Source organism: Giraffa tippelskirchi, chromosome 1 (assembly GCF_054371585.1).
Source record: "Giraffa tippelskirchi isolate mGirTip1 chromosome 1, T2T-mGirTip1v1.2.pri, whole genome shotgun sequence".
Lineage (NCBI taxonomy): Eukaryota > Metazoa > Chordata > Mammalia > Artiodactyla > Giraffidae > Giraffa > Giraffa tippelskirchi.
Window position 1 is genome coordinate 10465696 of NC_137275.1, and position 72089 is coordinate 10537784.

Genomic DNA, 72089 nt, shown 5'->3' on the forward strand with positions numbered 1-72089 from the left:
CCCAGGAGGTTCAGGAGGTGAAAGCATGAAAGATAAGAAAGCAAAAGGAACAAACTCCTGAATTGAGAACAGCACTGTTTTCAAACTCTAGAGGGCTGTCTTATAGAAGAGTATGAGATCGTTTTATGTGAGTCCAAGGGAGAGCACTGATACCCTTAGTGGAAGTCCTGGAGGATCAGAGTTCTGCTTAGAATGAGAAACAGTTTTCAAAAGCCACAGCTGCCATAGGATAGGTTACATGTTTGTCACTGGAGATCTTCATCAAGTCATTCAGTTATTCAATAAACTTTTATTAGTCTCGACTAACAGCCAAGCACCAAACTGTGCACACGCCCAACAAAGTAAACACATTCCCTGTCTTCAAGGAAGGTACCTTGAATAAGACAAATCAATAAACAATTTCAGTGACAGGAAGTATCCAACAACCTCCAAGCCTTAGATAGTCAGTTCTAGCTCAGGGCTCATGTAGGAGACCATTGTTTGGTTCCTGGCATGACATGTGCATGCTCATTCTGGAACCAGGAGAACAAGAGTGATGCTGTTGAAAGTTTCCCCTTGGATGAGGCTGGTCTACTCACATCCCATTGGTTAAATCACGTCACATGGCCAATGTCAATGTGCATGGACTGTACCAAAAAGTACAGTCTTGCCACAAGGGGCACTACAATGACACAGCAACAGTCAAGTATGTAAAACCCTGTACAGAAAGGTGGGAACAATCAGTTCAGCTCAGTTCAGTCACTGAGTCGTGTCCGACACTTTGCGACTCCATGGACTACAGTGCGTCAGACTTCCCTGTCCATTGCCAACCCTCAGAGTATACTCAAACTCATGTTCATTGAGTCAGTGATGCCATCCAACCATCTCATCTTCTGTCATCTCCTTCTCCTCCTGCCTTCAATTTTTCCCAGCGTCAGGCTCTTTTCAAATGAGTCAATTCTTCACATCAGGTGGCCAAAGTATTGGAATTTCAGCTTCAGCATCAGTCCTTCCAATGAATATGCAGGACCGATTTCCTTTAAGATGGATTGGTGTGAGCTCCTTGCAGTCCAAGGGATTCTCAAGAGTCTTTTCCAACACCACAATTCAAAAGCATCAATTCTTCAGTGCTCGGCTTTTTTTATAGTCCAACTCTCACATCCAGACATGACTACTGGAAAGACAATAGCTTTGACTAGAGGGACTTTTGTTGGCAAAGTGATGTCTCTACTTTTTAACATGCTGTCTAGGTTGGTCATAACTTTTCTTCCAAGGTGGGAACAATATCAGGGACAAAAACACAGTTTATACGGTATCCTTGAAGTCAGTCTGTAAAAGTTGAGAGAACAAGATTTTGTGGACTGTGTAACTCTTTGAAGGGGCTTCATGGATGAAGAAGACTATTTTCTTGACAGTCTTGGACGAATCGCTCTCCCTTTCCAAAATCATTCTATAGTCACACATGTACTTATATAGAATAATACAGTGTGGATGTTTATAATTTAGTTAACTCTGGTCTAAGGGAGATGGTTTTCTTGCCTGGGGAAAGAAATGAAAAACTAAACTAACTTTCCACTCAGGAAAGAAATCTCCAGAAATTTAAATGAGGTAAATGAAATTTCACAGTTGAGAAATTACAACTATGAAGAACTAGGTTAATCCAGGAATGAAACAGAGTGAACCAGGAAAAAAAATATAAGAAGCTGAATTTAATTAAGGGGCCAAGAAGGAAGATATTAGTAGCTGTTCTCTGTGAAGAATAATAAATGAAAGATTGTCATTTTTGGTTGTAAAGGCCTAAATTATGGTCCTCTGCATGCTTCCTTCCTCAAAAAAGAATGAATTTAATTTATCTGTAAAAATTTCACAAATGGAAGGAGCCAAGGCAGGCTGACTACAGTTTGTTGATTTGCTTGTTTATAAGAAATTCTACTGCCTTGGCTACTAGAGGCAAAGTAATTCCCAAATGGGGAGAAAAGAAATGTTCTTTTTTCCTAAGTGTGGTTGGTGAACCAAGAGAAGTTGTTTGAGGCAGCGATGGGCACTTAGCCTAAAACACTTCATTGCTCACACAGCATAATTTTAAATACATTTAATTCCTGTATTAGAGGAGGTTTTGTGTGTGTGTGTGTGTGTGTGTGTGTGTGTGTGTGTGTTTAAACTCCTGGTGCAAAGTCATCCTATTGAAACTTTTGGAATCTTGGAATCAACATGCCAAATGCACCATACAATGGCAGTGAGATAACCGCTACTTCAGTAATTTTCAGTCAAAAACTACTTTGTTCTCTTCAGAGGAAAAACACAGTTTTAATATTTTAAAAACAGTGTGGTGATTATAATAAAATCACAACCAGCATTTTCCTCTAAAGTTATCACTAGGCCCTTGTGTATGTCGTTCAGTCGTGTCTGACTCTTTCAACCCCATGGCCTGTCAGGTTCCTCTGTCCAAGGGATTCTCCAGGTAAGAATACTGAAGTGTGTCACTTCCCCAGGGGATATCCCCAATCCAGGAATTGAACCCACACCTCCTGCATTGCAAGTAGGTTCTTAACCATTAAGCCACCAGGGCCCTCGTTGGGCCCAATTAAGGGAGACTAAGGTGAGTTACAATCTTTCTGGATCTGTAAAGTAACTGCTTGCAAGGCAATGTCAGTAAATGGAAGTGTGAAGCCTCTTTGGAGTTCTGTGTCCACAATGTGCTAGCTGTGGGAACCTGACTGGTAACAAAAGCAAACACTTACAGAGCACTTACTATGTGCCACATACGGTTCTAAGTGTTTACATGCATTAACTCATATAGTCCTAGCAACAACAAGATGTAAAGTAGGCATTATTATTATTCACATTTGTAGGCAGGAAAATAGAAGCACAGTAACTTGCCCCCAAAATATAAAGATTTTCTATAAATCAATAAACACAAGACAATAGAAAAATGGGCAAAAGACATGAATAAGTATTTTATAAAAGAGGGACAAACTAGGGATATGGGATTAACAGATACAACCTGCTGCTGCTGCTGCTGCTAAATCGCTTCAGTCGTGTCTGACTCTGTGCGACTCCATAGACAGCAGCCCACCAGGCTCCGCCTTCCCTGGGATTCTCCAGGCAAGAACACTGGAGTGGGTTGCCATTTCCTTCTCCAATGCATGAAAGTGAAAAGGGAAAGTGAAGTTGCTCAGTCGTGTCCGACTCTTCGAGACCCCATGGACTGCAGCCAGCCTACCAGGCTCCTCCGTCCATGGGATTTTCCAGGCAAGAGTACTGGAGTGGGGTGCCATTGCCTTCTCCAAGATACAACCTACTACATATAAAATAGGCAAGCAACAGGGTTATGTTGCACAACACAGGAAATTATAGCAACCATCATATCATAGCCTATAATCGAGTGTAACTGCAAAAATACTGAATCACTATGCAGAAACCCCACTCCTAAGTTTATAACAAACATAAATGTTTACATTTCTGCACCAAAAAGACACACACTGGAATGTTCACTGACGCATGATTTGGGAAAGTCCTAAACTGGAAACAACCTGAACATCATCAACAGCAGGACTGAGAATCTTCCAATGAAGGGAAGTCGCTCAGTCGTGTCCAACTCTTTGCGACCCCGTGGACCGTAGCCTACCAGGCTCCTCCGTCCATGGGATTCTCCAGGCAAGAATACTGGAGTGGTTTGCCATTTCCTTCTCCAGAGGATCTTCCTGACCCAGGGATCGAACCCAGGTCTCCCGCATTGGAGGCAGACGCTTTAACCTCTGAGCCACCACGGATCCTAATCTTCCAATACTCATACAATATTCAGCAGTAACAAAGAATTCCATCTCCAAGCAATGGCATGGATGAACTGTATAAACAATGTAGAAAAAAAGGTCTGGGACTCAGAATAGTGATGCGTGCTGGTATTTAAATCACATTCCAGTTTGCAAATTTAATCTCTAATTTTAAAATTCAGGAGAGGGGGTGACTTTGGGGAAGGATGGGAGGGAGGATGTTTGATGAGGAAGAGGCCTGAAAGTCTCGTGGAGGTAAAGACCTAATCCTCCATCCAAACCCATTTCTTCATTCCTGGCTCAAGAACTGGGTGAAGTGAGTTGCTTGACGAGTTGCCCTTCTTCAGACTTCCATGCGTCATCAGACAAGAATGTATTTGTTCAGTTTCTATATAAAGTAAATATTAAAGTATTACTAAAACTGATTTTTTAAAAATCAGAGACCAGGCCCTGGTTTGCACCCTTTTCTAAGAAATCAGAAATGCAAATATACAATAATGTTATGTTTAATAAAGTTAAACATAAACAACTTTAAATGCTATAGACTTAGAAATACTCTAGTACAACGAACTGGTGATTTCAATTCCGTTTTTCATTTCAGTTATTATCTACCCAGTCTTAATCCAGGAATTGCCTTCAGGTAGTTATATTATTGTTTTCTTTTTTTTGTCTGTCTAATTTTCCATGATTTTTTCCAAATTAGCTATAATGAACAAGTATCATTGTATAACAAAACAAATGCCAAAGTAAACTTTAAAATGTAGCTAAACCCCTAATGCTGGGATGTGGAAGTGTAAAAACAGTGTGTGGTCCTCGCTTGTGTGTCACTGGTGGTCTGTGTGCTTTTTTCTCCTCTGACGTGTTCAGTAAATTCAGCAGAGAATTTTGCCATTTGAAACTTCTACTGAAACCAAGCATTATGTTACATGGGTGTGGCCCAGATCCCACCTCTTTGTGAAGCATTCTGTTCCCTGATCTGCTGACCTTTTTCTCTGAATCCATTAAGCACTTCGAGGGTAGGGCCTCCCTGGTGGCTCCGTCGGTAATGAATCTGTCTGTGATGCAGGAGACGTGGGTTTGACCCCTGGGTGGGGAAGATCCCTGGAGCAGGGCATGACAACCCACTCCAGTATTCTTGCCTGGAGAATCCCATGGACAGAGGAGCCTGGCTGGCTACAGTCTATGGGATCGCAAAAAGTCAGACACGACTGAATCACTAACACACTTTCAGATGCATAAGGGCTTCCCAGGTGGCGCAATGGTGAAGAAACCACCTACCAATGCAGGAAACTCAAGAGACACAAGTTCAATCCCTGGGTCAGGAAGATTCTGTGGAGGAGGAAATGACAGTTCACTCCAGTATTCTTGCCTGGGAAATCCCATGGACAGAGGACCCATAGAGTCACAAGGAGTTGGACATGACTGATCACATACGAAGCAGCTGTCACATGCAAAGAACTTAGTGCTATCCAACTCTTGACTGATCGAATGATTTACTAATTAAGTACCTCAAAATTTGATTCCATGGTTTTGACTTTCTTTATTCTCCATTATAACATATAACTAAAAAGGCAATGTGAAAATTACAAGAAAAAAAATTTATAATACATCATGTAGGGGTGCCATTTCAAAGATTCTAAGAAAATAACATTGCATTTCACTGACTTTAAGATTGCTTTTTCCATTTTAATATTTATGAAAATGAGATTATATCACAATTGATGACATCTCACCATTGTGGTTGGCCGAGAAGTTGTCACGAGGCTGAGGTCGCTGCCTGCTCGTGGATGGACTTGCCTGTTGCCGCAGTCAGCGTGCACTATGTACCATGTGTTTCCATGTAATAAGAAGAGAAGGGGGCCATTTTCATGATTTTAGAGAAGAAGAAGCTGAGGCTAAGTAAGTCAGGTGACATCACAGAGCTCATTCTGCAGATCTAGGATCTGAACCCTGGCAACCTGGATCTGGAATCTGCCTTCTTGAGGTTTGTCATATGTCCTGAATGTTTATTTTGGAGGAGTTCACTTCATGTTCTCTTTCCAAGAACGAGTAGGGCCTAAAAGGCATAAACTATGAATCCAACAGACTTACCTTAACCCCAGGAATTGACCTTGGCCATGGTAACAATTAGAGCAGAGGATGGTAAATAATAAGTGCTAATTAAGGGCAGTTCTGGGGTTCAGCTCAATGAAACTATGAGCCATGCTGTGTAGAGCCACCCAAGATGTACAGGTCATGGTGGAAAGTTCTGACAAAACATCGTCTACTGGAGAAGGGAATGGCAAACCACTTCAGTATTCTTGCCTTGAGAACCCCATGAACAGTAAGTTAATTAGGACAAAGGAGAAAAGAGTTCATCAGTTGGGAGATTTTAAATCAACTTCTGTAAGTGGCACCCCTATTCTGTGCCCATGCCATAAAGACCAAGATGGATGTCAGCTAAATAAGTCCTTTATTACTGAGGGAAATTAGATTGCAGAAATTTACCATGTGAGAGCTAAGAGGGCTGCATAGCTGAACCCCAGAACTGGGCAATAACCCAGGGAAGAAGAGACAGCCCCGGGCCAGAACAGACCTCCCTCACACAGAGGAGGATCCCAAAGAGGCCGCAGAGGAGTCAAGCAGGTCGGGCACTTCCTACAGGCATCTTGCTCCCAAGAGGAAGAAAGCAGAGCTAATGGATAATCTGAAGATATACTTTCCAGTTCGTTCACAAGGAAGTCCATTCATTGGGCTTCCCAGGTGGCTCAGTGGTAAAGAATCTGCCTGCCAAGGCAGGAGATGTGGCTTCAGTTCCTGGAAGGAAATGGCAACCTGCTCCAGTATTCTTGCCTGGAAAATCCCATGGACAGAGAAGCCTGGTGGGCTACAGTCCATGGGGTTGCAAAGAGTCAGACACGACTGAGTAACTGAGCACACACATACACACTGACACACAAGTCCATCCACTTCCCTATGCAGGCAGAGTGTCTCTACCAATCAGAACAGCTTCCAGGTAGAGTGAATCCAGAAAGGCAGGCTGACTCCAGATAAGGAACAAGAGCTGGGAAGAGCATTCAATCCTCCAAAGGATGTTTGGACACCTTCCTGATTTTCAGCTCTAAGACAACAGAGAGCTCTGTCTCCAGTCCACTTCTGTATCTCCAGGGCCACCTCTGTGCCTGGCACAGGCTAAGAACTAAAGATTACATGACGCTGGAATAAATGAACGGATGACCACAGACACCAGAGCTGAGATCTGAAGCCCTGAATGAAATCAAGGGCTGTGGTGTGATATAAAGTTTGCCAGCAATACATCTTCATCATAAATGTATGCAGGGCAAGAAAAACAGTTACACTGAGAACTGAGCTTTTAAGCCTAGAGTTAGTTTGCCAAATGCAATTATAACAGTATCATGAATATGGGATTTAAGTACCTTATGGATAATTCCTAGAATGTATCTTTTCAAGGCCTCACGAGAACCCCTGATCTCTTCTTCATTTGGAAGGGATAGACCATAAACTCCACTGGACTCTTCTTTCTTTTATGAAGTGAATACACGAAGCAAGGAAACAGAGATTATATCATGAGACGGGGGAAGAAAACATAGAAGGACTTGATGTACACCTGGTCCTAAATCCCGTATTGCAGTTGTATGCCCTTTAGGAACTTCCTTAACTGCTCTATGTCTGTGTGCAAAATGAGGATAAGAGATATTCAGATCTCCTAGCACAAAGCTTGGAGAAGGCAATGGCACCCCATTCCAGTACTCTTGCCTGGAAAATCCCATGGACAGAGAAGCCTGGTAGGCTGTGGTCCATGGGATCACTAAGAGTCAGACATGACTGAGCAACTTCACTTTCACTTTTCACTTTTCTGCGCTGGAGAAAGAAATGGCAACCCACTCCAGTGTTCTTGCCTGGAGAATCCCCGGGATGGGGGAGTCTGGTGGGCTGCTGTCTATGGGGTCGCACAGAGTCAGACACGACTAAAGTGACTTAGCAGCAGCACAAAGCTTATCAATAAACGCCATGATTTTTATCTACCTCTTCATACCTCCACCTTATTTCCCATGCTATATAATACATTTTCCCAACTTTGTACAAGTTAGCCATTTTTAACATGGAATTCAAGCATGGTTTCATCTAATCAAAGTCGCTCAGCCATGTCCGACTCTTTGTGACCCCATGGACTATACAGTCCATGGAATTCTCCAGGCCAGAATTCTGGAGTGGGAAGCTTTTCCCTGGGGATCTTCCCAACCCAGGGACCAAACTCAGGTCTCCTGCATTGCAGGCAGACCCTTTACCAGGTTTCACTGAGTCTCTGTCTTAATCCATCTTTGATCCACTTGTTTTGACATCTTCTGTGTCCCAGAGGTCAGACCTTGTTTCCACGCTGAGGTCTCTCATGGTCACAGGATAGACACAAAAAGGAATTGAGGTATCCTATTTGCCAGCTAGCCATTTTAACGTTTTATAACAAATACTGTTACCAATATATTGAGATATGTCAACTTGATCATTTAAATACCAAATGCTTTTTCTTTTTTCTTTTAGAGCTAGGTTGTCTGAGCTTCAAAGTGTTCTATAAAATACACATTACTACCATAAAGGAGAAAAATATATATATATATATATATATAGCTAGCTCTTTCTGAGTGTCATTACAAACTCTTTCATAAGAAAAGTATTATAAAAGTCAGAAAGAGAACTCGCAAGCACCTTTCAAGACTTTTCTCATAGTTTTGATTCTATTTTAAATCTGGAATCAAAACAAGGCTCAGAAGTGAGAAGGCAGCCCTGCCGGTTTTCAGGGACAATAAGACCACACTCTGGAGGACTTCAGCAGGGACTCCGAGAGGAGAGAGCTGCTAGAAATAGCAAGTGATGCTTGAAGCTGCAAGTTCAGGGTAGAATGTAAGGGCGTGAGAATCACATCCCAAATGTTCCATCGACCTTCCTAGTACACAGGGAACCTGAGTACATGAGAATCGTCAGGCTGAATTGTAATTTTTCTGTTCTGCACATCTGTGAGCCCCTTTGGGTTAGGGCTTACACTTGATTCTTCTCTGTACATCTCCACCCAGGTACTTACCACCGGGCTGCTATCTAGGACGTACCCAGTAAATGTTCCACGGAACTGACAGGGCTAGAGAGAGAGGTAAAGATCCTTTTTTTTTTTTTTTCCCCTGAAGAGTTTGAACCTCCCAGGATTCTTGAATAAGGCCTCAAAGAGAGAATCAGCAAGACCTTCTTGTCAAAGCATCAGTCAGCTTTGGTCCCTGCAAACCTGAAATCAAAGAGAGTGCCACAATTTCCCATGGCCTTGAAAGTTTTCTGGCACTCAGCAGGGTCTAACAATTTGAACGAGGGGATCACTTCAGGACTGCAATATTGCAATTTTTGCAGCCCTGATGTGTGTGATTTGGGGCAAAGCTTGACACAGGACCAGAAATAAAAGCAGCATGTTTTCTATAGATGTTTATCCAACATAACAAATCGACCTTACAATATGAGTCTGGAATTGGGGTTTTCATACACACTCTGTGTGACCAGTCTCTCAGCCGTGTCCGACTCTTGGTGACCCCATGGAATGTAACCCTCCAGGCTCCTCTGTCCATGGGATTTTCCAGGCAAGAATACTGAAGTGGGTTGCAATTTCCAGGGAATCTTCCTGACCCAGGGATCGAACCCATGTCTCCATCTCCTGCATTGGCAGGCAGATTCTTTACCACTGCTCCTCCTTACCAGAATCGATTAAGCATTCATCCCCAACAACATCACCACCAGCACAGGGTCAACCAATCCATTAGAAGTCTTGAGAGCCCAAAGTACTTTCAGGGTCTTTCAAAAATATTTCAATTTCTTTTAAACTCCCAAGAAATACCAAATTTTTAGGCCTCAGAAAATATTTAAATACATAAAAATAATATCAGTATATTCTTTACTGGAGAAGGAAATGGCAACTCCTTCCAGTGTTCTTGCCTGGAGGATTCCATGGACAAGGGAGCTTGGCAGGCTACAGTCCATGGGGTCGTGGGGAGTCAGATCATGACTGATTGACTAAACATGCATGCACATTCTTCTTTACGGAGGTGTAGACATGCCATGTAATTTTAATGTTTAATTAATTATATAAGCAAAATAGGGGAAGGATAGGTCCCATAAAGGCAAAAGTTAGAACTGAACCTTGTAACCACGTGTGCCGTGAGTATGTCCAGTGTTATGAAAGGGATGAAGGTTCTGTTTTCAGAAAAACATCCAATAATCTATTAATCACAGAGGCGTGAGTCATTTTCAAAGACACACAGATAAAGCTGGGAGTTGGACAGGCTGGTGGGGCGGGCAGGTGACAGGTGCACTGACTGGGAGGAATCACAATCCTACGTATTTTCTGGATATGACCATCATTTTTCTATTCTCACAAGCCTTCTGCTCCAGCTAATTAGCAAGTCAAAAGAAATGGAAACAATTCTAGACCTCAGCACAATCAAATTAGAGGAGTTATTTGAGGATACCGTTTTCACACAGTGCAATCACACTCCCTTTGTTTTGGTCAAATGAGTGAAAACTATCTTTCAAACCAAACGCCCTCTCCTCTCCCAACCAGCTCTGTGCACAGCGGCATTTCATATCTGCTCTCATCCATTATCCACGTGATCTTTTCAATGAAGACAGGGATGCACAGTCTACAATTAAACGACACCCATCCAGCTTTCTATACAACAAGGACCTTTTAAAAATACATTGACTTTTAAGGTGATTCAGCAGTGAAAGCCATTAGTGCATCATCTAAATCAAGACTTGGAAAGTTTATTAAAATTGGATTTTTAACCTGATCCCAATTTCCTCTGCTTATAAAGAATCCCATTGGACTCCCTAATATTCATACTATTAACCTGAAAGATTCAAATGGCCATTAAGGGAGGAAAGGCTGAGGCTGTACAGGGTAGCCTTACAGATAAAATCAGGTTGAGCTCAGGAAGTGACTCTGCGTCCTCGACATCTTCCAAGGAAGCGAGCCCTCTCTTTCTCTCTCTCTCTAATTCTCCTTCTCCTGACCTCTCTCTTCCATCATACATTTGAGGAAAAGTAAAAAACCAGAGATAACAAAAGCAAACATAAACTATTCAAGTACAGAAAGCACTGGGCTAGGAATCTTTTTCATGGCAAATAGATGGGAAAAAATGGAAACTGTGGCAGATTTAATTTTGGGGGGCTCCAAAATCACTGTAGATGGTGACTGCAGCCATGAAATTAAAAGATGCTTGCTCCTTGGAAGAAAAGCTATGACAATCCTAGATAATGTATTAAAAAAACAGAGATATCACTTTGCCGACAAAGATCCTTATAGACAAAGCTATGCTTTTTCAAGTAGTCATGTATGGATGTGAGAGTTGGACCACAAAGAAGGCTGAGCACCAAAGAACCAACGCTTTGGAGCTATGGTGCTGGAGAAGACTCTTGATAGTGCCTTAGACTGCAAGGAGATCAAGCTAGTCAATCCAAAAGGAAGTGTTAGCCGCCCAGTCATGTCCAATTCTTTGTGACCCCATGGACTGTAGCCCACCAAGTTCTTCTGTCCATGGAATTCTGCAGGCAAGGATACTGAAGTGAGTAGACATTCCCTTCTCCAGGGGATCACCCTGACCCAGGGATCAAATCTGGATCTCCCACATTGCAGGCAGATTCCTTACCATCTTGAGCCATCAGGGAAGCCAGGAAATCATTCTGAATATTCATTGTATGGACTGATGCTAAAGCTGAATCTCCAACCCTTTGGTCACTTGATGCGAAGAGCCAACTGATTGGAAAAGACCCTGATGCTGGGAAAGATTGAGGGCAGGAGGAGAAGGGGACGACAGAGGGTGAGATGGTTGGATGGCATCACTGACTCAATGGACATGGGTTTGGGTAAACTCCAGGAGTTGGTGATGGACAGGAAGCCTGGCATGCTGCGGTTCATGGGATCACAAAGAGTTGGACATGACTGAGCAACTGAATTGAACTGAAGCATAAGAATACTGATCACTGATCAATGAATGCTGGCCAAAATCAAAAAAGAGAGAGAAGCTAAAACACCAATCCTTGCCAGTGGCCAGACCTGTCTGGAGTCATTTGGGGCAAATAAAGCTTGTAACAGAGTCTCAGTGCTGTGGCCTGAGGTTCTAGTTCCCTTTTAGGGCTTGTAGTGGGGCACTAAGCAGATCAGTTAACCCGACTTTGGCTCCCAGGGTGCAAATGGAATCACTGCCAGTCTCACTTTGCATCTCGCAAATGAGTTGTGAAATCCAGACCGTGGGCCCAAAAGCACTTTGAACTCTTAAGGAAAAGCAATCATACCCACTTAGGACATCAAAGTGGCTCCCTATTTTAAAGAACTTGTGATCTGCGCTGGGCTTAGCAACTGGTAGGAGCTTAAGGACTCCAGTAATTTGCAAGGGTATATCTGAAACTACCATTTGACCTGCACAATCTCATACATGGTTTTACAGGGCTTCATCGAATGAGGCAGGAAAAGTACTTTTTTTTTTAAAGCTAATGTAAATTTGAATGTTAAGGCTTTTCAAAGAGGAGATTTAAACTGACTTTGTTTTTTTCCAGGTTTACTGAGAAGTAATTGACATACATCTCTTTAAGTTTAAGGTATACAGCCTGCTGGTTTGATTTACATCTTTTGTGCTATGATTATGACAATAAGTTCAGCTAATAGATATCTTCTCACATAAACACAATAAAATGGAAGAAAAGAAAAAAGTTCTCTTTGTGATGAGAACTCTTGGGATTTACTCTATTAGCAACTTTCCTGTATACCATACAACAGTGTCAGCTATAGTCATTATGTTGTACATTATACCTCTGATATTTATGTGTCTTTTAATTAGAAGCTTGTAATTTTTGACTACCTTCCTCCACACCCAGCCCCCAACCACAAGTTTGGTTAAAGTGACTTTTTAAAATACATAGGGGTGTGTGTGTGTGTGTGTGTGTGTGTGTGTTCAGTGGCTCAGTTATGTTTGACTCTCTGCAATCCCATGGACTACAGCCCACCAGGCTCTTCTGTCCATAGAATTTTCCAGGCAAGACTATTGGAGTGGGTTGCCATTTCCTTGGGCTTCCCAGGTGGCACTGGTGGTAAAGAACCCACCTACCAATGCAGGAGATGTAAGAGAGGACTGTTGGATCCTTGGGCCAGGAAGATTCCCTCCGGGAGGAAATGGCAACCCACTCCAGTATTCTTGCCTGGAGAATCCCCATTGACAGAGGAGCCTGGTGGGTTACAGTCCATGGGGTCACAAAGAGTGGAACATGACAGAAGCAACTTGACACAAAGGTACTCCAAATGTATTTTAAAAGTTCTAAAATATTATGTCAATATTAGTCTGGCTCAAAGAAGTGATCAGGATCATTAAAACTCCTATAATCTTATTTTCCAAAATAAGACTTGGCCTTGGCCTCCCAGATGCTACTGGTTTTATTAGACAGCCAGAAAATGCTGATCATCGTTTTGCTTTCTAAAAGGGCAGTGGGTAACATTATATGAGAAAGAGGTCAATTTCCTACAGGATTTATTACTTAGGTGGGTGTGTATTTTTAATCTGAGCAAAGTTAATGAAAGATTTTTTACACTTGAAGGGCAAATTTGATTTCTTCCAAACATTTATTTTCCAATAGTTAAGATATGGAAGAGCGACTGAAATTTCATCTAAAATAAATTACTTTGACATTCATCTGGCACGTTTTCTTTTTCTTTTAATTTCTTAACGTATTGGATGATTTGCCTTTTAGGGCCACTAGTTTGGGCTCGGATAGACAGGCAGCCTAGCTTCTCCAAGGGTATTCCAACCCCGGGACCCTGGAAACCTTACATCTGAAATTAGACTGAAGACTGGTCTAGTTCTGACACAAAACTTCCCAGGTACAGGAACTCGGGCGAAAGGGGAGCAGGGGGACCAGCTTAATTTCAGAGCTGACGTTTGCAATCCCGATGCACTAGCGAAGGCTGAGCTAAAAGCTCTGCGCTCTCCAGCTGAATCCACATCAGCTCCGGGGACGCGAAACCGAAGAGAGAGGGAGTTCAATGGCGACACGGAGCGCTGGGGAGCCGGCTCCTTGCGCGGATCCTCGCTCCGGCTGCCCGGCCGCCGGCGTCCGGGTCCGGCTGCAGTGCGAGTGGATGGCTTCCCTCGCTTCCTGGGCGGCACAGGGAGCAACCGATGCCTAAGGTGGGCACCTGCCCGAACGGAGGTCGGCCGCGCTGACGCACGTGGGAGGACCCGGCGAGGCCCGGGAGTGGAGGAAGACGTGGGCTCGGGGTTAGGACCTCGCCTTCCCTAACAAGAGTGACGGTGGAGACAGGATGCCCCAGGTTCGCAGGGACGGCAGTTACCCAACCCACAACCGGCCCCACCCTCCCGGGAGGGAGCGCTGGTCCCCTCCCCAAGTCCCATCCCCATCCCCCCAACTTCCCAGTGCTGAAACCCGGGAACTGCCGCGCCAGGGGAGGGGCGGGACTGACTCGTGCCATACCTGTCGGCGGGATTTCCCGAGCCCTGCCCGGCCGCCCCGGGAGCGGTGTGGCGAGCCGGACTCCGAGCCGATCCGACCCCGGAGCAGCACCGGAGCGGACCGGGCAGCAGTGGGCGCTCGCGATCCTCCTCGGCCCGACACGCTCTCCCTGCGGGCCAGGCCTCCTCTGTCCCCTCCTCCCGCTCCCGCTCCTCCCCCTGCTCCTCCCCTCGGCGGCGGTGATAACCTCGCCTCCCAGCCTGCAAAGTCCCCGGCGCGAGGGCAGCCGCGTACCGCCGCCACCGCCGGGTCCCCGCGGGTGCCTGCGCCCGTGTCTCGCCCGCCAGCCCGGGTCGTCCTGAAAAAACTCGCTCCGCCGGCCGCCGGGGCTCCACGGCGCTGCCCATGGCCAAGCCCGGGAGCCGACTTCGGGCGCCGTACCGGCTGGACCGCGGCGTGGCTCAGGTGAGTGCGGCGCGCGCTCGCGGCGGCGGGGGTCGCCAATGTGGGGAGCGGCAGGACCCGGGGCCGTTGAGGTGCCCCGACCTGGCATCCTGGACTTCAGGGCGAGAGCAGAGCCCAAGGTGCGTGGAGGCTGGCGCAAGTGGAGTGCACGTAGGTGGGGGAAGGAAGGCGAGACCAGAGCTTTCCCCGTCCTGCTAGCCTCCTGACTTGGTTCCTCAGCTAGGCAAGTCTTCAGGGACTGTTTTTTTTCCAGCAGGTTTCAGACTTAGTGGATTTTTTTTCCCCTTACCCCCTAGAAGAGTCAGGAGGTTTGCTTCTGCCCGACGCGTCTCTCTAGGACCGACCGTGAGGGGCAGTACGAGTGCAAAGCGCCGCGGAGCCTGGGTACCACTCTGGCTGGCAACTGGGGCGGGGATAACAGCAAAAAGTCCGTCTTGAGGGAGCATCCAGGGTGGGGAAACCTCAGTGCGTTTATCTTTGGGAACGAAGCAGAGATGGGACATCTCCCGAAGGGCGGGGAAAGCTCTGGAGGACAGAGATGGAAGCGGCGGACAGACAGTAAGTAGCTTTCCTAATGCCAAAGATGCACGGTTCTGGTTTTTCGTGTTACTTTTTACTTTTTTTTTTTTTTTAAATCCTGCGTCTGTTTCTATTTCGAGCACCTTGGGTGGTGACGGCAGATGAAGGTGAGGGGAGGAGGGGCGCCAACCCGCGGTAGAAGCGCGTAAACCCGGACTCAGAACCCGGGCACAGTCGCGGAGCCTAAAGTCTCCAGGTGTGCACCCCGGACCAGGTGGCCGATCGCGCGCAGCTCGCGCTTCTGACCCCAGCCTGTCCCAGACGCCGGCCAAAAAAAAAAAAAAAATGAGATGGAGAGGCGAGAGGGAGCGAGAGCTGGGATGCGGGGCGCGGGGCGGGGGAGGGGGGTGCGGGGAGTGTGAGGTGTGCTCTGCTCCGCGGCGGTTTGCGAGCTCCGCGAATCTTCCATCTCCTCCCCTCGGCGAGGCGAGCGTCCACGCTTCTTCGCGCTCTCAGGCCCCTCTCTCGGGAGGGGATCGCACCCCTCTTCCTCCGCCTTCCACTTTGCAGGACCAGTCGGATCCTTGCCTAGCCTTGCGCGAGTCTCGCTCCTCCCCCCTCCCCACCCGGCGCGGTCCGCTGGCTATTTTTATCCACTACTTGTACAGAGATGCTTTCGGGGGGGATTCTGGGGAGGCGACTCCAAATCTGGTGTCTTCTCGCTGCGCTTCCAGAAGCGGTCCCCTCCTAGCAGGGAGCAGCCGCGAGGAACGGCCGAGGGATGAAGACGGAGCTCTTGAAACCCCGGTTTCACCTGCCCTGCTTTTCCGCCGGCCGCTAGCTGCGGGCGCGGATCCCAGAGGGTCCCATAGCGCCCAGGCGCCGGTGCTTGGCTGGCTTTTGTGGCCGCAACCCGTTTACCCTCAGGATCCTTTGGGTCCTACTTGGGCGTTCTTGCTCTGCAGCCTCATCTTACCCGATTTTGTTGAAATGCAATTGCCCACTACCGTTCAAGGGTTAATTTCAGGAATTTCATGTTAAAAAAAAAAAAAAGGACAGGGAGATAACCCAACTTCTGCCTCCTTGCGTTTCTAAACCCCATCCTTTGGCGTTCGAAATTATTCTTCCTTTCTGCTTCCTCGGTAGTGATTGGGCGCGACTCGAATAAGCCTGACCAAGTGAAATTCCAGGAGATGAACGCTTCAGCTGCAGATCCCCGCTCTTTATATTTCTAGTGCTTAGATTTTTTTTTTCCCTTTCCTCCCTTAGTATTGCAGAAATAACATATTGAAATGGACCATTGTGTTACATAAGATTTTCTCCAGCGCTCGGCAGAGCAAAATCAACTTCTCATGGAGCGGTTTCAGGGCTTCAGCGGGTCCCCCTAACTCAGCCTAGTTTGCCTGGGATCAACAACTTCGTGACTAAGCACTCTTAAGTCGAAACAGTTCATTACCATGACAGCATCCACTGAGGATCCCTTACAGAGGCATCTTGAGCCTTGCTTTTGGGGCTTCTGATCCAGCCTAAAGCTGCCTGCTGTACAGTGCACTGTAGCTTTAAGATGGGAGATTCTTTGCTTGGGAAACTGGTGAGAAAGTGATACCTTGAACTCTACAGGGGAGATGAGGAAAAGCCCATGGTTCTTAGCTGTGCTGTTGGTGTGCCTTGTGTGAAATTTCAAGTCTTCTACGTTGTTGTTCAGGAACCCTTTACTTGGATTCTCCCGCGTAATTGGGGATGTGCTTTTGTTCTGAAAAGAAGACCGTTCTCTTACTGGAAATGTCCAGAGAGCTCCTTGAAGGGAAATGCGATGTGGAAGCTTTCCTTATCTTGAATTAAAATTTGATGATGGCTAGAAAGAGGCTAGGGAGAGGGACTGGCTGATGTAACGTGCTTGATTGGTACACAGTGCCTTTTCCAGAACAGAGCGTCTACCCAGAGTGGTCCAAACCCACAGTGAGGCCTGAGTCACCTTCCGGCTATAGAACCCAGTTTGGAGAAAGGGATAGTAAAAGGGTACTGATGTCCTGGTGGAACTGAGTCTGTATTCAGGGTCAGGGCTGAAAATTCAGGCTCCAAGTCCTGCTTCTATGCCAGGGTTCTTGTGTACCAGACAGTCTTGGAGGAGTAAAGGCAAGTAGCAACTTTGGTGAGTAGCAGAAGCCTTCTCCCTGCTCTGTGGCAAATGAAGTGACTTTCTGGCTGTTGCTGAAAGCTGTAACTTTCCAGCTGGTATTGGAAAAGATCTGTGTTGTTCCCCATCGCTTTGATGTAAGTATCTTCCTTCAACCCCTCTAACGGCCCAGTACTTCCCAGTCAGGCCAGCCTTTTCCAGTGGGGAATGGCAAGACTGCTAGCGGGATTTGGAACCAGCTTTTTGCCTCAGGACCCTAAGAAAATTCTTTTTTTTTCCTCTCTGAGCCTCAGATTCATCCTCTAAAAAATAGAGCTTGAAAGATTATTATGAGAAAGTGAGAAAATATATGTGGAGAGCATTTGGGCAGTTCTAAAACACTGGTGAAAACCCTACTGGGTTACTTAATTTCCTTTTCCTGCAAATTTCATTTGGTCTATTTTAATGCTAATTTTCATTTTAGCTTGTGAATGTCTGTGTGAATTACATATGCTAAACATTCAATGAGGGAGAGGATTTCATATAATGGGCCAGTATCTCCTGATTATTCCACCTGAAATTCACCAGCATCAGGCCACACTGCTTCTGAGAACCATTAGTTTCTTGTTTGTAAAATCAGAGTTAAAGTTTTTTGGTGTCTTTTTTTTTCTTTTAAGCTTAATGCGTTTTGTATATCAGAAGGAAATGTATGTTTCAGGAAGGGCCTTGGTATTGATTAACCAAAAAAGGAAGAATGTTGCAGATGAGTGTTAGCAGTTGGGAAAAAGGGATACATGATCAGTTTTAGAAGATGACCCAGGTCTCCCTTGTCTACATCTGTCATCTAGCATAAAGCACTGTCTCTCTGTTGCATTTTTGGTGTTCAAAATTTGTCCCCAGGTGCTAGCTAAGTGGCTCAAATAATATTTTCAAAATAAGTGAATGAATGCTTGAACTGAATCTTCACAGCAAGCTCATGCGGTACACAGGCAGATGGCAACATTTCTATTTTAAAGATTTGGAATCTGCTGATTAGAAAAGTTAATTAATTTTCTAAAGGTACAAAGGATTCCAGATTGGAGTTGAGGTCTGCCTGTTCTCATTCCATTCCGCTGTACAGCCTGTGTTGCCCTCTCTCCCCTCACCACTTAAAATCCTTCTAATCCGTAGTGGACTTTTGTATTTTGTAAGATTTTCAGCAATCAAACACCCTTCTTCTTCAGGGAGGTACCAAGCTTCCCTCAGGTTGGCTTAGCGGTAAAGAATCCACCTGCCAATGCAAGTGACATGGGTTCAGTTCCTAGATGGGGAAGATCTCCTGGAGAAGGAAATAACCCACTCCAGTATTCTTCTTTGGAAAATCCCATGGATGGAGGAGTTCATGGGGTCGCAGAGAGTTGGACAAGACTTAGCCACTAAACAGCAGCAACAACAACCTCCCCTCATGGAGGGGCTTTTCCATGGAGGGGGTGGGGACTCATTCTCTGTATCCATATCTCTGAGCTCTGAACTGGGGCTCAGCCTGGTGATCCCACCTGACGCTTGGAATCTCAAAGGACTGACTGAAGGGCAAAAGGATAATTGAGAGTTTATTTACCAGTGTGAGTCATGAACCAAGAAGCATCAGCTGCAGCCTCAGTGTTTTAGGATGTCCCAGGGATGATATTCCAGTGGCATAATCCTGATGCTCCCAGGTTCTCTTCGTTTCGTCTCGTTTCCAAGACTGGCTTTCCAGCTTCTCATGAATTCCTCGAGGTAACTCATAGGCTTCAAGTAAATTCCTTCTCTCTCGAATTCAGTCAGTATTGTAACCAGCTGATATCAGCCTCTCACAATCCATCTTCAGGCCTGCCTCCGGCATGAAGCTTTCTGAGCTTCCTCTACCCACAGGGAATTAAGTTTCATAGCTTTTTCAGGCCCTTAGAGTAATATTTACTGGTCCGTAGTATGTCAACAGTTATGTGATACCACCAGAGTTCTAGAAAAATGAATACATTATTCTTCCGAGAAATAGCCTGGACATAACGGAAATAGGTCCTAGTGGGCATTTTTTTCTTTTTTTTTTTTTTTTTTCTCCATGCTGTGTGTTTTTTGGTAACTTTCCAGCAGGGGTCGCTCACTCAAATGGCTTCAGCAGCCCCGCAAGTAAATAGCCTGAGTGAAACAGGCCTGGGGACAGGCTGGGTAAGGGGGATGTCTTGGCTCTGACCCAGCACACAAGCTGGGACCTTAGGCTCTGACTTGCTGAGTATAATTTTATTTTCCAAGATAGGCTGTAAGTTTACAATTTTATGTAGAATCGACTGACTTTTAAGTTGTGTCAGTTGCTCCGGGTGCCCAACTCTCTATGATCCCGTGGACTGTAGCCCACCAGGCTCCTGATCCATGGGGTTTTTCAGGCAAAGAAGACTGGAGTGGGCTGCCATTTCTTTCTCCAGGGGATCATCCCAAACCAGGGATGGAACCCACATCTCCTGCATTGGCAGGTGGATTCTTTATTGCTGAGCCACCAGGAAAGCCCTTGACTTTTAATTGTATCTGTGTGTGTGTGTGATCAGTCATATCAGATTCTTTGTGACCCCATGGACTGCGGCCTGCCAGGATCCTCTGTCCATGGAATTTTCCAGGCAAGAATACTGGTGTGAGTTGAAGTTTCCTACTCCAGGGGATCTTCCCAACCCAGGGGTCAAACTCCAGTCTCCTGCCAGTAGCTAGTTTTTAAAATAATATGATATGCACCAAACAAAACACTTCTATAGGTAGACCTCCTTCCTCATCTGTACCTGTATCCCACAGGCCTCCAGTTCATGGCCTCTGGGTTCCAGGCATAGAAAAGAAATTGGTGGGACTACAGAGGCTCAGTATAATCAGTTATTCATAAGCTTGAGGCAAAAGTGCATCAGGAGTGTGGTGTAAACAGTGTTCCTGTGAGTTAAATTTTGCATTTACAGAATTTCTGTTTGCCGGGTTACTTTTTCCTTGTCCTGTAAGCAGCGACACCAATCACATTTTTGCCCTTAACATGTATTTATTGAGTTCCAGTCGTGTACCAAGCGGTGTTCTTCTCACTGGGGACACAATAGGGGATACAGCAGATGGAAAGCTTCGCTCTTCTGCTTGTCTTCAGTGGAGGAGACAGGTAAAAGCAAGATGGGGAAGGACAGTCCATCTTAGGTCAGACTCTTAGGTGCTAAGAATAAAGATAAATTAGGGGAAATGTCAGGGTACTGGGGTAACGCCTTTGGCAGGGGGCCAGGAATCTCCAGGTTCAGTCTCGGATCCAATATAACCGAAGTCAGGTCAGACATAAAGGACATAAAGGATTTGAGGATTTGGGAGTTTGGACCTAGTTGCTGCTGTGGGTAAACCCCTAAGAGCAGACTCTTCCCTTAGTTTTAATGAGGTCACCTCTTGAGCCCATTCATTGAGTGTCCAACAGGTGGTAGGCGCTACATTAGGTGCTAGAATCCATTAACAGACAGACTTTCCTGTCCTCCAGGAAATTGTAGGCCAGTGTGAAAGACATGAGCAAACAATCACAAAAGAGTAGATTGCTAAAGTGAGCAACAAGGGTGAGAAGGGAGTCTTAACCATTGAATTTTGACACTCAGAACGCTGACATTCAGCATCTTTTTGACTTTTTAAGATTTTTTACTTTTTAACATAGACTGTTGTTAAAGTCTTTATTGAATTTGTTGCAACGTTGCTTCTGTTTTATGTTTTGGCCTGTTGCCTGTGAGGCATGTGGGATCTTAACTCCCTGACCAGGGATCGAACCCAGGTCCCCAGCATTGGAAGGTAAAGTCTTAACTACTAGTCTGCCAGGGAAGCCCCCCATTTAGCATCTTTTTAATGGACCATCTGAGATGTACCAGAAACAGTTTAGATATGTGCTTTTCAACCTATTTGAACCCTGGACCCCATCATCAATAAAAATTTTTTGAAGCTTTTTTTTTTTTAAAACTGGCCATGACAGTTTGTATTCTTAACCAAATTTCATTTTGTATCAAGAAAATGGAGTCTCTAAAGAATCTGTGCTAAGTACTTAGGCCCTTTGAGACTCCAGTACATCTCCCTCTCTAGTCGACTCTGCCATTGATGGTGACTGTTGTTGCCAGGGTAGTTGCACAGAAGTGGGAATTAAAAAAAAAGTTGTTGTTCTTGAGGAACTTACAGTTTAGTATGGCAGTCAGATAAATGAGCAATTTTTTTGCATATGAACCGAGAAATGCATTCTGTTTGGGCCTTTGCTTGCAGCATCAGGTAGGCCTGCCTTTGAGAACAACTTCTTTCCAATGACTCTATGTATTTCTTTCATGGCAATCCTCTTTCCCACAGCACAGTTTTGCAGCCATAATGTTTATCTAGAGTTGTCCTGTTACTTCATTGGTTCACATGCTCCCCACCTTTCATGCCCCCATCAGATATACACCCGGTATGAGCAGGCATCTGGATCTTCAGGTTTGTTTCCGCCACCAGTTTACAGAACAGTGTGTCTGGTTCCAAGTAGTTGCTCAGAAAAGAAACAAGAGGCAACATTTCTGCCTGGGGGAACTGGGAAAGGCTTCAAGGGGGAAAGAAATATTTAAGGAAAAAGAGAGAGGCTTGTGGAGAAAAGCCAATGAATGGTGATGATACAAGATAATCAAAATATGGCCCCAAGCCATCTCATTTGTCCATTTTAGAGATCCTCAATGTGGTCAGCTCAGGTTAATAGCAGGCATGTTAAACACAAACCCTTCCCTGAATAGATTCTGGCAGCACAAAAGCACTCTGGCATGAAAAGAAGGAAAATGATTTAAAAAGAATGAAAAAATGGAAAAAAAAATTAAAAAAATAAGAGAAAAGAATGAAAATGATAACTCTTAACTTCCATCTAGAACTTTCATACCCACTGTCTCCTTTTTCTCTTGTACCCGGTTCTTCAAGGGAGACAGGGATCTTACTTAGCATCTTTATTTTATATTTAAGGAAACCAAGATTCAGAAAAGTGACTTTTCTTAGATCCTCAGAACGAAGGCAGCAGACCCCGGGTCCAGGGCCACAATTCTCCGCTTGCAGTGAGCAGATGGCTCAAGGTGGAGACTGGATAAATCCCTGGGGGGCTGTGTAGCCCACATTTTCTATAAGCAAAGGAATGTATTTAGATTTGAAACATTCATGTCTCCTTTGATTTTTTGAGAACTTCCACTTCAACACTTTCCGAGATGCATTTTGTGTCTTGTTGAATTTCCCCTAGAATTCCTACAGATTAGGTACACCCTGCAGTAGGGTTGTTTTTGTGTAAACATCTTCACTCTTTAAGGAGAGTATATCAGAGTCCTGTATCAGCAGTTAACATATAGTGGGAGAAAGGTGATTGCAGATGCAGCTGAAATGAAAAGGCTTGCTCTTCTAGCTGTGCTCAGAGAAATACATACTTGAGTGGCCCGGAGTGAAAGCAAGCCGGCACGACACCACCTCCGAAAAACTCAATTGCGCTTGATATAAATTCCATCTTCAGCCAGATTTTTCCCAGTGTCCCTGATAGGAAGGCCGGAGAAGGTGTCAATTACAGGTTTCTGGAATAAGGTGTAGGAGTTATTCTCAAAGAATGTGGCTTTTGAAGTCGTGCCTGTTTGAATTTCTGATCTCCTTACTGATGGTATCACCCTGAGAAATAGACAGTTTTTCTGGGTCTCAGATTTTTCAGTATTTTAATGAGGATTAAAGGAGATTGCCCTTGTCAAATGCCTAGCCTAATGCTCAAGAAAACACATGTTCTTCTTATGCAGGGTTGCCTGATTTCACAAGTAAGAATACAGGATGATCAGTGAAATTTGAATTTTTAATAAAGAACATATACTCTTTTAGTATAGGTATATCCCAGATACTTCATATTTAGACATGATTGATTGTTTTTCTGGAATTTAAATTTAACTGGAAGTCTTCTGGAATTTAAATTTAACTGGAAGTCCTATATTTTATTAAGCATCCCTATTCTTGCAGTGACAGTTGTAGGTGATGCCTTTGGTGAAACTTCCAGAGCTGTAGGCAGTGAGAGAGGGAAGAACACAGTCATTTGGAGGTGAAGTAATTTAGCCACGTATGATCCAAGGAGAGAAGGAAGGGCTGTTTTCTCTGATGAGCTTAGCAACAGATCAAACCGAGGCAAATTTACTTATTTGGGAAAAAAAGCAGAAGAATTGTGGACAAGTCAGATCTCTCCCATCTATGCAGCAGATTACTCCCAGCAGCCTTTGGGAAGAAGGCATTTCAGCCCTTGAGGCCACCAGGGGAGCAGCCAGTCCACCAATGCAGCACATTATTCAACCCAAACATTGCTCTGAGCTCATTACTGCAGGACTGGAGTTGGAACCATGAGATGCACACAAGGGCTCCACTGAGGACACTGAAGGAGTGCTTTGTGCTTTGAAAACTCACACTTGCAATTGCTCCCTCCTCGGATGAATCCAAAGCTAATAAAACAGTGAGAGGGCCTTTCAGACTGGCTCCTCCCAAGCAGATGACCTCAGGTTATGAATTGAGTCCGAGATCTCCCCAGGACTGCTGGACTACATCATTCTGAGGATGGCCATGGAGATGTGTTTCCATTTCAGGTAATAACCTAGTGGGAACTCAATAAGCAATACTTTGGTTGCCAGTGGACTTTTCCTAAGCAGAGTTTAATGCTTTCTTCTATAGTAAGATACTGCTTATGCCAAAATATTGTTTCTGTTGCATCTGAAATTACTAACTCTTCGTTTAAATTAAGCTGCTTACTAGCAGTGTGTTTATATGGAATATGGACCAAAAAGAAAGCAAAGTGGTTTGGCGGGTTGCATGTAGACTGACTCAGTCAGAGAGATCTGGTTAGATCCACTATGCTACCTCTTGGCCATGCAACAGGAGACTAGTTATCTCCCATCTCTAAGCCTCAGTCTCCACATCTTCAAAATGGGCATAATTAAAATTATAGCAGATAATTGTTTAGTTAACATTAAATTAAATAAATAATGTCAAACATTTACACAATGCCTGACTCATCAGCATTAAAAAAAAAAAAGATGCTGTTAATAAGATAACAAAAGAAAGCAGTGTAGACTTCTAGATTGCAAACTCAATGTTATATCACCGAAAGCATGGATTTCATACCTCATGTTCTTGGGAGACTGAATCTTTTGACCTTTGTTTCTTTAGTCTTAATTTATATAGTGTGAGCAAATCTTATTTCATTTTCTGGGCCAAAGGCTTAGAAGCAGCAGTGCAGAAAGGGTACAGCAGGAACCGTCAGGGGAAGACAGACAAAGTACAGAGAGAGAAGGGAAGGAGGAAGAACCCAGGAAAGAAGGAGGGAAGAAAAGGGAGGAGAAGCCAGGACAGAAAAGGATTATGAGCAGACAGAGGATTTGTAGCCCGGGGAAATGCAGTGTGGCCTCTTGTAGCAGGAAGTCCCTGGTTAAATCCTCTCCAGATAGAGTCATTTAAGTAAATGTCACTCCCTCTCCCTGTCCCAAGGCTTCTCAGGATCTGGGCGTAATACCTATGACCTTGAGGAAAGGATGTACAAATTGTAGTGGTGGAACTGGAAAGAATGTAGAACCTGATGGAACTAGAGAAGCTGAGGCCTTTCTCCCTGCTCTGAGTCAGCAGGAAGTCCCAGATGACAACTGAACACAAGGGAACCCAGTGCCATCTGGTGGAGGCACTGGCCACCAAGCCCCTCATGGTCCTCCACATGATGCCAGGGGTGGGTCTGTTACTTTGGGTTTGGTTTTATTGCCATTCATTTCACAGGAGCTCTTTTTATTTTAACTTTATTTTTTCTTGGGGTATAGCCCATTAACAATGCTGGGATAGTTTCAGATGAACAGCAAAGGGACTCAGCCATACACATACATGTATCCATTCTCCCCTAAAATCCCCTCCCATCCAGCCTGCCACATAACATTGAGAAGAGTTCCATGTGCTATACAGTAGGTCCCTGTTGGTTATCCGTTTTAAACATAGCAGTGTGTACATATCCATCCTAAACTCCCTAACTATCCCTTCCCCTCATCCTGCCCCTAGCAACCATAACCTCATTCTCTAAATCTGTGAGTCTCTTTCTTAAACATGGGCTCTTATTAGAGAGAGTTTCGGGTGGCATCTCTCCTGCCCTGCTTTCTCCCTGTGACATGGTTCCTTCCCCCCTGACCTCTCAGCCCCATCTACACTCACATCAGAGGAACTGACCTTTTCTGGGGGACAAGCCAGTCCTCAGTTGTTCAGTGAGGCAGGAGCATCTTTGGGGCCAGAGCGCTATGGAGATCACAGCACAGGAGAATCGCCCCTGCTCCTGACAACACTGCATTATTTGAGGTTTTTGACATTGGAGAAAATGCTTTTGTTTTTCCCAACCTTGGCGGCTGTCCTGTTAAATGCCATTACATTTCCCCGTGGACCTTTTGGGCTTCTTCCCTGGTGGCTCAGTGGTAAAGAATCCACCTGCCAATGCAGGGAACACAGGTTTGATTCCTGGGATGGGAAGATCCCCTGAAGAAGGAAATGGCAACCCACTCCAGTTTTCTTGTCTGGGAAATCCCATGGGCAGAGGAGCCTGGTGTGGCTACAGTCCGTGGGGTCACAAAGAGTCACACACGACTAGCAACTAAACAGCAGCAACAACATGGACCTTCTGCTGCTAGAAACACTAGATAATATATGTAAAATACCCATTGGAAAGTCTGGTACTGAGTAAGTGTGTATAAGGCAGCACTTAGTAGTGATTATGAGCTTTTCTTGCTAGTAAGCCTGATCTTGTGTGAAAAGCAGATTAAGAATGTTACTAAGGCTCTAGCTGTGTGTCCCCACCCAGGCCACCTTGTCCTTCGCTGATCTGTCCAGGTCGGGAGAAGCCCAGGATGACGATGACCCCAACAGCTGCCCTTACCCTCTGCTCTCACGTAGGAAGGGAGCAAAGTTGAGGGACTCTTAATCAGGAAAGAAAATCTTTCTCAAAAGCCTGCAGGAGATTTCCCTGTGAAACAGAGAAGTTTGAAGTTAGTCACTCAGTCGTGTCCGACTCTTTGTGACCACATGGACTATACCCATCAGGCTCCTCTGTCCATGGGATTCTCCAGGCAAGAATACCAGATCAAACCCAGGTCTCCACATTGCAGGCAGACTCTGCTGACTGAGCCACCAGGGAAGCCAGATTTCCCTATGGGTTCCCTTATCCAAAAATTTGGTCACGTGCACACAGGCCAGAACTGCGGAAGGAGAAACTAAGGCACAGCCATTTGAAACTGTGGAAGAGCCAATTAATCAAATAATAAGCCAATTAATCTGGGTCATCCAGAATCGATCCCTTTCGCCTTTGAGCAACTACAGGAGACATAAGGGAGACACAGTTTCGATCCTTGGGTTGGGAAGATCCCCTGGAGGAGGGCATGGCAACCCACTCCAGTATTCTTGCCTGGAGAATCCCCATGGGCAGGGGAACCTGGCAGGCTACAGTCCATGGGGTTGCAAAGAGTCAGACACGACTGAAGTGATTTAGCATGCACATGTCTTTGAGCAACAATTACATTTATGTTTGTATCTTGCAATTGGTGTTGGATGCTGCTCCTCCCTATAACATCTCTGACTGCTGTCTTCAGCTGAAATGTAAATCTTATACTCTTCTGGTTTTGCTTTTCTTCCCTGCCCCCCCCAGCTTTATAACTTTTATAACTTTTTGCAATCTACAGTATTTCTCTAGCTCTGACCCACTGTTCAGAACACCAATATAATCTGAACCGTGGTGCACAATGTCCCATGGAGTCCATGGTTTACAGCATTGGTGTTTGAGTACAGGACACTTAAACGCAGATGAGATCTGGGCCCAACTATATTGCTACATCACAATATCCCTTTGGGCAAGGTTATCATTTCTGCGAACCTCCCATACTCTTCATGATTTTTTCATACACTTATTTAATGTTTAATCTGTTCCAGTAGATTAAATCACAGGAGGATGGAGGCTTTGTCTGGACCCCTCAACCCCTAGATCAGTGCTGAACCAGGATGTGGTAGGCAGCTGTCACCCAAGAAATAACTATTGACCAAAAAAACTAAGGACCCCAACATATTCTGTTTTATTGATTTGTCAGGATTAAAGGTAGTGGTTATAGAGAACATTTAACGTTCATGATGTTGTTTAGTAGCTAAGTCACGTCTGATTCTTTTGCAACCCCACGGGACTGTAGTCCTCCAGGCTCCTCTGTCCATGGGGTTTTCCAGGCAAGCATACTGGAGCCGGCTGCCATTTCCTACTCCAGGGAATCTTCCTGACCCAGGGATCGAAGCCTCGTCTCCCTTGTCTCCTGCATTGGCAAGTGGACTCTTTACCACTGAGCCACCAGGGAAGCCTTAATGCCCGTAATGTGTGCTCCAAACCTAGCTGTTAATAATGCAAGTAATGATGCAATTCCAAGTCCCACAGCCTGGCATTCCCACGCTACTCTTCCAAGCCTTGTCCGTCGCCGTCCTCTGTTCTGATTCCTACCTCATGGTCTGCCCACAGGACTGCCCACTATTTCCCCAGATGAATCAGGAACATAGACATCCCCACCCTTTGCCCGGGCTGTGCTCCCTTTGCCAGTCCCCTCCCCTTTCTTCTTAGCTCCAAAGTCTGTCCTTCCCTCAGATCTGTCTTGGATGCTCTCTGCTTCCCACCTCCCATACACAATAGATGATATTCCTGTGGCAGCATCCTGCTGTCTGTCTTTAGGCTCACAGTAGGGTTACACTCCCCCCATCTGAAGGTCAGATGGCCTTGGGACTTGCTGCGGGCAGTGAAAGTGACAGGAAGCGCTGTGTGACTTCCTGGAGCTGGAAGGGTCAGCTGAGGTTCTATGCACGTTCTCCCGGCTCTGGCCCCAGATGGCTGGCGCTGTCTTTCTAGGTCTCTGCAACCCTCGAGTGGGCAGAGTCCTGCCACCAATCCGAATGGGACAAGAGGCTGAGGGTTGGGGGTGCTGAGATGCAGGGTCTATTCTCGGTGCTCCCGGCCTCTCTGGCGCCATGATGTTGCTGTAATTGACATGGGCTTGGCTGCTTCCCGCAGGAAACGGCTGCCACGGGAGAGCAGGATAAACCTCTGCTCGCAGCTCTGCACCAGCTCCTGCCTGGTTGCCGATCTCAGTGCAGGATTGCGCAACAGAAGGTGGATCTATGCAGGGAGAAGGCCTGAAAAAAAAAAAAAAAGAAGCCTCCCATCACAGCTGCTGGAAGTGAAAGTACCGTTACCATAAACAGAAACTGGAGTCTTTGTGAGAAGCCTGAGGTTTTAGTCCAGATTTGGGAGCTCAGATGGGCAGCTGTGTTGTTGGTGGTCCATCAGGGAATGAAAGTGACCTGAGTAAATGGTCTCTGGGTAACATCAGTGCCACCCAGTGCTCAGTTCTCTCCTGAGCCCTCTAGTTGCAGGCAGCCCTGTGTGCACCAGCCTTCCCCCAGCCTGGCAGCCCTTGTTCCAAGGATGGCTTTACATTAGTTCGTCTTGAAAGTGGGCTTCCCCGGTGGCTCAGCTGGTAAAGAATCTGTCTGCCAATGCAGGAGACACAAGAGACATGGTTTCGATCCCTGGGTCAGGAAGATTTCCTGGAGGAGGAAATGGCAACCCATTCCAGTCTTCTTGCCTGGGAAATCCCATGGACAGAGGAGCCTGGCAAAGAGTTGGACATAACTGGGCACACATGCACAGACACACAGTCTTGAAAATCAAGCCTGCCTTGACCTTGCTCTGCTCCCAGCCAGGCTTCCTGGCCACATGGATTCTAGCAGAAGCTGCAGAAGGGCTCAGGGTTGCATGGAGCCACTTATGAGGATTCCAGTTACACAAGCCACCGGACCCTGCTGATTGAAACAATCTCACATTCAGAATTGCCTTCACCTGCCGCCTTTTTTACTTGAAGAGTTATTTACAGTCCTCCGCAAAGATGGTGCCAAGGCTAATTATCTCATAATCGTTGTCCTTTAAAAACGTTAGACTAAGAGCCACTTTATGGTTTTCATTCTGCTATTTTCTTTGTCATCTCTCTCTCTGTGAATGGCTCTCAATGCTCAAAATTTTCCGCTTTCCCTAAAGAATACTTTTCCTTACATGTCAGTTGTTTTTTTTTTTAATAAATTTATTTATTTTAGTTGGGGGCTAATTACTTTACAATATTGTAATAGTTTTTCCCATACATTGACATGAATCAGCCATGGGTTTACATGTGTTCCCCTTCCTGGACGCCCCACCCACCTCCCTCCCCATCCCATCCCTCTGGGTCATCCCATTGCCCCGGCCCTGAGCCCTTGTCTCATGCATCGAACATGGAATGGTGTTCTGTTTCACATATGATAATATACATGTTTCAATGCTATTCTCCCAGAACGTCCCACCCTCACCTTCTCCCTCAGAGACCATAAAATTGTTCTATGCATCTGTGTCTCTTATTCTGTCTCGCATATAGGGTTATCGTTACCATCTTTCAAATTCCATATATATGCATTAGTATACTGTATTGGTGTTTTTCTTTCTGGCTTACTTCACTCTGTATAATGGGCTCCAGTTTCATCCATCTCAGTAGAACCGATTCAAATGTATTTTTTTAATGGCTGAGTAATATTCCATTGTGTATATGTACCACAGCTTCCTTATCCATTCGTCTGCCGATGGACATCTAGGTTGCTTCCATGTCCTGGCTATTGTAAACAGTGCTGCGATGAACATTGGGGTGCATGCGTCTCTTTCAGTTCTGGTTTCCTCGGTGTTTATGCCCAGCAGTGGGATTGCTGGGTCATATGGCAGTTCTATTCCCAGTTTTTTAAGGAATCTCCACACTGTTCTCCATAGTGGCTGTACTAGTTTGCATTCCCACCAACAGTGTAAGAGGGTTCCCTTTTCTCCACACCCTCTCCAGCATTTATTGCTTGTAGACTTTTGGATAGCAGCCATTCTGACATGTCAGTTTTTGAAATGTTGCAATTCCTTTCTTTACTTAGGACCATTATTTAAGCAGGCTAGGTGTTATAAAAATCTGAATTTTAATTGCTATTATTGTCCTTTTACTTCTCTTTTCAAGCTGATGTCATCATACTACTGTTAATCTGGTATTATTGAACTCCTTTGTCTTGAGGGTTTACCTTTGTATCAGGTGAGCTGAAGTGTTTTTCCTCAATATCTCATTTAAATCTTACAGCCACTCAACACTGTAGAAACCACTCCCTTTTTTGCGTATGTGGTTGCTTAGTCATGTCCAACTCTTTGCAACCCCATGGACTGCAACCCGCCAGGTTCCTCTGTCCATGGGATTTTCCAGGCAAGAATACTAGAGTGAGTTGCCAGTTCCTTCTCCAGAGGATCTTCACGATCCAGGGATCAAACCCACATCTCCTGCATTAGCAGGTGGATTCTTTACCACTGAGCCACACCAGGGGAGCCCCCCACTTTCTTTAGATGGGAAAAATAAGACCCAGAGAGATGAGTGACTTTTTCATGATCAAATAACTAAGCCAGGATTTAAACCCCAGCAGATATCAACTCACTTGCTTTGATCTTCCCACACCATTCTATTTATTTCTCTGTTTATATGCTTTCCTCTGGATGTCATTTAAAAGCATATTGAACTGGTTTTTTGTCCTCACCAGACTTCTGAGTGTTTCCTAGGTGTTTTTCCATGAAGTATGTCCCAAACTTCCTCTTCCTGGCCTCCTTTAATTTGTTTAAATAGTGTTTATCCCAGATCCTCCTCCATCTAATTGGTCCAGAAGTGTCTATTTCCACATCCATCTTCCTCCTTCCACAGTGGGCCTCTGGGGGCTGTGGAGGGACCTGTCTCCTTCTTGCATCCCTGACTGGTGTCCAGAAGGTACCTGTGCTCTGGAGTCCTCGTGTCCATGTCCTGAGCAAACGGTGTAGTATCCTGGATGGTATCTGAGAGAAGAAGAAGGGTAATGTGTGTAAGAAGAAATCTTGAAATTTAATTTAGTGACCCACATTATTAAATGTCTTTCTTCCTGTGACTCTAAATGCTTGAAAGACACTTGTGGACAGCCAAACCAGAAATGTCAGCATAATCATTGATACCTCATTTAATGGGAACCATTGAAGTTTGGCCTAGCCCCTCATTTGCCCCGACATATGGAACACCGAATGCTGAAGAATTGATGCTTTTGAACTGTGGTGTTGGAGAAGACTCTTGAGAGTCCTTTGGACTGCAAGGAGATCAAACCAGTCCATCCTAAAGGAAATCAATCCTTAATATTCATTGGAAGGACTGATGCTAAAGCTGAAGCTCCAATACTTTGGCCACCTGATGCAAAGAGCTGACTCATTGGAAAAGACTCTGATGCTGGGAAAGATTGAAGGCAGGGGGAGAAGGGGACGACAGAGGATGAGATGGTTGGATGGTATCACCGACTTGATGGACTTGAGTTTAAGCAAGCTCCAGGAGATGGTGAAGGACAGGGAAGCCTGGAGTGCTGCAGTCCATGAGCTCACAAAGAGTCGGACACGACTGACTGACTGAACAACAGCGAATGCTGGTTTGAGTTTGATCCTAGTCTGAAGCACAAAGCCAGGCCATCAAGTTCACACCAGCTGGTGGGGAAATGAAAGAGGTTGTCAGTGTGGGCAGTCTGTGTGGCTCAGTGACCAAGATGCCTGTAGTGATTTATTCTTTGACATCTTTGAAAACGTCCCTTTGGAAATGCATCGTCATAGAAACATCACGTAGGCAAGACCTCAAGGCACGTGGTAGCTTCCTTAGTGCCTTGATGGTCTTGAGAGGATATGAGAGTTGCAGGAAGTCTTAAAAACTTGGTTTATCATCAGAGTTCTAACTCACTCAAACACACATGCATACACATACATACAGATTTTATGTAGCAAATTCCTTTCAGAAGGAACTGGAATAGGAAATCCCATGGATAAACCTTCATGTCGTGCGTGCATGCTCCTTTTTCCAGGTAGGAATTCTGAGACCGGTTGCTATTTCCTACTCCAGGGGATTTTCCCAACCCAGGGATAGAACCCACATCTCTTGTATCTCCTGCATCGACAGGTGAATTCTTTTTTTTTTTCCTACCACTGACGCCACCTAGGAAGCCTGAACCCTATGGAAGTCCCGTCAAATTGAGTTGACACCATGAAAGAAGGAGCAATGGAGAAATTCACACGCAGACTCCTGTCTCTTCTCTCCCTCTCCCAACACCTTTGCTTTTTCCTTCTTGTTCACTAAGACTTAAATTCTGCCTATTATTGGGACATGATAACTCATTCCCACTCCATTTTCCCGCCTTTGATTTTGACAAATAGAACAAACTTTCTAAATGTGACTTTGTTACAATTCTTCTTGTCTCTTGACACATTAATATGACCAAAATAATTTGATGAGTGATGTATGCATACCCATCATTCCGTTGTCTGTGAATCTTTATGCTAGTAAGCAGTGTATTCATGGTCATTTCTCAGCCCTAACCTTAGTGCAGCTATCATGTATGTTGCCTCCTCTCTCTCATCTGTGCCCCCAACACACTCTATACCCCTGCATGTACCCGAGTTATTGGAGGGAAGGAGCAAGGGTGCAAGCTGTGTCTCTTAATTCCCGAGTACCTGAGACATGGCAAGTCTGTTTCGGTCTTGGCTGGATTCTGGGTATGTTGGGCTGGCTGGTAATTGGGTTTTGCACATCCTACTATTCTTTAAAGGTTGCATCTTCATTGATTTAGGAAGAGACTGAATGTTATGTCTAGTCAGGACCAAGAAGCGGGACCCCTCTGGCAGCCCTCAGTCCTTTTCTGTTATCTTAAGCAGTTCTGCTCACTCCCTAACTTCCATCCCAAATGTACCCAAGCAAAAGTCCTGAACTCAACTGCCTCCATCCAGCCCAGAAGGTGCTGAGGCTTACCCTTTGGAGTTGGGTGTGGGGAAGGCTTATCCCACCACACACAACCCCTCAGCCTCCACCCAAGCGAGAAGGGCTTGGTCTACTTTGTATATTTTCCTTTCATTGAGAAGCTTTTATATAATGCTATTTTTCTTCATCTCTTTTTTTTCCCCCTGGGGGTAAAAAAACGCCTCTTAATCAAGGTCCTGGGTTTGATTAATATTTGTTGATTGAATGCCAAATATGATCTGAATAGAACCAGAGCAGCAGGTAGTTTGGGAGACCCTACACTTGTCAGTATAGAAGACGTAAGAGACGTGGGTTCAATCCCTGGGTCAGGAAGATCCTCTGGAGCAGGAAATGGCAGCCTACTCCAGTATTCTTGCCTGGGAAATTCCATGGACAAAGGAGCCTGGCAGGTGACAGAGTCACAAAGAGTAGGACATGACTGAAGTCACTTAACACACACACACCCTCAAGGGGACAGTGTTTCCTGCTAGAAGCTATATGATTTTCCTGACTATCAAAAGGACCTCAGAAGTGCAGAAATTCAATATACTTTGCTACCTTTAGCCCATGAAATGAAAGGCTGATGCCAAGTGACAAAACGTTATTAAGATTTATTTTTAACAGTGATTGTTTTGTTTAGAATCTTGGATAATAGTGTTTTGCTTTGACAGACAAGAATGTTTCTTAATTCTCTAAAGCCTTCATATTGTAGATGGATATAAGAGGGCAGATGTTCTGAGAATTTATGGTCCAATTGTTTTCTTTTGTAAAAGAGGCTTAAGAGTATTTCTGGGTCTTGGCCAAGGTCACACAGAAGTCAGGACAGAACTTGGGACTAGACCCTAGCTCAACATGCTGCTCACTCTTGTGTATGGGTCCTTTCAAGCCAAGATGACTTTGTGGAGATGCATTTTATGTGTGTGAAATGATCGGTGTTGGAGAAATTGATTACCTGGATTAAAGATGGAAGTTCTGCAGAGTTCTGCCAGGGCTGATGATCACGTTTGATGAGGGTTTTCTTCATGCCAGGCCCTCTTCTTAGCACTTCATGTATGTGGTAATATCTCCTTTAAGCCTCGCAACAATCCTACAGTATTAATACTGCTGTCATCCGTGCATGTTATGTAAAAAACAGAGCCCACAAGGTCACATGACCTTCGTCACACAATGGGAGTAAGGGATGGAGCTGGGGTTCAAACCCACACTCTTAACCACCAGCTGGCCCCGCTGAACTCGTCATTCTTGAAGATTCCTGAATGCCCCCCTCAGGTGCCAGATTGTTTCAGATACATTATTTAAGGAATAAGAAATTGAAAATATTTTTAAAGTATAAACCAATTTGCAACAGCATTCAGAAAGAATACACGATCAGGCTGACGATGGTTGAACTTACTGTATAGTATTGTAGTTAATCTGAAGATACTGAAATTATCACAAGAGATAACAAGAGATCACAGAGAAGGTTGTGTCGAGTGCAAGTTCTAGGTATAGTTCTTCTGGGCCGATTAAACAGCATTTAAAGATTCCAAGATAACAGATAATAAGGCAGATGCTTTCTGTTTAAATTTATTATGGATAAGTTCAAGCCCGACTCAGAGGCAAATGAGGCACTAACTCATTTTGTAAAACCTGAAGCTTTAAGAATAAGGAAATATTTAACTTGAATAGTATTTAAATTTTTTTTTAAGTAAGGGATGAACAGAAATCACAGTTCTGTGTGTGTGTGTGTGGCAGGGGGAAGGGAGAAAACAGCCGTTACTTTATTCAGAGCTGTTAAGGAACAGCAACAACTCAATTCAGAAAAGAAAAAAAAAAATACAGACAATGTAAAATGGAAACCAGCTATGGTACCATGCTTTAACTCTGCCCATGCCTGCTTCCCCCTCAGCAACTTGCAGTCAGGGGTATCTCAGTCCTTGACCCACCCTGGTGTCTTTCAAGGTCAGAACTGAGCTCACACTCAAATGTCTGTTTTTAAATAATCGCGTTAAACCAAGAACACGCGTATCCAAGAGGAAAGACAAAAACAAGCTCTTGGACCAAGAGTGAGCAGTAGTTTCCAAGATTTTCCATTAATGTGTCCCAACTTGGAGTCTGTGAGTGGCGTTTCTGGGACTCAGGCTTGGGACATTTTGCTTTGTTCTATCGCCAGGGCTCTATCCCCTCCCTGTGCTTCTGAATCTCAAGTTGTGGTCCCTACGGGCTCCTGCAGTCTCGTATCTGTATCTGCCACCCTCTCTCAAAGACCTTACCTCCACAGCCAACCCCAGCACGGGCCGAGTCCCTGCCCCCTGACCAGCCCTGATTCTGCTACAGACTCTGGGCTGATTGTCCCTGGGGACTTGCTGCTAAGCAGACCCCAAGCCTCCTCCTGGATGATTTCTGGCCGTTGATGTTGATTCCTTTTAGTGACGCCAGGCCCTCCCTGTCTTCTTCCTGTGTGGCTTCTCTCCCCTGCGCTCTGATACAGCGGTGCCTGATCCCTGCGCACCCTGGATACTGTAGTAGTTTTCCTTCCACGGGTATCTTCTACACTACAGGGTGCTCTGAGGGCAGTGACGGTCATTTCTGTGTCCCTAGGAATTCCCTCTTCCAGGGGATCACATGTTGTCAGAACTCTTCACTATGACACGTCTATCTTGGGTGGCCCTGCATGGCATGGCTCATAGCTTCATTGAGTTACACAAGCCCCTTCGCCACGACAAGGCTGTGCTCCATGAAGGGGATGGAAACATCATAGGTGCCTTGTAAAAGTGGGAAGTGATCACCTGTGGGCAAGTATAGACCTGAGGCATCAGGCTTTGCAGACTTGCTTTCTAATCCTTTCTTTTTTTTTCTTTAACTTCACCTTTTTGAGCATGCATAAAAATCAGGAGTTTTCATACAAGTATCCATAGTGGAGTCTCGAAAAATCCAAAGAGCAGACGACACTGGTCCCTCTTCCCCAACAACATCGGCCAGAGTTATGGCAGCAGCTTGTTTGTTACACCACCTATGGACACACGGGGCTGCTTGCTGTGATCCCCCCACCCCGGCCACCCAGCTTCCAAGGTTCATGTCACCTCTTCATTCTCCTAAAGGCTGTGTATCAGCCCTGGTGGCTCAGATGGTAAAAAATCCGTCTACTGTGGGAGACCTGGGTTCGATCCCTGGGTCGGGAAGATCTCCTGGAGGAGGGCATGGCACCTCACTCCAGTATTCTTGTCTGGAGAATCCCCATGGACCAAGGAGCCTGGTGGGCTACGGTCCATGGGGTTGCAAAGAGTTGGGCATGACTGAGAGACTTAGCACAGCATAGCACATGAATGTGGTCAGGCAGCTGTAACAAAATGCCAGAGACAGGGTGGCTTAAACAACGGCAAGTATTTATTTTTCCCGGCTCCCAAGTCTGGGAAGTTCAAGATCAAGATGCAAAAAGATTCAGTTCCTGGTGAGAGCTGTCTCCGGGTTGCAGATGGTTACCATCTAGCATTGGGGCTTCCCCAATGGCTCAGTGGGTAAAGAATCTGCCTGCAACGCAAGAGACACAGGCGACGCAGGTTCGATCCCTAGGTTAGGAAGATCCCCTGGAGGAGGAAATGGCAACCCACTCCAGTATTCTGAAAAATCCCATGAACAGAGGAACCTGATGAGCTACGGTCCACAGGTTCGCAAAGAGTCAGACACGACTGAGTGACTAAGCAAGCAAGCAAGAGCACGCTCAGGTGGCAGAGACAGAGCACGGATCTCTCTTCCTCTTTTCCCAGGGACGCTCATCTCATTACGGGTCTTATCCTCAGGACTTTATCTAACTCTAATTACTTCCCCAAGGCCCCATCTCCAAATATCCACCACACCAGGGGCAAGGGCTTCAACGTATGAAATTTGATTGGCAACAAAATTCAGTCCATCCAGCCTGGCTCAAGAAATGAGACAAATTCACCCTCCACCTTGGCCTACCCAGGGGAAGAATTTACTTTGACTTGTATATATTTACTTTCAGTGGCAACTATTCTAGGGCTCCGTGACCCCAAATAAAAGAAGCACAGGTTCCTGTGTGTTTGGGGTTCGGTGCACGGGCAGCTGCAGACCTTGCTTTCTGATTCATTTCAGCCCCTGCACCCTTGACCTTGGGGCTCTGGTTCTCTGCGACCTGTGTCCTCATCAACAGGGACGCAGACGGGACAGGGTTCTTTGGCCTTTGATGCTCTGTATGTCTTTCCTGTCCGTTTGTGGGGAAATGGATTGCACGGGTGCTGACCGTGAGTGGGGTGATGAGGACTGTCCACCTTGTCCAGGGATGTTTTCACAGTCAGATGGCACCTGGTGGAAGGTTGGCTCACACCTGGAGCGGGAGCTGAGCCGTGCGTATCCAAGTGCACCGAGGCAGTCGAGATCCTGTCTCCCATCTGCTGGCATGGCCCCCTTTTCCACTCAGCTGCACTGAGTAATAAGAGAGGCCCCGTCCGCCCTCCCGTCACGGAGCTCAGCCTGTGCCAGTGTGTTTCTGCTTTTAATGAAGGATTTATTTAGGTCACCATTGCCTTCTGTGCACGGCACTGCAGATTAAACATGAAGCGGGAGGGGGGCTCCTCTTCATCCCCCCTGCACACACCTGGCCGCCCATCACTCAGGCAGGGGGCCTTTCTGGAGGACCCTCGGCATACCCCTCCCCAGACAGAGAGCCTGGATCGCCCCTGTGTGTCACTGTCCTTTCTCCTGCAAGCCTCTGTCTGGTTGAGTTACTGCAGTACTTTGGATCATGAACAAATGCGTTTGACTAATTATCATCCTAGATTCCCATTTATATCACACAGCCTTTTTTTTTTTTTAAGAGACAAAAATAGCTGCCACAACTGAAGGGCTTGCCATCGGCCAGGCAATATGGCAACATCGTAAGCACCCTCATAGGCTGTTCTATTTAATCCTCACAATCAGTGTACGTTGGCCAAGGCATTCAATCGAAGGCTCCGGGTTTTCAGCGCTCTCTCGTGGATTTTAAGTTATAGAACTGAGATTTGCACCTGGGTTTTTGGCTCTAAATCCTCTGAATTCCAGCATCGGCCCTCCACCCCCCTCCACAGATAACACCACCTCTGTGACTGACTGATCCCTCTCTATTTTGTCTGCTGCAATTGTTTCCAACCCTGGATTTAAAAACAAACTGCCCTAACAACCGTAGGAAACCAAATCCAAAGGCAGCCTTCCCAGCCCAAGGCCAGGGGCATCAGGCTCTGAATCTGAATGGATGCAGTTGTTCTCAGGGAGTTCTTGAGTTCTTGCCATTCCAAAGGCTGTGGGTGGGCAGACCGGTTCTCCAGGCAACTGGTTAGAAACGCAGACTCCCAGGCCTCTGCCCAGAACTCTTGGATTAGAATCTGCATTTTGAACTACATCCCCAGGGAATCGATGTGCACTTGTAAGTCTGGAAAGCATTGTGCCTGGCGATGGTGATGGAGCAGCCAGAGCTCCTGGGGGGGGAGGGAGCTTTAGTCGCCTCCCATTTGCAACCCCTTGTCCAGATCCTTCAACCTAATCTCTCACCTAATTTGGAAAAATATGTCCTGTGGGTTGACTTCAGGCTACCTATGGGGCAGTTGGCTTTCATCATCCATCATTGGATCATGGAATTCTCAGAAGCTTGGAAATAACATGGTGATTGAAATCCACTGGTCCCAAATCCTTGCCCCACCATGCTGCCCTACCTGCCTGGCTCAGGCACCTCCTTCCTTCAATTCCGGGGAGTTGCATTCATTATCCAGGTAACCTTCTGTATATATGGAGCCTTCTGTGTCATGGAGGTAATGGAGCCTAGAAAGTAGAGGAGGGAGCATTGGAAGAGTCCTGGTCTTTTTCAAGAGGAAAATAGGGCTAGTCACTCCTCCGTTTCCCAGGCAGTCACAGAAATTTTTTTCTTTAAATTGGAATATAGTTGCTTTACAATATTGTGTTAATTTCTGCTGTACAGCAGAATGAATCAGCTATTTGTATACATATACCCCCTCTTTTTTGAATTCCCTTCCCATTTAGGTCACCACAGAGCACTGAGTGGTATTCCCTATGCTATACTATAGGTTCTCCTTAGTTATCTCTTTTATACACAGTACCAATATGTATAAAATAGATATATATCAACGTACATATGTCAATTCCAATCTCCCGATTCATCCCAATCCCCCCTTGGTATCCATATGTTCTCTGCATCTGTGTCTTTATTTCTGCTTTGTAAATAAGATTGTCTATACCAATTTTTTTTCCGATTCTACATATATGCATTAATATTCGATACTTGTTTTTCTCATTCTGACTGACTTCTCTCTGTAGTAACATTATGTGAACTGACCTTGGGTCTTTTGTACCCTAAGCTCTTTTCTACCCCAACTTACCTCACAGCAATTACTATGAGTAAACCCAAGCAAACGTCAATGTCAACAGCTGTTGACGAGTGTCATGTGTAGGCAGTTTCAAGAAAATAAATATTTATGGGAGTCTTGAGATCTCGCTGTCCTTCTGTAGATTGACAGGCAGGCGCTAAATCTGTTTCCTCTTTCTTGGTTTCCAAGATGACCTGCCAAGGATGGAAAGTTGACCCCGCTGCCACGTGCTCTTAAGTTAGCCACGCAGAGGTAAAAGTCTCCTAAAGACAAACAAAAAATCATACACCGTTGATTGCTCAGAAGTTTGGTTGGGTGCAGAAGGGACAGTTCTGGTAAAACCGTCTTTACTCGGGTATTAGTGCATTCCAGAAAGTTAAATCACTCGACACCCCAGCATGGGTGGAGAGAGGCAATACTTGGAGAGCAACACAAGAGCTCTCGTCCTTCCTGCCGTGTTATCAGGCTTGGAGCAAGCTCGCCCCTCTGCTTGGAATGTGCTCGCCACAGCCCAAGGAAGGCATCTCCATGCAGAGGCAAAGCAGTACACCTCTTGGTCCTGTGACCTTTTTGTTCTTGTTCAGTCGCTCAGTCACGTCCAACTCTTTGTGACCCCAGGGACTGCAGCATGCCAGGTTTCTCTGTCCTTCACCATCTCCCAGAATTCGCCCTAACTCATGTCCATCGAGTCGGTGATGCCATCCAACCGTCTCATCCTCTGTCGTCCCTTTCTCCTGCCTTCAATCTTTCCCAGCATCAGGGTTTTTTCCAGTGAATCGGCTCTTCCCATCAGGTGGCCAAAGTATTGGAGCTTCAGCTTCAGCATCAGTCCTTCCAATAGAATATTTAGGACTGATTTCTTTTAGGATGGACTGGTTTGATCTCCTTGCTGTCCAAGGGACTCTCAAGAAACTTCTCCAGCACCACAGTTTGAAAGTATCAATTCTTGAGTGCTCAGCCTTCTTTATTTGAGAAGGTCTTTTAACCTTAATAGCGTGTTTCTGTGTCTGCCTTGGGGAGAAAGGCAGGCCATTAGCATTTGTCGTATGCCCTGTAAATGCCAGACATTGCCCTGTCTCTTTGGCATGGGCAATCTTTTGAAATCATGATAGCATCCCTATAAAGTAGATTTTAGCCCATTTTGCAGAATGGCACACTGAGGCCCGAAGAGATGAGAAACTAACCTGAACTCAGTTAGATATAAGAATCCTAGCCTGGGTCTGTCCAATTGCTTTTCTATTACCACTCCCTGCCCTTTTATTGCTTAAAAATATATAAAATAAAAGGAGAATAACCACCCCCTTGGTACTGTTACAAGTATTGGGGAGGATGATTTCCACACGAGGGCCTACCGCCTGACACACAGTGGGCACTCGGGGAGAGAGTAATTGCTTCCTTTTCAATCCTTCTGTCAAATCCCTTGGACGACTTTTGTCTCCCAAATAACCATCCCTGTTGTCTAAGAAGATTCTTACCAGTTGGCTGGTTCACCAACTTTTTTGAGGGGCTGGGAAGGTTTTCCTGCAGACAGAGGGACCACGAGCATCGCTGTGCTTGATGTACTGAATGTCCCTCCTGTGAAATATTCTAGTTCTTTAATTTTATCCATGAATATGTTCTAGTGATGGGGCTGAGAGCAAATGTGTTGTAGTGGTTACATTTGAAATCTCGGTCGTAATGTGAATTATGTAGTAAGATTTAAGAAAATTAAAATATTTTTGAAGGGTTATTTCACTACTTCCCATCCTTTTCTAATGAAAACTCATTCTAGGCTCTCAGGTGATTTTGTCTGTCCTCCATGAGAAATTTTGAGCCACCTTCTCAACATCTGGTTTCTGTTTGATCCTCTAGGGAGGAAAGCTTACTACTTTTTGCCAGTCTTTTTCATAAATGGCAAACGGTTAAGTTTCTCTTTCTGCTGAATGAAAAGCCTCTGTCAGTGCCTTCCGTCATTTGCCTGACTTTCCACTACATTCGATGTGTTCATTCAGCAAACAGAGTCTCTAGCACCCGCTGGGTACCAGCAATCACACCAGCCCCCGAGGATGCAGCAGAGGGAGGTAGGATGCTGATAAGGAAGCTCTGAATTGACTTTGTTGGGTGGAGAGGCAGGCAGTAAACAAGCAAACATAATTTTGGATAGTATATCAGGAGTATAAAACAAGATGATGGGAAAGAAAGTGATTAAAGACGAGAGGGTGGGCTCATGTTGCCAAGGAAAGCCAGCATTTGAAATAAAATCCGTGACAGGGGACAGCCAGCCTCAGGAAGCCTGGAGCAGAACATCCTGGAAAGACAGAGCAGAGAACGCCAAGGCTCAGAGCTGGTGTGAGCTTGGTACCTTCAAATGAACCGAAAGGCCTGAGCTTGGCTTAAAGGAGGGACAGTGAGGTGGGAGGGGCAGACAGATCCTATCCTAGGTTCATTCCTGACCTGAAAAGGATTTGGATTTAACTCTTTATTTTTTCACCTCAAAACATGTGGCTTCCCAGTTCCCCGACCAGGGATCGAACCCATGCCTCCTTCAGTGGAAGCTAGGAGTCTTAACCACTGGACCACCAGGGACATTCCCTTGGATTTAATTCTTAATGCAGGGGAATTTCCACCTGGAAAATTCTGTGTCCTCTCCCATGTGTCCCCCATGCCTGGTGTGTGGTCAGCATTTTCATGTGGGGTCCAAGGAAGCCTAGTGCTGCTGATGGGAAAGACTCTTGGCTTTGGAATTCTTGAAACTCAGGACTTGGTTTATCACCGCAGGATGAAGCAAGCACCACTCCCTGTAAAAGGGAGTGAACAGAGAGTGAGCTGAATCTCTTTCAAGGCTCTTTTAACCCATCTACACAGGGAAGGATGGGACTTCCCAGGTGGTGGTAGTGGTAAAAGAGCCCGCCTTCTAATGCAGGTAAACAGAAGAGACATGGGTTTGATCTCTGGGTCCAGAAGATCCCCTCGAGTAGGAAATGGCAACCCACTCTGGTATTCTTGCCTGGAGAATCCCATGGACAGAGGAGCCTGGTGGGCTACAGTGCTTAGGGATGCAAAGAGACAGACATGACTGAAGAAACCACTCTGTTTCTCTGAGCCTCACTTGCTTGTGGCAGTATCAGTTCTGTCCAGCATGCAGTGCATGTCACACGGCCCCTATGTGCAGAGTGGCTAGCCTAGTGTCTGCTCAGTAGCAAGTACTCTGGATGACTGCCGCCAACATTGCTTTTGGGAGGAACGTGGCCTGGCTTCCAGGTGCTGTTGAACAGTCTTTGTGCTGATGCCAGCTCAGGGCTCCAGATTTCCAGAAGATTCCCTTTGATAGTACCTAATTTACTTCTGGAGGGAGAATAATCAATTTATTTTTGTGCTGCTTGCAAGTTCAAACTTGCCTTCCTGATTCTTTTCCTGTTTGGAAGCTCCTGATTTGTGAGTGGGGTCAAGGATCTTACTTTTGAAGAAAGCACTTTCCACAATTAAAGAGCTTTCAGAGTAAGAATTGCAATACTTGCTCAGTGTTGTGTATCTCTGGGCTGTCCACTCCAGTTGTCAGAAGCCGCTAGTGGTCTTGGGCCCCAGTATCACCTCAGATGGTGATTTCAGCCACGAAATTAAAAGATGCTTGCTCCTTGGAAGAAGATCTATGACAAACCTAGACAGCATATTAAAAAGCAAGCCTGGCTTTGCAAAGGGGTTGCAAAGACTCAGACACGACTTAATGAGTGAACAGCAGCAACAAGAAGCAGCCTTGAGATGTCCTGCAAATGTAAACACACTGGCTTTTGAAGACTTGAAACAAAAAACTGCAAAATATCTCCTTCATTTTATCTAGTGATTATGTGTCGAAGTAATAACATTTTGGATAGGGTTACAGAAAAGATTGGTTTTTAAAACGAGGCTCCTGGAAAATGTACAAGTGCATATGTGGGTCATTTTAACATCTATAATAAAAGTAACAATGAGACATGATCCATCTTAGGGCAAGCCATGACTAAGTGTCAGAGACATAAATGAACAGTGGTTACTGTCAGCTTTGAGAGGGGTTCCTCTTACTTTCCTGAGCAGCTCTTAATGACCTGTGGAGATTTGAGGTTTTCTGAATATCTTGTGAAACAGTGTGTTATACTTTTATTTACATAACTCCTTTGGGGAAGGCAGTGTGGTTGGAAGAGTGGAGGGGAGAAGGTATTGGTGAAAGTCGGGAATACCAGATCACTTACCTGCCTCCTGAGAAACCTGTATGCTGGTCAAGAATCAACAGCTAGAACCAGACATGGAACAATGGACTAGTTCCAAATTGGAAAAGGAATAGATCAAGGCTGTATATTGTCACCCTGCTTATTTAGCTTATATGCAGAATACATCATGTGAAATGCTGGGCCGGATGAAGCTGGAATCAAGATTGCCGGGAGAAATATCAATAACCTCAGATATGCAGATGATACTGCCACTATAGCAGAAAGCGAAGAGGAACTGAAGAGCCTCTTGACGAAGGTGAAAGAGGAGAGTGAAAAAGCTGGCTTAAAACTCAACATTCAGAAAACTAAGATCATGACATCCACCCATCACTTCATGGCAAATAGATGGGGAAACAATGGAAACAGTGACAGACTTTATTTTCTTGGGCTCCAAAATCACTGCAGATGGTGACTGCAGCCATGAAATTAAAAGACACTTGCTCCTTGGAAGAAAAGCTATGACAAACCTAGACAATGTATTAAAAAGCAGAATCATTACTTTGCCAACAAAGATCCATATAGTCAAAGCTATGGTTTTTCCAGTAGTCATGTATGAATGTGAGAGTTGGACGGTGAAGAAAGCTGAGTGCCGAAGAATTGATGTTTTTGAACTGTGGTGTTGGAGAAGACTCTTGAGAGTCCCTTGGACTGCAAGAAGGTCCATCCAGCCCATCCTAAAGGAGATCAGTCCTGGCTGTTCATTGGAAGGACTGATGTTGAAGCTGAAACTCCAATACTTTGGCCACCTCATGTGAAGAGTTGACTCATTGGAAAAGACCCTAATGCTGGGAAGGATTGGGGGCAGGAGGAGGAGGGGATGTCAGAGGATGAGATGGTTGGATGGCATCACCGACTCAATGGACATGGGTTTGGGTAAACTCCGGGAGTTGGTGATGGACAGGGAGGCCTAGCATGCTGCAATTCATGGGGTCGCAAAGAGTCGGACACGACTGAGTGACTGAACTGAACTGAACTGAGAGGAACTAAGATCCCATAAGCCTCATCGTTCAACCAGAAAAGAAAAAAAAAAATGTTTCTTCTTTCTGCTGTCTGCTGGTAACTCCCTCACAGTGATCTCAGATACTCACTGTGCTAACTGGCATGCCTCATAATAAAGTGAAAAGATCATGAATAGTCAAACGATGTGGATTTCAGGTCTGGCCTCTTTGTTCCTTCGGTGTTCCAGGATTGGGTTGTTTTCTGGGATGTGAGGCTGTGAGATGGGGAGAGTGTAGCTGCTTAGTGTGGAAGAGCCGCTCTCTCCCTCACTTCACCCACCCCACGCCCTGCACACACACACATGTGTACACACATGTACATATATACATACAGACACACAAGCACACCTGTGCACACGCTCACATACCCCAAACATATGAAAGGCAAGCACAACTGGTCCCTTTGGCTGACCCACACCGGCAGTGGAAAAGGAAATAGAATTTCACTGAATCATGCTAAAACATGCATTTGACTAAAGCCAATCGCCCATTAAATTGAGCTCATCCAATCAGTTAAGAACAACCTTGAACCCCATCTTGTTTGGCCATCTCTACAAAACGTTTTTTTCTTTTTTTTTTTTTTCCCCTAAATGATCATGTCAGGTGATTTTGCAGTTTCCTTTTCCAGTGTTCTGTGATTTTTCAACTTTTTAATTGTTTGATCTTGAATATGCATTTTTCAAAGTGGTTAATACAGTTGATATCTGAAGGATATCAAATCAATTTGATCATAAACAGGTAAGCCCTGTATATTGTTCTTCATTTTCACATTTAAGACAAGTTTTAGTACTTCTCTAGCGGATCAGCTGGTAAAGAATCTGCCTGCAATGCAGGAAATCTGGGTTCAATCCCTCGGTCGGGAGGATCCCCTGGAGAAGGGAATGACAACCCACTCCAGAAGTCTTGCCTGGAAAATCCCATGGACAGAGGAGCCTGGTGGGCTATATAGTTCATGGGGTCAAAAGAGTCGAACAGAACTAGCAACTAAACCTCCATCACCAGACAAGTTTTAAACTAATAAAGTGAATTTTAAACCTGGCATAATGAAGATGATGGGCCTTCTTGATAGAAAATATATTTTCTGGCTTTGTAAGTCCCACAGTCACCAAACTGGGCCTGTCTCCAACTCTGCCTGAGCTGTGTTTAGACAGAGATTATTTAAAACAGAGCTTCCAATCGCCTCTTTCCTGGAGAGGGTCAAACACGGATTGCTGCTTATCAGCCCCGTAAAAACATCAACCGTGGCTCATGCGTCTTGGGGGCCCATGGTCTGTAGCCCAGCAGTGCCTGTGTTCCTTAGGGACTTTAATGCCCAAATGTGATAAATCTCAGAGAGTCAAAGAGGAGAAGGCATAAAGGAGGCAGTTCATGGGAAGAGCCTTGCGCTTAGAGCTTTAAATTTGGACCGTGAATTTTGAAATGGAATAAATTTTTGTGTCCTTGGGCAAGACCCTCATCTATAACTGTCCCGCGTTTCTACCTTCCACTGTCGTGTTGGGGTGACATTCCACTGAGCAGACTGCAAGACCCGCTCTTTATAAACAGTTCACCTTTGCTTGTGTGAAAGTCTTTTGTTCCTTCCAGTAACCTCACCTGTTTATCCCTCTAGGCCCACTGCACATGTTGGCTCTACTAGAAACACTTCCCTAACCATTTCAGGCAAAATGAAGGAACACAGGTCCTCAAAGTACCTAAACTGTGATCGTAACGGATATCACACTGATGGTTGCAGTGGGGTTGTGTCAGTTAACTTTTGCCAAATTTGTACTGCAATACAAACCACCCCAAAACTCAACAGCTTAAAACCACAAGCATGCATTCTCACACATGAGGGAGACAGCTAGGCTGCACACAGGGGACAGATGGGGCGGCTCTGCATCAAGCGTGCTTCATCTTCCTCCTGGGACCAGGGCACATTTTTTTTTTTCATCGCGATGGTGTAAGGGCTGAGGGCACGTGAAAACACACAGTCCTCTTAAGGCCTATACTGGGCACTGGCACATTGTCGTTTCTGCCCACGTTGTTGTGCAGTTGCTAAGTCATGTCCAACTCTTTGCAATGCCGTGGACTGTAGCCCTCCAGGCTCCGTTCTCCTCCACTATCTCCCTGAGTTTGCTCAAACTCATGTTCATTGAGTCACTGATGCTATCTAACCATCTCATCCTCTGCAGCCCCCTTCTCCTTCAGCCCTCCATCTTTCCCAGCATCGGGGTCTTTTCCAGTGAGTCAGCTCTTTGGATCAAGGGGCCAAAGTGTTGGAGCTTCAGTTTCAGAATCAGTCCTTCTGATGAATATTCAGGGTTGATTTCCTGTAGGATTGACTGGTTTGGGCTGAGAGCCAAAGAATTGATGCTTTTGGATTGTAGTGCTGGAGAAGACTTTTGAGAGTCCTTTGGGCTGCAAAGAGCTCAGACCAGTCAATCTGCCCACATGCCACTGGCTAAATGTAAAATCACTGGGAAGTACGCTCCCCCTGCACTGAGGCCACAGCAAGAACTGGACCCAGGGACAAGTGAACAATTGCAGCTAACCATTCCATTTTTTGAACAGGTTCGTCGGTCCTGTTAAATCAGAAGCCCCTGGTGGATAGGGGAGCAGAAACCATGCCTGCTTCTCTGTCACTTGCCCCTCCTACCTGGAGCTGGCAGCTGGTTGCTATTCACTGATGTATACTGAGGTCCAACAGACCTTCCCAATCTTTTTCCTTTGTAGCAAAGGTTGGCGAAATAGGACTACAGGCCAAATCTGCCTCGGTTTTTGTGCCAGTAGAGCACTAAACATATAAATGTTTGGGAGAAAAAAGTAAAAAGAATAATTTTTAATGACCCATGAAAATGATATGAAATTCAAATGTCAGTGCCCATAAATAAGGCTTTATTGGAATACAACCACACCCAGGTCTCTGTGCGTTGTCTGTGGATGCTTTAGAGCAAAACAACATAGTTGGAGGAGTTCCCATGGAGACTATATGTCCCCCAAAGCCTAAACATTACTCTCTTGCCTGGTACAGAAATTGTTTGCCACGCCTGCTTGCTAGAATAAGTGAAAGTGAAAGTCACTCAGTCAGGTCGCACTCTTTGCAACCCGACCCTATGGACTCCTCTGCCCCTGGGATTCTCCAGGCAAGAATACTGGAGCAGGTTGCCATTTCCTTCTCCAGGGGATCTTCCCGATCCAGGGATCAAACCTGGGTCTCCAGCATTGCAGGCAGATTTTTTACCATCTGATAAAGAAACTGAGAAAACCCCGAGGAGGTGAATGTCTTGCCAAAGATGACAGAGTTGTCAGCTTGATTAAGCCAAGTATTTACGTGGGGTTAATACTTTCCCCCTTTGTTTCCTAGTAATCAGAAGCCTGCGATACCCATGTGTCACTGATCTGGAGACGTACCCTGCGGGCAGCGCTTCATGACCCAGCGGCGCCCGGCCCAGTGAAGCCACCGTGGTGTCCGGCATGGCCCCGCTGCTCCTGGGCGCGGTGATGCTGGTGGCCCAGCTCCAGCTAGTGCCTTCCCGCCCTGTGGTGGTGCCGGGGGACGTGCCGGGCCAGCCGGAGCTGGTGCAGAAAGCGGCGACCCTCCAGGACGAGATCCCGGACAGCGCGGCCCCCAACGGCTCCGCCCAGCAGCTGCCGCAGACCATCATCATCGGCGTGCGCAAGGGCGGTACGCGCGCGCTGTTGGAGATGCTCAGCCTGCATCCGGACGTGGCGGCCGCCGAGAACGAGGTGCACTTCTTTGACTGGGAGGAGCACTACAGCCAAGGCCTGGGCTGGTACCTCAGCCAGATGCCCTTCTCCGCCCCGCACCAGCTCACGGTGGAAAAGACCCCCGCGTACTTCACGTCGCCCAAAGTGCCTGAGCGCGTCCACGGCATGAACCCGGCCATCCGGCTGCTGCTTATCCTGCGGGACCCGTCGGAGCGCGTGCTGTCCGACTACACCCAAGTGTTCTACAACCACGTGCAGAAGCGCAAGCCCTACCCGTCCATCGAGGAGTTCCTGGTGCGCGACGGCCGCCTGAACGTGGACTACAAGGCTCTCAACCGCAGCCTGTACCACCTGCACATGCAGAACTGGCTGCGTTTCTTCCCGCTGCGCCGCATCCACATCGTGGACGGTGACCGCCTCATCAGGGACCCCTTCCCCGAGATCCAGAAGGTGGAGCGGTTCCTGAGGCTGTCGCCGCAGATCAACGCCTCCAATTTCTACTTTAACAAAACCAAGGGCTTCTACTGCCTACGGGATGGCGGCCGGGACCGCTGCTTACACGAGTCCAAAGGCCGGGCGCACCCCCAAGTGGACCCCAGACTCCTCAATAAACTGCACGAATATTTTCATGAGCCAAATAAGAAATTCTTTGAGCTTGTCGGCAGAACATTTGACTGGCACTGATTTTTTTTTTTGCGATAAGCTAGGCTCGGAACCTTTCCTATTGTAAGTTCTAGTGTACATCTGGGGTGGGGGAAAGAATTTTAAAAGGGCATTTAAGTATAATTTATTTGTAAGATCCATAAATTACTTCTGTACAGTATTAGATTCACAATTGCCATATATACTAGTTATATTTTTCTACTTGTTAAATCGAGGGCATTTTGTATTGTTTTTCATGGTTGTTAATGTGTAATATGTCTCTATATGAAGGAACTAAAATATTTAACTGAAAAAAAAAAAGAAATTCTGGAGATGCAGTCTTTTTTTGAATATAATTAACTTGCCCCCAACTCTAAATAGCTGTGTGTGTTCATTCATCGCATATATTTCTTTGTTACTCTTGAAAAAAAAATGTTTTTTCATATCTACTACCTTCCTCTCCCCTTCTCTCCTTTCTTCATTGCTTTTTTTAAATTTTTAATGTCTCCCTGAGGTCATCAGATTTATTTTTTACTTGCATTGTGAGATTTCTCTGCATTGAGATGCCCTGTTATTGTTGGAGGTGACAGTTTCACCCATGTCCAGCTTTAGCAGGTCCCTGAGTGTGGATTCTAACTCCATGTAAACTCCAAGAGGACAAAGCAATTAAGCTGGAGAAGTTAGTTGCTAACCAGCAAGAGGCTTGCTTCGAAGAGTGCTTGCACTTCCTTCTGATTGCAGCAATAGATGAAACAACAATAAAGGAAATTAAACCTGACTTTCAGAATGATCTTGGGGCTGTGTACTTTGCCCCAGGTGGCAGTGGGTCTCCAGAAAGTCACTTAGAATAGAAAAGAGGAATTGCAGAATCTATGCATGTCCCCATCTATGAAAAGGGATAACCGTTTGCTTGGGCTGGGAGTCTATTAATCTATTTCCTGAAAGATCAATATGCACTTACAGACATATATTCCATATGCTTTGAGACCTGGGCGTGTACATGTTTAAACATCAGCTCCAAATTTGGAGTCTTGAATGTGAAAGGAAATTTAAATTCCCAAGGGTTGAAATTGAAAAGAGAAGACTTCAAAGCGGTGGGTATAGATTTGGAACTCTTTGCACCTGCCTCAGAGGAGAGGGGCCCAATTTCAGTTTCACTTCTGCCCTGAACAACTGGGTTGTTAGGAATGAGCAAATAAGCCCCTCTGAGCCTCAGTTTTCTCATACATTCTTCGTTCAGTCAGCCTCATACAGAATTAAATAAATCAGACTTTGTTTTCTTATTATGAATACAAATATGTTCGTTACAGTAAAACAAAAAAAGACAAGGACACAAAATAAATGCATCTCCTGACATAGTTCTTAAGGCAGAGGAGTGAAATAGACGCTGAGCTTGTAGCGTTTGTAGGGGAACTCATTGAGATTTCCCTCAAGCAACCCCAGGAAGGAGGAATTATTATGGCAAGTTCAAAGTGAAAGAAATAGGCACTGTGAAGATAAGGAACTCACCCAAGTTCACGTTGACTATAAGTCAGAGCTCAGAGTCCACTTACAGTCAAAGCCCAAGGTTCTTTTTTTTCTTTCTTTCTTTTTTTTTGTATTTTTGGGGTTTTTTTTCTGCCCATTTTTTCCCTAAATGTAAATGGAAAGACCTAGAGACAGTTCTTCCTGACATATTCCTTTTCTGGTGCCAAATGTCTTCCATCCCAAGAGGTGAGCCTGAGCCAGAGGGAAAGGGCAAGAAGGAGCCTGAGCTTTTCTCAGCCGTGCTATCAGGGAAGTGAGTCACCTTAGTTATGCTTCAGCAGCTGCAGCCTGGCTTGACCTTAGCATGACCTGGGCCCCACCCTGGGCCCTGCACAGACAGCAGAAAATGCCTTCTCTGCACCTTCATTAAGATTGTCATTAAAAAACCAGCTCCCCAGAGGGTGTGGCAGAAATAGAGCGGGCTTCCTGTTGACACGGTCCGTTGCCATCTGCAGAATATTTCCCCCCATAGAGTATCACTGGGTCTTGCTTCTATCATACCCACTGTAATAGATGAAGGCTGAAAAAATGAGAGACAAAGGTGAAATCAAGTTATCAAGGTTGCCCAGGAATTGGGTGACTGAGTGGAGACTCTGGTATGTGTTTTCTGAGTCCGAAGAGGATGCTTTTTGCAAAATACCTAAGCATGCCAGCACCCTTGGGATGATGTGCTTGAAGCTTGCACTGTTGGAGCAAGAAGGTGGTGGGTAGGGATGAAGGAGGGAAGGACAAAGACTGGAGACATGATCTACCTTTTGTGGCTGACACTGCTGATGCTAGGGGATGACCCAATTTATGATGATCAGTAGGTAGAAATTCAATAATTGTTGATTTGGAGGTGTGCTTGCATGCTCAGTTACATCTATCTGACTCTTTGCAACCTCATGGACTACAGCCTGCCAGGCTCCTCTGTGCATGGGATTTTCCAGGGAAGAATACTGGAGCAGGTTGCCATTTTCTGCTCCAGGGGATCTTCCCAACCCAGGGATGGAACCCACATCTCTCCAATTTCCTGAATTGGCAGGTGGATTCTTCACCACTGAGCCATCTGGGAAGCCCGATGGGGGTGTTGTTGACTAAAAATGCTCTTATGGAGGTCTACCACAGGCAAGGGTCAGGGGCCCTAGTAGCTATTTTTATTCATCTGTTTTTGGTGACCCCCGAGCCAGCCATTTGGAAGGGATAAGCAGTATGAGGCCATTGCTCCAGACCTGTCCGAGGCTCTTAGCTCTCATCTGAGCACGGTCAGATTCAGAGGGGTCTTGCCGTAGACTAGGGCAGGCCTACTCAGAGGCCCAAATGCAGTGACTCAGGAGTCAGACGGACACCTGATCCATCTCCAGACACCTCATACTAAGGCTGTTAACAGAGAGAAGCTGAGGGAGTGAGGTTGCTGCCCAAACTGGTCTAGTCTCAGGGCCAGCCTGGGTGCCTTTGGGTGATGACCTCCCTGCAACGTGGCAGAGAGCAGCTGAGCAGGGCCTCAGCTATTGTCTTTGGGATATTTGGAATATTCACTTCACTTGATGCTTCTGAGGCATCAGAACAGCCCCCTCCCATCCTCCGGGAATCGGATAGTGCCGAAACCCTGGTAACACTATTTTGGTTATCAGCTCACAGCCTGGAAATTTGCTATTTTAGCAAAACTGCTGGTGTGCCTCTGAACAGAGTGCTTGCTCTTTCTATCTTGGGAGACAGTACGCAGCGAAAGGAGAGGTAGGGCAGAAGAGGCCAGCATTCAGGGTGCCTGCTACCCGCAGAGGTGGAATCGGAGATCACTGCTTAGCGTTCGGGTATTCATTACAATTGTGGTTTTCTTGTGAGACCCTCCTGTGTGCTTAGCATGGCACTAAGCTCTTAGGAGAATGAAAATGTTAATGCAGGAATAAATAGTCATTAACTGTTCTGTGTTTAAAATAAAAACAACAGAAACATAGAAGCGCTAGGAAGGCTGTTCTGTGTTTAAATTAAAAAAAAAAAAAGGAAAGGCTTAGACTCTGTACAGATTAGCCAGTGTAGTGTGTTTAGTGCCTTCAAAATGAATTCAAGAACATCCCTGAGAGAAGTCAGTTAGCCTGAGGACAGAGAGGACTAACTGAGGCATAAGACATGGATCTGCCCCCATTGTTTTAAAAGAAAATAAATAGAGGGAGCTTCCCTGGTGGTCCAGTGGCTAAGACTCTGCATTCCCAATGCAGAGGGCCCAAGTTGGTCCGTGGTCGAGTAACTGGATCCCACAAACCACAATTAAGAGGTTGCATGCTGCAATCAGGAATTTGCCTTCCTCAACTGGGGGTTGCTTCACGTGCTGTGGCTGGGGATCCCACATGCCGCAACTGGGACCTGGAGCAACCAGATAAATAAATACAAATATTTTTAAATGATAATGATAAAGAGAGGAATACTACTCCAGCTATGGGGATGGTGGTCCCAGAGATGGCGAATGTTGGCATCGAGGATCATAGAAAGTGAGAGATGACAGAGGTATCATTTAACCACACCATTGCTCAGGAGTAGGAAGAGATGGGAAGGGTGGTGTGGCAAAGCTGTGACCCAGATCGCTTATCTTGTGGGCCACGGGACCCTGTCCTTATGGCAGGAAGGTTTCTTGGAGGAATTGCCGTAGAGCCGGAGCGCAAGAGGCAATGGAGATAACCAGTGCAGGATGTTCTGGACAAGAGCAGGTTAAGGAATCAAGGCAGTGGGGGTGTAGAGGCGGAGGAAGAAGAGATGCAAGCAGAAGACGGTCTACTGGGCATGGGAGTGGGTTCAACACACTGGGAGCTCACTCTGTGGCCTTGACAGCTGCTTCCCAAGTGGCAAAAGCTTGCCGAGCAGGCATTCATGCGTCTCTCTCCTGTGCAGGTGTATATCTGTCATATAAAAATAACTACTATTTTTGCATACCTGCTATGTGCTTGGTATTTTAAATATGTTGTTTTTAACCCATGTGGCAATTCTGAGAAGTAGGAAATGACATAGGACTAATTATACAGGGGAGGAAACTCAAACTCAGACGCTAAAGGGCTTGACCACGATGCCAGAGCCATTGATGGCTATAACTGGAATTTAGGGTCTAGTGTCCACGCCCTGCTACTAAAAGTCAATGCAATTGTGAGTCAGCAGAGGAAGAAATAAAGCATACGCATCAGGCTCCTCTGTCCATGGGATATTCCAGGCAAGATTACTGGAGTGGGTTGCCGTTTCATTCTCCAGGGGATCTTCCTGACCCAGGGATTGAACCAGGTCTCCTGCATTGACAGGCAGATTCGTTACCACTGAGCCACCAGGAAAGCTCCTAGAAACATAAAGAGACATCCAGAATTTCGGGAGGCACAGAGAGAGTGCTATCAGATCATCTTCAAGCCAAGAGTGGCTGGATCCTGATACAAAAGGAATGTGATAAAGCAGGTCCCTTTCTGGTAGACGTTCATTTAGAAAGTCAGAGCTTGAGCTAAAGATCAGAGCAGCACAAAGGAGCTCTCCAAATGGCAAGCAAGGGATGAGGACCGAGATGCTAAGATGCTTAACTGAAATATTTTGGTGGAAGGAATGACCCTGACTCTTTCGTTCACCCTGAAATCAAGATCTTCACTCCACTTCCCTCAGATTTCCCAGTCAGGTAACCTGAAAGGAAAACCAAGGAGAGCTAGGAGACCTGGATGAACGTAAATCTCAATTCCACCAGCTATTAGGGTCAAATTCCCAGAAACTCAATTTTTTTTTTTTCTGAATATAAATGGATTGACATTTACTTAACTCTATTTTGAGGAGAATTCAGTGAGATAAAGTAAAAACTGTTAACTTTGTGGGCATGTGATTTAGTGGTTAAGAGCATTGAGAACTTTGGGAAGTAGATCAAGACTGGTTTTGAAACAGCAGGCACCAACGCCTTGGTTTCCCACCCATTTCCCAGCTTCGGGACCATGGCGCTTGCTGTCGGTGTCCCGTCTGGACTCCATTCACCAGAAAAATACTCTGATTCCCCATCCCCCATTCCCCACCCTCATCCAGCTGCTAAAAGCTCACCCTGTCTGTGTACTGTGTTCTGGGGCATTTCTCTTCATTGTTGGTTTCTGCCTTCCCTGGAGGTGCCTGGGAAGGTAAGTGATGCCCATCCTTCTTTACTTTCCATGGGGTTGCCTGTGACTAAGGATTGAATGATGTGACATGAGGCATAGGATCGCAGGGAAGCAGCCCAGCCTGCTGGTCTCTGGGCAGGACAACCTCTATGGTACAACTCATGTTCCAGAATTCGTGGGGTCAAGTGGAGGCTAGACTTCTCCTGAGGGCTTCCCAGGTGGCACTGGTGGTGAAGAATATGCCTGCCAATGCAGGAGACACAAGAGATGTGGGTTCGATCCCTGGGCCCGGAAGACCCTCCTGGAGGAGGGCATGGCAACCCACTCCAGTATTCTTGCCTAGGGAATCCCATGGACAGAGGAGCCTGGCGGGCTGCAGTCCATAGGGCTGCACAGAGTCGGATGCGATTGAAACGACTTCGCACACATGCACACACACAGACTTCTCCTGAAGCCACACTTCTGCCTAGTTTCTTCTCCTGTTTTACTCTTTGTCCCTGGTTATCCATTCCCTCCACAATCCCATTCTTAGTAAATGACTTGCCCAAGAATACAGGGGGAGAAGGAAATGGCGACCCACTCCAGTATTCTTGCCTGGAGAATACCAGGAACGGAGGAGCCTGGTAGGCTGCCGTCTAGGAGGTCTCACAGGGTCGGACACAACTGAAGCGACTTAGCAGCAGCAGCAGCAAGAATACAGGAATCCCCATCTCGGGCTTCACTTTTAGAGCATCCACTCTAAGACAGTAAACTTGCATATAGGTCTTAGTCTCTCTGTATTTCATATGAGTAATATGACCAGCCAATAATACAACAGAGTTATTCTAATTTTACCCATAAGGAATGAGACCACTTTCTTCTCTGACACACAATACATAGACATAATCATTATCAAGTAGTAGTCTCCTCTTTTGGCTTCTCAGACTATCAACAGAGTGTCCGTGCATTACCATCAACCTCCAGCTTCCTGAAAGCTTTCTGATTCTCACAAATATGAGGGCATCACTCCATCTTACTTATGTTACAAGATATCCTATCTCTATTGTTTGGTAAGTATCTAATTTAGAGCTCCTGAATGAAAGCCTTTTCCTCTTGGTTACAACACCCTAGCACTCAACACTGTGCCTGGCACATGGTAGATAGCAAATACTTGTTTGTGGATTGAAGTATAGTTCTAGCCCAGATGTCAATATGATGTGAGAACCCCCTTACCGTATCTCAACTTCATAAGCTGACATCCTGGGAACACCTTCTCTGGGCCAGGCACTGTTAGCAGTTCACAACATACTGTTTTACTTAATCCTTACAAAACCCAGGGGAAATAATCAATCCAAGCTCATCGTGTTTTTCTGACCATCATATCCCCAGCAAATAGAGCCATGTTTGACCTAAGAGTTACAAACATTTATTAACTAAATGAATCATTCCAATGTCCAAGCTCTCTCCACTGTGCCGTATGATACAACCTCTTCCCAAATATTGAGCTAGCAGAGAATCCAGTATTCCCTAAGGCAAACCATTGCATCTCCAAACTGGCCACTGAAATTCATGCTTCCTGTAACTCCGTTTCTATTCCTCTAGCTTCCTCCAGTGGATGTGAGTTCTACACCAGGGGTTACGAAGAACAAATCTCGTTCCACTCTTTCATGCTGGCACACTGGAAAGAACACTGACGTTGGATTCTGAAGTCCTGAACTTAGAGAGCTAATCCTGAACCCAGCTTTTCACAGCAATGTGCCCTTGGGCAATTTCCTACCTTCTGTCAACTTCTAGTACCTTTCTGCCAAGCAAGACAAATGATGCCTTCTTCACATAGATTCTATGAGTCTTGCATGGCTGGTGGCCAATGTACAACTATAAGAGATCATAATTCTACAAAAACTCATCAACATTGAAAAGTAGTTTAGCTCTCACCATTTAGAGGGTAATGGAATAATACTGAGTATTAATGAAAAGCTGGGTACGTATTATCTCATTTAATTTTCAGGTCAGCCTCTGAAGCAGGCATTACTGTTAACCTCATTCTGTGGATGGGAAATCCAAGGCACAGAGACATTATGTAATTTTGTCAAAGTCACATGACCAGTAAATAGAGCCAGATTTGTTCTCTGGACTGTCTTCTTGGCTAGCATAAGTATGTAGTACTAGCTAGTACTAGTAGGGTAGCTTAGTATCTCCAGGTTACCCCACCTTCCAGTGCAAAAGAGAACCCTTTCTCTAACATACCTTCTTATGAAAAGAGCTAGAGCATAAAGAAAGCAAACACAGAGACTAGGAACTTAAGATAAACATCAGCAGGAAGATGTAGTAGGTAGAATTCAAGAATGTCCTCCCAAAATTCCTAGTCCCTAATGTACATACTCTTGAGTGTAAGCTGGAATTGTAAATGAGATGGGATATTTACCCTCTTGATTGGGTTACATTATCTGGTAAGGATGATGGCATGTGACATTATCAGGTTATCTGAGACTCCAACTTAGCATACTGAGGAGAGAGAAACATTCTCCTACTAGTTTTGAAGTCACCTGCCATGTAAGAGGCTTAGCAAGGGACTGCAGTAGCCAGTAATATTGGAAGTGTCCCTCAGCCAGCATCCAGCAAGGAAACAAAAGCCATGGTCCTACAGCTGCTAAGAACTCAAGTTTCCCAACAAGATGTGAACTTGGAAGAGGGCCCCAATTCCAGATGAGAACACTGGCTGAGACCTTGATTGCCACCCAGTGGGGGCCTGCTTAGACTCTTGTCTCATGGAAACTGAAATAATAGAAGTATGTTGATTTAAGCTGCTAGATTTATAATTATTTATTAGGTTTTAATAATAGAAAATTCCCTGGTGGCTCAGATGGTAAAGAATCCACCTGCAATGTATAAGTTCAGTTCAATTCAGTCGCTCAGTCATGTCCAACTCTTTGCAACCCCATGAACTGCAGCATGCCAGGCCTCCCTGTCCATCACCAACTCCCAGAGTCCACCCAAACCCATGTCCATTGAGTCAGTGATGCCATCCAACCATCTCATCCTCTGTCGTTCCCTTCTCCTCCTGCCCTCAATCTTTCCCAGCATCAGGGTCTTTTCAAATGAGTCAGCTCTTCACATCAGGTGGCCAAAGTATTGGAGTTTCAGCTTCAACATCAGTCCTTCCAATGAACACCCAGGACTGATCTCCTTTAGGATGGACTGGTTGTATAAGACCCACTTTGATCCCTGGGTTGGGAAGATCCCCTGGAGAAAGAAATGACTACTCACTCCAGTATTCTTGCCTGGAGGATTCCATGGGCAGAGGAGCCTGGTGGGCTACAGTCCATGGGGTCACAAAGAGTCAGACATGACTGTGCAACTAACACACACACACACACACACACACTACAGTCTTAAACCTACTTTCTAGCCATTCTTCTCAATTTATACTCACTTTTCTATACTCTCTCTTGAAAACAAACAAAATGCATGACTTTTTTGCTACCCAAGGAATACATGTTCATTGTAAGAAAACTGAATCCTTCAAGTAAGATTATCTAGAAATAATCACTGCCAAGGTTTTGTCTTGCTTCAGATTTTTCCAAGATATGAATGTGTGTATTAAAAATAAATTACATCTTTTTGGTAACTCACTCAACAACCTGAGGGTAAACATCAGCTGATACCTATCCACTGGTAAACTTGAAAGAGAATTTAGAAATCATTTAAGCTAATCTTGTTTTATGGAAGAAGGGTGTGAGTTCTAGAGGAATCAAGTAACTGTTCATGCTGAATTTATAATAGATGAGAACTCAGAACTACTTCTTAATACCTTCTACACTGTATGTGTGATGTCGTATCACTCGTGTAACTCCCCACTGGAGAGTTTGGTCCCCAGGTGAAGTCCTGTTGCAGAAAGCCAAAATCTACGTTACAGCGGCTGAGTAAAATTCAAGTCTTCATTAAGTAGTGGTTTTGGTGCAATGGGAAAAACAACAAAAACTAGGTAGACTTGGTATTCTAGGCTTACCCGGTGGTGCAGTGGTAAAGGAATCCACCTGCCAATGCAGGAGATGTAAGAGATGCAGTTTCAGTCCCTGGGTCAGGGAGTTCCCTTGGAGTAGGAAATGGCAACCCAGTCCAGTATTCTTGCCTGGAAAACTCCATGGACTGAGGAGCCTGGCAAGCTGCAGTCCATGGGGCCACAAAGAGCAGGATATGACTGAGCAACTGAGCGTGTGCACGCGCGCGCACACACACACACACACACACACACACACACACACACCTAGTATTACAATTACCCATGGCGATGTTACAAATTACTCTAAAACTTAGAGGCATGCAACACTTATTATCTCTGGTAGTTCTGAGTGTGGGCTGGGAAATTCTGGCCAGTTCTTCCTTGGGTGCTCACCCAGTTGTAGTCAGATGGTGGCTAGGATTGAAGCTTCCTGAAGGCTGGGCTGGGTTGCAGATCCAAGACAGCTTCGTCAATGACTTGTTTGATGCCTATATATTTTTGGGCTCCAAAATCAGTGCAGATGGTAACTGCAGCCATGAAATTAAAAGACACTTGTTCCTTGGAAGAAAAGTTATGACCAACCTAGACAGCATATTAAAAAGCAGAGACATCACTTTGCTAATAAAGGTCTGTCTAGTCAAAACTATGGTTTTTCCAGTAGTCATGTATGGATGTGAGAGTTGGACTGTAAAGAAAGCTGAGCGCTGAAGAATTGATGCTTTTGAACTGTGGTGTTGGAGAAGACTCTTGAGAATCCCTTGGACTGCAAGGAGATCCAACCAGTCCATCCTAAAGGAAATCAGCCCTGAATATTCATTGGAAGGACTGATTTTGAAGCTGAAACTCCAACACTTTGGTCACCTGATGCAAAGAACTGACTCATTTGAAAAGAACCTGACGCTGGGAAAGATTGAAGGCGGGAGAAGGGGACAACAGAAGATGAGATGGTTGGATGGCATTACCGACTCGATGGACTTGAGTTTGAGCAAGCTCTGGGAGTTGGTAATGGACAGGGAAGCCTGGCATGCTGCAGTCCATGGGGTCTCAAAGTGTCGGACACGACTGAGCAACTGAACTGACTGAATGACTTGATGCCTCAGTTGGAATGACTGCTATGCCTGGGGGCTGGCTGGGTCTCCCTCCCTCCGCCTTCCACGTGACCTACTTGTGCTTCCTTACCGCATGGCAGACTTAAGGTCATTGGTGGAAGCTTTTCTATGTATGGTACCTGACTTTCCCCAGAATGAATGTTCTTCAAGAACAAAGCAAAAGTTGCAAGCGTTACCTAGAGAAACTACTGCTACACGGTATTGTTACAGCGGGGTCAGCCCATATTCAGTAGGAAAGGACTATATAAGGAGCTGGATAATAGGAGGCGTGGTTCACTGGGGGGACCTCTTTGGAGACTAGCTACCATGCTTGGTTGTTCCTTGACAATAAAATGGACAGAACACTTACTTAATGGATTTTTGGTCAAATTTAAAAGAGAGATTAATATAGGTATGAGCTTTCATGAATCTTAGAGTCCATTATACAAACGCAAGTTATCATTATTATAAGTCCTTGGGCCAACTATGTAATTTCAACGATTTTGACCTAAAGCATTTGCCTATTTTCAGCCCGATCTTTTGATTATGTGTGATGGTGATTAAGTGATTTTGCATGAGTCATTTGTTCCTTGTTACTTACACTGTGTTTTTATTATAGCCCAACCAAAACATATGAGGAGAAAAGATACACTTAGAACAAATTGTGGACTGGGTTAGCAGGGAAGTTTTGTCCTCTATGTAGGCAGAGCTACAGGACCTCTCAGATAATCTGTCAAACACAAAAGCAAGTTACTGAGACATTTAACACTGCATATTAGAAGCTGTGTACAGCATTCTGAAAAGAATGTATGGCAGATTCCATTTCTACTTTCTTTAATTTGGAAGTTCTATCTTTAGTAGCGATTTACATTTTCCACACAATTAAAGACTCTACCTAGTTCTGATTTGCACTTGAAGCATCCAATTCAGCTGTGATTTACATTTTTTCCTCTATTTATCTATTTATCTGCTTCACAGTTAAAAAAAAAAACAAAAACTAGGTCTTACATCTTGACATTAATTGGGGGTAATACTGGACAAATGTGATTAACTATTACCGAAGATCAATTTGCTCATATGTTACATAGGATTAAGGCATTATTTAAGGAATTCTTGTGCATGTTACAGGCCACAAGCACAGACAGGCACGTGGTATGCATTCAACACACCTGCATTCATTGTTCTTTAATACACTCTTTGTGGATCCCTTCAAAAGGTCTGTAATAAAGAACTGGCTGTTGGAAACAGAAAAGCCCCTTGGCATCACTTCCCATTTTGAACATCAAGGCCAACACTTCAAAAAATCAGTGAAATCTTGTTGCGCCTCTAAATATAAGCATCCACACAAATCCAGACCATCGACCAGCAAACACAGTTTTTGAGACAGTTATCTGAATGATAAAGGCCTATTTGTTTTTCTGAAGTATTCAAGTATTGAAGAAGATAAGTCTGAATGTCCTCTTCCCTCCTTTCTTTTCTATACATGTCAGATGCAGATTAAAGGTATTTTAAAAAGAAAATCTCTTCCACTAAATAGTTTGGAAATTTACCTGTTTGGGTAGAGAAGGCTCCTAATTATTTGCTAAGGACATAAAAATTACTGTTTTTCAATTAGCTGCCATTTCTCTCATTTGTGTGTGTGTGTGTGTGTGTGTGTGTGTGATCTGTACCATAATCATTCATTTAAAACTCAGTTCTCAAAAAAAATAAATAAATAAATAAAATTCAGTTCTCCCATTTCCCAATGTATGAACTTTGAAAAGGAAACTTGAAAGAGTTTGAAATTTCAAGGGATATTTTACCCATGCTCGTCATCTATCTATTAAAATCCAATCTTTCATTTATAATCACCCTCTGGTAGAAACTGGAGAAGGCAATGGCACCCCACTCTAGTACTCTTGCCTGGAAAACCCCATGGACTGAGGAGCATGGTGGGCTACACTCCATGGGGTCGCAAAAAGTCGGACACGACTGAGCAACTTCACCTTCACTTTCACTGGCAGAAACAACTCAAGTGTCCACACACACAGGTGACCTGGTAAACCAGTGTTTTCTCTCCATACAATAAAAAGCTATTCAGCTGTGGAAAGGAATGAATTCTTATATATGCCACAACATGCATGAACCTTGAAAGCTTTATGCTGACTGAACTAAACCAAACACAAAGAACAAACACTGTGTGATTCCAATTATAGGAAATAAATAATTTATCAAATTCATAAAGACAGAAAGACAATTAGAGGTGATCAGGGGCTGGACAGGAAGGAGAAATGAAGAGCTATTATTTAATGAGAAGAAAGTTTCTGCTACAGGGCTTCCCAGGTGGCTCAGTAGTAAAGAATCCACCTGTCAACACAGGAGATGGGGCTTCGATCCCTGGCTCAGCAAGACCCTCTGGAGAAGGAAATGGCAACCCACTCCAGTATTCTTGCCTGAGAAATCTCATGGACAGAGGACCTGGTGGGCTACAGTCCATGGAGTTGCAAAAGAGTGTGACACAGCTGAGTAACTAAATAGTAACAATAGCAAAGTTTATGCTGGGAAAATGCCAAAATTTGAAAATAGACAGTGATGACCAATGTACATTTTTTTGGAAATAGTGATGACTGATATAATTAAAGTGTATGCTTAAAAATGGTTAAAATTTATGTTATACTTCTTATCACTTTATATATATATGTATATATATATATATATATATATATATATATATATATATATAGACACAAATTCAACCTTAGGGTCTATATTAACTTTTTACTTAATTTCAAGCAAGTCAACCATGTTCTTAATTCATTTGCAATTTATGCAGGTGGACTTAAAAGTATTAAGTCCATGTATCATCAATCATTGCATAATAATTCTAGTTTATAACTGCTGCGTTCAGAAAACTAAGATCATGGCATCTGGTCCCATCACTTCATGGGAAATAGATGGGGAAACAGTGGAAACAGTGTCAGACTTTATTTTTTGGGGCTCCAAAATCACTGCTGATGGTGATTGCAGCCATGAAATTAAAAGACGCTTACTCCTTGGAAGGAAGGTTATGGCCAACCTAGATAGCATATTTAAAAGCAGAGACATTACTTTGCCAACAAAAGTCCGTCTGGTCAAGGCTATGGTTTTTCCAGTGGTCATGTATGGATGTGAGAGTTGGACAGTGAAGAAAGCTGAGCGCTGCAGAATTGATGCTTTTGAACTGTGGTGTTGGAGAAGACTCTTGAGAGTCCCTTGGACGCAAGGAGATCCAATCAATCCATCCTAAAAGAGATCAATCCTGGGTGTTCATTGGAAGGTCTGATGTTGAAGCTGAAACTCCAATACTTTGGCCACCTCATGTGAAGGGTTGACTCGTTGGAAAAGACCCTAATGCTGGGTAGGCTTGGGGGCAGGAGGAGAAGGGGACGACAGAGGATGAGATGGTTGGATGATATCACCGACTCGATGGACATGGGTTTGGGTGGACTCCGGGAGTTGGTGATGGACAGAGAGGCCTGGAGTGCTGCAATTCATGGGGTCGCAAAGAGTCGGACACGACTGAGCGACTGAACTGAACTGATAACTGCTGCATTATACATCAATTTATAGACGTAAAATAAACATTATACTTATTGTAAAGCAGGCCTAATTGGATCTACTTTGCATGTGCCTAACTGGTGACTTATCTTGAGACCAAATACATCATTTACAGTTATAATTTAAGCTATTGTACACAGTTTTACACTGTGGTGTTGAAGACGACTCTTGAGAGTCCCTAGGACTGCAAGGAGATCAAGCCACTCCATCCTAAAGGAAATCAGTCCTGAATATTTATTAGAAGGACGAATGCTGAAGCTGAAGCTCCAAAACTTTGGCCACCTGATGGGAAGAACTGACTCATTTGAAAAGACCCTGATGCTGGGAAAGATTGAAGGCAGGAGGAGAAGGGGATGACAGAGGATGAGATGGTTAGATGGCATCACCAACTTGATGGATATGAGTTTGAGCAAGCTCCAGGAGTTGGTGATGGACAGGGAGGCCTGGCGTGGTGCAGTCCATGGGGTCACAAAGAGTTGGACACGACTGAGTGACTGAACTGAACACACTTTTCAATCCCTCTCATGAGAAGTGCATTATTTCCTCTCTAAATGGTGGTCTTCCCAACGTTCCTGTGAAATGTTCAGCATCACAACCTTAGGGTGTCTGCATCATCCATGACACTGTCGGTTCTGTTTGACAATAATTTCTCATCATGAGTTGGGACTAACTGATCAAACTATTGGAAATAAATGATAAAAAAAAAAAAAAGATTACCTCCTTGTAAGCAAAAACAAATTATATGCATAATTAGAGTGCCTGCCTTGTATAGGAATGGATTGTTCACCAACATGTGGGTTAAGGTCAACCCAAGACCCATCAATGTGCTTGTATTTTCTTCCAAAGGGTATTGCACCAAATTACATGCTCAGCCACTCAATCGTGTTTGACTCTGGGACCCATGGACTGTAGCCTGTCAGGCTCCTCTGTCCATGGGATTCCCCAGGCAAGAATAGTGGAGTGGGTTTTTGTTTCTTCTCCAGTGCATCTTCTCAACTGCATCTCCTGCATTGACAGGTGAATTCTTTACCACTGAGCCACCTGGGAAGCCCAGAAAGGAGTGTAGGCATTTACTAAATGGAGGTGGTGGATGGGATTTTTTGTTTTAACAGCTCTGAGTTCTGGCCTGGACCTTGTTTCTGCCTCCCAGCCCTGGGCAGGTTGAGAAATGGGACCAGAAAAGTCAGACTTGTTTTCACTCAGTTTCTTTTCTCCCCAGATCATCCTGTCCTGTTGTCTCTTTTCATAGTTTGTGTCTCTGGGTCTGCATGCTGAAATTAGTGTAGGTACCCATGGGCATTCTTTTCAATTCATACAGTGCATTGCAAGAGGCCTCTAATGTTTGGAAACATGGTGTCTGTCCTGGAGGAGCCTATGGCCCAGGAGAAGGGATGTGACTGCATATCCTGCCAGATGTGATAGAAAGGTGGACAGAGAGGAGGTGAGAAGGGACATGGCAGTCACCTGGATGGGGGAAGGCATCACAGAACAGGTGACATTTGCTCCAGGTCTTGAGGATGGTCCTGAGTTTGTCTCCATCCACCACTGACTGCAGCCCCCATTCTTCAGTGGATTCTTGAATAGATATGCAAGGTTTTCTTGAATTTCATTCCACCCCACCCCAACCAATGTTGTCAGTCATCACTAGATGTACAAGTCACCAAGGTAGTTGTTTTTTTTTTAATAAATTTATTTATTTTAGTTGGGGGCTAATTACTTTACAATATTGTAGTGGTTTTTGCCATACATTGACATGAATCAGCCCTGGGTTTACATGTGTTCCCCATCCTGAACCCCCCTCCCACCTCCCTCCCCATCCCATCCCTCTGGGTCATCCCATTGCCCCAAGGTAGCTTTTTGAGAAGCATGACTCTACCATACTCCACTTCCAACAGATCCTGACTCACAGCGAAGGGTGAGTAGGGTCCTCCAGATTCTGAGTTTTTGTTGGTTGGTTGGCTGGGTGGTTAGTTTTGAGGCATCACAGATTATGAAACAGGAAATGATTGAATCTTTGTTCTGTTAGTTAGATATGGGGAAGGAGTGGTTCCAAAGCTTGGGAATGTATCCCCACTTGATAGAACTGAGGCAGTGCCCCCATAATGATTAAAGGCACAGCCCCAGAGTCAAGCGGTAAGTCTCAAATCTCAACCTCTCCTCTTTCCGGCTGTATTACCTTGGGCAAGTTACTTGATTCCCGTTGCTTCATGTCATCGGCATTAATGTGGCCAATGTTAGACACCTCCTCAGTGGGCTACATCGGAGAAGGCAATGGCACCCCACTCCAGTACTTTTGCCTGGAAAATGCCATGGATGGAGGAGCCTGGTAGGCTGCAGTCCATGGGGTCTAGAAGAGTCGCACACGACTCAGCGACTTCACTTTCCCTTTTCACTTTCATGTATTGGAGAAGGAAATGGCAACCCACTCCAGTATTCTTGCCTGAAGAATCCCAGGGACGGGGGAGCCTGGTGGGCTGCCATCTATGGGGTCACACAGAGTCGGACAGGACTGAAGCGACTTAGCAGCAGCAGCAGCACTGGGCTACATGAGAGCTGACTAATTTAACACGTGGAAAGCTGTTAAGAGCAGTGTTTACATGACTACATGATTCATAAATGTTCCCCATGATTATTACTTCACTTGAAATTAGATCTCTGCTCAGATATCACCTCCCTACTAAGGGCTTCCTCTATTCTGCAACTTTGTGTAACTTTTTTTCCCCACTCTTTTATTTATCTTCATAGAACTGATAATTACTGGAGATGATATACATTTATTTTTAGATTATATACATACATAATTGAAATAAGAGAAACTGTTATACATATATATATATAAAATATATATATTACTAGTCTCTCTTATTTCAATTTTTTGTGCCATATGTAATTTGTTCAATCATTCCATGGATATTAACTGAGTACCCTGTGGGCCAGACACTGTTCACAGGATAAGAAATGCAACAGTGGATAAAAAGTAAAGTTTCTTCCATCACAAAGCTTTCCTTTGGTGTTGGCTTACTGCTCTTCTCTGCTAGAATTCCAACACCATGAGAGTAGGGACTTTGCATCTTCTATTCCTTCATGAACCCTCAGAGCCAGCAGAGTGTCTGAGCCCTACTGTTAATATTTAGTGAATGAATGAACAAATGATCTTTGATATGACACATAGAAATTTGCACCAGGGATGAAAGAGTCTCTAACAGGGAAACTTGAGGATCTCTAACAGAGAATGGGAAATTGAATTCTTCTCGTATTTCACTCTCATGATTCCTTGGGGTCTGTGTGTGTCCCTATGTTCAGCTATGGACAGTGAGAACCAGAGACATCCAGTGACTTCCTCAAGGACACACAGCTAGACAGAAGCAGAGTCTATTTGACCCCCCAGCTCAATACTCTACATACTGCATCTGTTCAGAACAGCACAAGCTTACTGATTAGTGACCGAAAGAAACAGTGAAGGATTGACAAGGACCTCAGTGACACACGTAGTTTCTCTACACTCAGTACCACCACCACACTCCATGTAAAGAAGATGTTGGGATGAACAGTTAGGGTTTAGATACCTGAAAGTATAAATCATCTCATGAAAGAAGGAGAAAAAGAAGAAAGAAGAGGGATTGGGGCAGACAAGGAAAAGGAAGAAGAGAAAGAAGAGACTAACAAGAAGAAAGAAGAGGGATTGGGGCAGACAAGGAGAAAGAAGAAGAGAAAGAAGAGACTAACAGAGTAGGGACATTTAATTGACTGCTCACATCAGTATTTCATCCTGGCCTGCAATTCTGCACTTGATGGTGTTTATGGTGTTTACCATCCTAGAGGGATTTCTCACTAGTTTCTTGGGCCGGATTCTAACGCACTCTTCAGCGGAGAGCCAAGATTCTCCTCCAAGCTGGGGGGCTCCCTCCCATTCACTGCAGTCCCTCCATGCCTGTCCAGAGCCTAGCTCCCCTGGCCAGTGGCCAGGAACTCAAACAAGCATAATAATGAAGAACAATTACACAAGTGGGCGGCTAGACTCTGCGGTTAAAATCTGGATTAGAAAATCACTGTGCACGCCTTCCCCTATCTAATCTGTTGTTTATCTAGACAACAGGGGACTATGGGAAGTGCTGCACAAAGTTTTAGTTCATCCATTCACTGGCTCTGTGGTTTGAGATGCACATTGTCATCTCTCTGAAGCCTGAGATTTCCTTCTTTGAAAAAGGTTCTAGAACTAGATGATCTATAAGTCCCTGGAAAGTTCTAGAATGTTGTAACTTCTAAGTAAGAAAAAGAAGAAAGTTTTGTTTTCTCTCCCTCCCTTCTTTTCCCTTTCTTATTCTTTTTTCTTTCTTTTCTTCTTCTTTATGCCAAGATTTTAAGTAACAGGCTGTTCTGGCTGAAATCAGTACTTTAAATTTTTGAAACTGTTTTGGGTAGAAGCCAGAAAAAATAATCTCTTAAAAATTGCTATCATTTTGTTAGGCTGTTAGAGGAGGAAACTGAAGGGCTCCTTTGTTGCCTGTGTTCTCAGAACCTCTATTTACAAATTTTTGAAAAGTCACTCATCCCTCCATCCTGACAGGATATAGAGACAGGATTTCAGCATGGGTTTAGAAGTGCAAACCCATTTTCATTTCACATCTTGTTGATCAGTCGCTGGTGAGGTGTGAATGGTTAAGTCAGGCTGTCTTGGTCTACAGTTGGAGCCTTGAAAATTCTGCAAACTGTACCTTATCATTATAGAAATGGAGGTGATGTTTTAATGTTTGTTTTTTGAGACTTGCATACAGCAGAGGGGCCATAGAAAACGGTAGCTGAAGGTGCTAATTTCATGGGAGATTTTGTGACATTCTGGGTAAAGCAGGGTTTCCTTCAGTTCAGTTCAGTTCAGTCGCTCAGTCGTGTCCGACTCTTTGCGACCCCATGAATCGCAGCACGCCAGGCCTCCCTGTCCATCACCAACTCGCGGAGTCTACCCAAACCCATGTCCATCGAGTCGGTGATGCAATCCAACCATCTCATCCTCTGTCGTCCCCTTCTCCTCCTGCCCTCAATCCTTCCTAGCATCAGGGTCTTTTCCAATGAGTCAGCTCGTCACATGAGGTGGCCAAAGTATTGGAGTTTCAGCTTCAACATCAGTCCTTCCAGTGAACACCCAGGATTGATCTCCTTTAGGATGGACTGGTTGGATCTCCTTGCAGTCCAAGGGACTCTCAAGAGTCTTCTCCAACACCACAGTTCAAAAGCATCAATTCTTTGGCCCTCAGCTTTCTTCACCATCCAACTCTCACATCTATACATGACCACTGGAAAAACAATAGCCTTGACTAGATGGACCTTTCTTGGCAAAGTAATGTCTCTGCTTTTTAATATGCTATCTAGGTTGGTCATAACTTACCTTCCAAGGAGTCAGCGTCTTTTAATTTCATTGATGCAATCACCATCTGCAGTGATGTTGAAGCCCAGAAAAACAAAGTCAACCACTGTTTCCACTGTTTCCCCATCTATTTCCCATGAAGTGATGGGACCACATGCCATGATCTTAGTTTTCTGGATGTTGAGCTTCAAGCCAACTTTTTCACTCTCCTCTCTTACTTTCATCAAGAGACTTTTTAGTTCCTCTTCACTTTCTACCATAAGGGTGGTGTCATCTGCATATCTGAGGTTGTTGATATTTCTCCCAGCAATCTTGATTCCAGCTTGTGCTTCTTCCACCCCAGTGTTTCTCATGATGTACTCTGCATACAAGTTAAATAAGCAGGGTGACAACATACAGCCTTGATGTACTCCTTTTCCTATTTGGAACCAGTCTGTTGTTCTATGTCCAGTTCTAACTGTTGCTTCCTGACCTGCATACAGGTTTCTCAAGGGGCAGGTCAGATGGTCTGGTATTCCCATCTCTTTCAGAATTTTTCACAGTTTATTGTGATCCACACAGTCAAAGGCTTTGGCATAGTCGATAAAGCAGAAATAGATGTTTTTCTGAAATTCTCTTGATTTTTCGATGATCCATCAGATGATGGCAATTTGATCTCTGCTTCCTCTGCCTTTTCTAAAACCAGCTTGAACATCTGGAAGTTCACGGTTCATGTATTGCTGAGGCCTGGCTTGGAGAATTTTGAGCATTACTTTACAAGCGTGTGAAATGAGTGCAATTGTGTGGTAGTTTGAGCATTCTTTGGCATTGCCTTTCTTTGGGATTGGAATGAAAACTGACCTTTTCCAGTCCTGTGGCTACTGCTGAGTTTTCCAAATTTGCTGGCATATCGAGTGCAGCACTTTCACAGCATCACCTTTGAGGATCTGAAATAGCTCAAGTGGAATTCCATCACCTCCACTAGCTTTGTTCGTAGTGATGCTTTCTAAGGCCCACTTGACTGCACATTCCAGGATGTCTGGCTCTAGGTGAGTGATCATACCATCATGATTATCTGGGTCGTGAAGATCTTTTTTGTACAGGTCTTCTGTGTATTCTTGCTACCTCTTCTTAATATCTTCTGCTTCTATTAGGTCCATTCCATTTCTGTCTTTTATCGAGCCCATCTTTGCTTGAAATGTTCTCTTGGTATCTCTAATTTTCTTGAAGAGATCTCTAGTCTTTCCCAATCTGTTGTTTTCCTCTATTTCTTTGCATTGATCTCTGAGGCAGGCTTTCTTATCTCTCCTTGCTATTCTTTGGAACTCTGCATTCAGATGGGAATATCTTTCCTTTTCTCCTTTGCTTTTCGCTTCTCTTCTTTCCCAGCTATTTGTAAGTCCTCCTCAGACAGCCATTTTGCTTTTTTTGCATTTCTTTTTCTTGAGGATGGTCTTGATCCCTGTCTGCTGTACAATGTCATGAACCTCCGTGCATAGTTCATCAGGCACTCTGTCTATCAGATATAGTCCCTTAAATCTATTTCTCACTTCCACTGTATAATCATAAGGGATTTGATTTAGGTCATACCTGAATGATCTAGTGGTTTTCCCTACTTTCTTCAATTTAAGTCTGAATTTGGCAATAAGGAATTCATGATCTAAGCCACAATCAGCTCCCGGTCTTGGTTTTGCTGACTGTATAGAGCTTCTCCATCTTTGGCTGCAAAGAATATAATCAATCTGATTTCGGTGTTGACCATCTGGTGATGTCCATGTGTAGAGTCTTCTCTTGTGTTGTTGGAAGAGAGTGTTTGCTATGACCAGTGTGTTCTCTTAGCAAAACTATTAGCCTTTGCCCTGCTTCATTCTGTACTCCAAGGCCAAATTTCCCTGTTACTCTAGGTGTTTCTTGACTTCCTACTTTTGCATTCCAGTTCCCTATAATGAAAAGGACATCTTTTTGGGGTGATAGTTCTAAAAGGTCTTGTAGGTCTTCAAAGAACAGTTCAACTTCAGCTTTTTCAGCATTACTGGTTGGGGCATAGGTTTAGATTACTGTGATATTGAATGGTTTACCTTGGAAACAAACAGAGATAGTTCTTTCGTTTTTGAGATTGCATCCAAGTACTGCATTTCGGACTCTTTTGTTGACCATGATGGCCACTCCATTGCTTCTAAGGAATTTCTGCCCACAGTAATGGATGTAATGGTCATCTGAGTTAAATTCACCCCTTCCAGTCCATTTTAGTTCGCTGATCCCTAGAATGTCGACGTTCACTCTTGCCACCTCCTCTTTGACCACTTCCAATTTGCCTTGATTCATGGCCTTCACATTCCAAGTTCCTATGCAATATTACTCTTTATAGCATCGGACCTTGCTTCTATCACCAGTCACATCCACAGGTGGGTATCGTTTTTGTTTTTGTTCCATCCATTCTTTCTGGAGTTATTTCTCCACTGATCTCCAGTAGCATATTGGGCACCTACTGACCTGGGGAGTTCCTCTTTCAGTATCCTATCATTTTGCCTTTTCATACTGTTCATGGGGTTCTCAAGGCAAGAATACTGAAGTGGTTTGCCATTTCCTTCTCTAGTGGACCACATTCTGTCAGACCTCTCCATCTTGGGTGGCCCCACATGGCATGGCTTAGTTTCATTGAGTTAGACAAGGCTGTGGTCCGTGTGATCAGATTGGCTAGTTTTCTGTGCTTATGGTTTCAGTGTGTCTGCCCTCTGATGCCCTCTTGCAACACCTACCATCTTACTTGGGATTCCAGGATCAGTGAAAAAATACCTCTGAATAGGAGGGGGTCCTCTGTCCATATCCCTGCCCTTTCCTCCCCAGCCATACAGATGGCGGTTGTCAAGCCTTTGAGATTCAGGACTGTTGCTATTATATATACATTGCATGTTACAACCTAAAGCTTAACCAGACAAATAACCCACAGAGCTATAACAATGAGTTGATAACTGTGAGCATGTTATGCTCCTTTTGGGGATCCAAGAAAAAATTGAAAGATCCTGATGGGAGGAGATGAGATCCTATAATAAAGCCAAGAGGGTTCAATGGCCCCATGATTTTGGATTGCATGTAAATGAGAACTTGCTTGGATTTAGCATTCATGTCTTTGGTATACTTCGTGTCCTTGAACCTTGACAATGTCTCCTTAGAGGAGAGGACCTTGAGGCTGGGGTCCAAGCCAGGACTGTTTCACCTTACAGTCAGCTTTCCCCATCACACAACACTGACAACATCTTCTCTTTTTCTCTGCTCTCCCTGTCCGGCTTGTGCATCATTTTAATATAAGCATAGTCGTATCACACTGTGTATTTTACT

General features: G+C 44.9%; 2 protein-coding genes across 2 annotated transcripts; one reads left to right on the forward strand and one right to left on the reverse strand.

Moving 5' to 3' along the window:
* Nucleotides 1–12323: 12323 nt before the first annotated feature.
* Nucleotides 12324–14650, reverse strand: LOC145515370 (uncharacterized). Its single transcript, XM_081515601.1, has 3 exons — nt 14496–14650; nt 14265–14412; nt 12324–14068 (listed from the first exon to the last, which is right to left on the reverse strand). Exons 1-3 carry the CDS (start codon nt 14648–14650, stop codon nt 13529–13531), a joined length of 843 nt encoding a protein of 280 aa, XP_081371727.1. The 3' UTR covers nt 12324–13528.
* On the forward strand, nt 14517–49532 carry HS3ST1 (heparan sulfate-glucosamine 3-sulfotransferase 1). The gene is made up of 2 exons (XM_081486829.1): nt 14517–14708; nt 48148–49532. Exon 2 carries the CDS (start codon nt 48258–48260, stop codon nt 49194–49196), a length of 939 nt encoding a protein of 312 aa, XP_081342955.1. The 5' UTR covers nt 14517–14708; nt 48148–48257; the 3' UTR covers nt 49197–49532.
* The last annotated feature ends 22557 nt before the right edge of the window (nt 49533–72089 follow it).

Coding starts and splice junctions, on each gene's coding strand:
- LOC145515370 (XM_081515601.1), bottom strand. CDS start 14,650: ATGGGCAGCGCCGTGGAGCCCCGGCGGCCGGCGGAGCGAGTTTTTTCA. Junction 14,413..14,495: donor GGGACTTTGCAGGCTGGGAG/GCGAGGTTATCA, acceptor CCTGGCCCGCAG/GGAGAGCGTGTCGGGCCGAG. Junction 14,069..14,264: donor TCGGGAAATCCCGCCGACAG/GTATGGCACGAG, acceptor CACTCTTGTTAG/GGAAGGCGAGGTCCTAACCC.
- HS3ST1 (XM_081486829.1), top strand. CDS start 48,258: ATGGCCCCGCTGCTCCTGGGCGCGGTGATGCTGGTGGCCCAGCTCCAG.